This window comes from Theobroma cacao, chromosome 4 (genome assembly GCF_000208745.1).
Source record: "Theobroma cacao cultivar B97-61/B2 chromosome 4, Criollo_cocoa_genome_V2, whole genome shotgun sequence".
NCBI classification, from domain to species: domain Eukaryota; kingdom Viridiplantae; phylum Streptophyta; class Magnoliopsida; order Malvales; family Malvaceae; genus Theobroma; species Theobroma cacao.
The window spans coordinates 246,904-314,951 of NC_030853.1; the positions used below are offsets into that span (position 1 = coordinate 246,904).

At 37.0% G+C, this 68,048-nt stretch overlaps 11 protein-coding genes across 13 annotated transcripts; 2 read left to right on the forward strand and 9 right to left on the reverse strand.

Moving 5' to 3' along the window:
* Nucleotides 326–3,028, forward strand: LOC18600698 (U-box domain-containing protein 40). The gene has a single exon (XM_007031303.2). It carries the CDS (start codon nucleotides 1,067–1,069, stop codon nucleotides 2,789–2,791), a length of 1,725 nt encoding a protein of 574 aa, XP_007031365.2. The 5' UTR covers nucleotides 326–1,066; the 3' UTR covers nucleotides 2,792–3,028.
* Nucleotides 5,881–7,170, reverse strand: LOC18600699 (peroxidase 31). The gene has a single exon (XM_007031304.2). It carries the CDS (start codon nucleotides 7,049–7,051, stop codon nucleotides 6,074–6,076), a length of 978 nt encoding a protein of 325 aa, XP_007031366.1. The 5' UTR covers nucleotides 7,052–7,170; the 3' UTR covers nucleotides 5,881–6,073.
* LOC18600700 (senescence-associated carboxylesterase 101) lies at nucleotides 9,553–12,785 on the reverse strand. Of its 2 annotated transcripts, none has more exons than XM_007031306.2 (4): nucleotides 12,269–12,785; nucleotides 11,797–12,157; nucleotides 10,900–11,469; nucleotides 9,553–10,658 (listed from the first exon to the last, which is right to left on the reverse strand). In XM_007031306.2, exons 1-4 carry the CDS (start codon nucleotides 12,277–12,279, stop codon nucleotides 9,834–9,836), a joined length of 1,767 nt encoding a protein of 588 aa, XP_007031368.2. In that variant the 5' UTR covers nucleotides 12,280–12,785; the 3' UTR covers nucleotides 9,553–9,833. The 2 variants fall into 2 exon arrangements, with proteins under 2 accessions (XP_007031368.2, XP_007031367.2); XM_007031305.2 differs by having other exon boundaries at nucleotides 9,553–10,661; nucleotides 12,269–12,776.
* On the reverse strand, nucleotides 13,093–21,253 carry LOC18600701 (GPI ethanolamine phosphate transferase 1). 2 transcript variants are annotated; one of them, XM_018119526.1, is made up of 18 exons: nucleotides 20,897–21,246; nucleotides 20,323–20,514; nucleotides 20,081–20,236; nucleotides 19,380–19,673; nucleotides 18,847–19,064; nucleotides 18,673–18,747; nucleotides 18,442–18,508; nucleotides 17,706–18,031; nucleotides 17,057–17,290; nucleotides 16,784–16,971; nucleotides 16,176–16,317; nucleotides 15,973–16,081; nucleotides 15,333–15,435; nucleotides 15,031–15,220; nucleotides 14,473–14,571; nucleotides 14,332–14,390; nucleotides 13,676–13,781; nucleotides 13,093–13,543 (listed from the first exon to the last, which is right to left on the reverse strand). In XM_018119526.1, exons 1-18 carry the CDS (start codon nucleotides 21,132–21,134, stop codon nucleotides 13,379–13,381), a joined length of 2,961 nt encoding a protein of 986 aa, XP_017975015.1. In that variant the 5' UTR covers nucleotides 21,135–21,246; the 3' UTR covers nucleotides 13,093–13,378. The 2 variants fall into 2 exon arrangements, with proteins under 2 accessions (XP_017975015.1, XP_017975016.1); XM_018119527.1 differs by lacking the exons at nucleotides 13,093–13,543; nucleotides 13,676–13,781; nucleotides 14,332–14,390; nucleotides 14,473–14,571 and adding an exon at nucleotides 14,728–14,796 and having other exon boundaries at nucleotides 20,897–21,253.
* On the reverse strand, nucleotides 23,269–25,401 carry LOC18600703 (gibberellin-regulated protein 14). The gene is made up of 4 exons (XM_018118728.1): nucleotides 25,222–25,401; nucleotides 25,096–25,128; nucleotides 23,814–24,501; nucleotides 23,269–23,706 (listed from the first exon to the last, which is right to left on the reverse strand). Exons 1-4 carry the CDS (start codon nucleotides 25,276–25,278, stop codon nucleotides 23,522–23,524), a joined length of 963 nt encoding a protein of 320 aa, XP_017974217.1. The 5' UTR covers nucleotides 25,279–25,401; the 3' UTR covers nucleotides 23,269–23,521.
* On the reverse strand, nucleotides 29,571–32,332 carry LOC18600704. Its single transcript, XM_018118714.1, has 4 exons — nucleotides 31,918–32,332; nucleotides 31,285–31,338; nucleotides 30,217–30,276; nucleotides 29,571–29,903 (listed from the first exon to the last, which is right to left on the reverse strand). The coding sequence occupies exons 1-4, from the start codon at nucleotides 32,233–32,235 to the stop codon at nucleotides 29,775–29,777; spliced, it is 561 nt and encodes a 186-aa protein (XP_017974203.1). The 5' UTR covers nucleotides 32,236–32,332; the 3' UTR covers nucleotides 29,571–29,774.
* LOC18600705 lies at nucleotides 32,790–35,809 on the reverse strand. Its single transcript, XM_018118763.1, has 9 exons — nucleotides 35,595–35,809; nucleotides 35,111–35,269; nucleotides 34,770–34,844; nucleotides 34,327–34,422; nucleotides 34,071–34,163; nucleotides 33,838–33,981; nucleotides 33,627–33,734; nucleotides 33,187–33,238; nucleotides 32,790–33,073 (listed from the first exon to the last, which is right to left on the reverse strand). The coding sequence occupies exons 1-9, from the start codon at nucleotides 35,682–35,684 to the stop codon at nucleotides 33,042–33,044; spliced, it is 849 nt and encodes a 282-aa protein (XP_017974252.1). The 5' UTR covers nucleotides 35,685–35,809; the 3' UTR covers nucleotides 32,790–33,041.
* Nucleotides 36,119–40,460, reverse strand: LOC18600706 (ankyrin repeat domain-containing protein EMB506, chloroplastic). Its single transcript, XM_007031317.2, has 8 exons — nucleotides 40,263–40,460; nucleotides 39,004–39,374; nucleotides 37,971–38,050; nucleotides 37,702–37,800; nucleotides 37,512–37,610; nucleotides 37,322–37,420; nucleotides 37,142–37,240; nucleotides 36,119–36,747 (listed from the first exon to the last, which is right to left on the reverse strand). The coding sequence occupies exons 1-8, from the start codon at nucleotides 40,301–40,303 to the stop codon at nucleotides 36,643–36,645; spliced, it is 993 nt and encodes a 330-aa protein (XP_007031379.2). The 5' UTR covers nucleotides 40,304–40,460; the 3' UTR covers nucleotides 36,119–36,642.
* Nucleotides 40,747–42,118, reverse strand: LOC18600707. Its single transcript, XM_007031318.2, has one exon. It carries the CDS (start codon nucleotides 41,975–41,977, stop codon nucleotides 41,093–41,095), a length of 885 nt encoding a protein of 294 aa, XP_007031380.2. The 5' UTR covers nucleotides 41,978–42,118; the 3' UTR covers nucleotides 40,747–41,092.
* Nucleotides 45,524–48,809, reverse strand: LOC18600709 (xyloglucan glycosyltransferase 4). The gene is made up of 4 exons (XM_007031320.2): nucleotides 47,773–48,809; nucleotides 46,981–47,289; nucleotides 46,489–46,893; nucleotides 45,524–46,399 (listed from the first exon to the last, which is right to left on the reverse strand). The coding sequence occupies exons 1-4, from the start codon at nucleotides 48,406–48,408 to the stop codon at nucleotides 45,764–45,766; spliced, it is 1,986 nt and encodes a 661-aa protein (XP_007031382.2). The 5' UTR covers nucleotides 48,409–48,809; the 3' UTR covers nucleotides 45,524–45,763.
* Nucleotides 64,880–65,524, forward strand: LOC108661532. The gene has a single exon (XM_018118943.1). The coding sequence runs from the start codon at nucleotides 64,880–64,882 to the stop codon at nucleotides 65,522–65,524; it is 645 nt and encodes a 214-aa protein (XP_017974432.1).

Sequence of the window (68,048 nt, forward strand, 5' to 3'; positions counted from 1 at the left end):
AATGAAGAGGTGACAGACTTGGCTTAAGTTCATACGAAGGTAAAGATTAATTTATCTGGAAAGTGAAACTTATTGAGTTGAAGTTTACAATCTTTCAATCTGTACAAGTGAAAGAAACAAAGAAACTAGAACTTCTATCTTTCCCTTATCAGAAGACAAAAGACTGAAGGGTATAGCAATCCTAGAAACTATCCTTGGCTAACCGGATTCGCACATCCCAAGTTTATAATGATATATAGAAGCAAAAAAAAATGTTTGATAACTCCAAATTAATGGATAAAAAATACAAATATCTACCAAGAAATAAGAAAAAAAAAAGCCAAAAAAATTGTAAGCAAAGAAAAGAAATTAGTGTCCCAAAAGAATGAACAGCATAAACTGATGTGATGTTTCCGCGTCCCACAGTTGATTCAACAAAAGGGCCAAATTATATTTATGCTCCATTAACAATAATCCATGATTGTCTGTTCAACTATAATCTACAAAGGAAATGAAGAATATGATCCCAAATTGTAAAAGATTACTGTAAAATTACCTAACTAAAAAAAAGGAAAAAAAAGTTAGAAGTCCACAGCAAGTGAAAAGGGCAGTCGCGACTAGAGTTTGGGAAGTGCCTCATAGCAACTTTTTCTTATCCGTCATTGGCCGAAATTCAAGAAAGCAAGAAAAAGAATCCGAATCCTAACAGGCAACTGCAACCCTCACCCCTCTCCCCCATATTCTCTCTCCCAAATCATCATTTCATCATCCCAAATCAATTGCCAAGTCTTTCTTTCTCTGTTTGGTTCAACATAGACTTGGTCTACAGTAACATGTTCCTTAACTTTCTCCTCATGATTCTGTCTTCCTCGACATTAAAGGAACTCCCCTGATCCCTGTAACATCCCCTGGATTTCGATCAACAACGAATATTTTTATTCTTAAAGTTCTTGTTTTTCTCCTCCCGGAAATCATGGAGTCTCTGCAACGTCTCTTAATGTTTCCCGTAGATACGTTGATGCAAAGTTTAAATTAAGTTTCATTCAGAGGAAAAGTGTTGGGTTTTCAGCTAAGGGAAGGATTCAACATGGAGTTCCGGGAAGCTATGAAGTTAATGATTCATAAAACACCAACTCATAAAGATTTTTTTCATGAAGGTTCAGGAAAACAGAAAGTGAAAGTTGCAAGCAGTGCAGCGGCCAAGCAAAAATGGAGAATTTCATTTTACAGGTCGTCATCAACCAACGCTTCAAAGACATGTCAGGCTCAGCCAAAGCAAACTCCCGAAGAATTTTCTTGTCCCATTTCAGGGTCTTTAATGGCTGACCCGGTTATAGTTTCCTCAGGTCATACCTTCGAACGAGCCTGTGTTGAAGCCTGTAAAACCCTGGAGTTTACACCAACTCTCCAGGATGGTTCCAACCCTGATTTCTCCACCGTTATCCCTAACCTGGCCCTTAAATCCACCATTCTCAACTGGTGCCAAAAACATTCCTTAAATCCTCCAAAACCCCTGGATTTCTCCACAGCAGAGGAACTTGTCCGTACATTAATAGCCAAAAATCCAAATACCCTGATCAAAAAAGAACAGGAAAAGGTGTCTAATTCAGAGAAAGAGTTGATTCAAGGAGTTGAAGATATTCCTTCAGTGAAATTCGACCATGCAGCCACTCAGTTAAGTCGGAGGCCTCCTCAATTCCACTCGAGCTCGGAGGAATCGATTGCTGCTGCTGACGCCGCTGCCGCCGCCACCAACGTTCTAACACCGCCATTGCAACTCGCGACTCGTCCGAGTTGCTACTCATCCACTTCTTCCTCCTCCGAAATCGAAACCTTAACCCCAAACATTAACGAAGAAGAAGAGTTTTTCCTTACAAAACTAGAAGGCCCTCAAGTTTTTTACGTCGAAGAAGCCACGGCTTCATTAAGGAAGATAACAAGAACCCAAGAGAGTTCCAGGGTTGTTCTTTGCACGCCACGTATACTTTCAGCTTTAAAGTCTTTGATCACATCCAGATACGTGAACATTCAAGGGAACTCACTTGCAGCTTTGGTGAACTTGTCATTAGAAAAAATTAACAAGGTGAAGATCGTACGGTCAGGATTGGTTCCTGTTTTAATTGATGTGTTGAAGGCAGGATCCCTTGAGGCGCAGGAGCATGCTTCCGGTGCACTCTTTAGCTTAGCCCTCCATGATGATAATAAGACTGCCATTGGAGTTCTGGGAGCTTTGCAGCCTCTCATGCACATGCTAAGATCAGGGACTGAGCGGACTCGGCACGACTCGGCCTTGGCACTTTACCATCTCTCACTAGTTCAGAGTAATAGGAGTAAGCTGGTTAAAATTGGGTCGGTTCCGGTTTTGCTAAGTATGGTTAAGTCGGGTCACATGACGGGTCGCGTCTTGCTTATATTGTGTAACTTGGCTTCGGCTCCCGACGGGCGGGCCGCGGTGTTGGATTCGGGTGGGGTGGAGTGTTTGGTGAGTTTGTTGAGGGGGAAGCAGTTGGATGAGTCGACTCGGGAGCCTTGCGTGGCGGTTTTGTATGGACTGAGTCAAGGAGGGTTGAGGTTTAAGGGATTGGCAAAGGCAGCCGGGGCGGTGGAGGAGCTGGTGAAGGTGGAGAGGACAGGGAGCGAGCGGGCAAGGGAGAAGGCGAGGAGGATGTTGGAGATGATGAAGGGGAGCAGTGAGGAGAAGGAAGAGGATGTGGACTGGGAGGAATTGCTGGACGCGGGGTTGATGAGTCGGAGTCGGTTTCGACTCGAAGGAGGAAAGAACGGGTCATGTGCGAACTCATCCGAGTTTTGAGCATTTCTTTTACAGGTTCTTTTTTTCGATTCGGGTTTGTAATTATTGGTGGAGTTATTGTGTTGCTTTTTAGGTTGTAGTGACTTTGTTGCAACAAAGTTGTAAATAAGTGATGGAACAATATTTCTAGACAAAGAATTGATTCTGAAAAAAAGAAAAGCAAACTCTTTGTTAGCTGCTGCTTTGTATTTGTCACACTAATTTCTTCCTATTGTTAAAAAATAATGATATCTTCAATTTTATTTTGCAACCATATAACCATTTTTATTTCAATTTATTTCCTTTGTACTAATTTCCTATAATCAAAATAATAAACATTTTAAAATTGTTTTATTACTTTTAACTTCACATTTGTATATAAAATCTAGTCTTTCATCATTTTATTTCTGATTTCTATATAAAATCTTTGTGAATACTCTTTATGATAATGACGGATTTTGTAATATATCCAGAATATATACAAAAATATTGTGGATATATTGATGTATATCCATGAAATTTAAAAGGTTAATTAGTTGCTTTTTTTTGTTATTGACACTCACAATTTTGTAACATATCTAAATGCATGTCAAATATTATTAATCATAATAGTTTTGCACCCCCAGCATTCAGTGTATTAGTATTTATGTTATTAATCATATCAATTTGTAATAGTTGACTATCTTGCAAACCAATACTTTAGATTTTATCCAATTTTATTATATGTATAATAAAATATGTTAATATTGATTTATTTATATTTTTTATACAACATAAATTCACAAACACATTATGTGTAACATTTTACTATATTATAATTCTTATATTATGACACTAAAATATATACTAAAATTTATTTTAAATTTTCAATATCTATTATAGATTTGGTCATTTATTTTCGTTTTTATATATGTATCCATAATTTAGAGGACTTGATATGTACTATCTATTTCCTTATCCTTAGGACGTGCATTGCTTAGCCGAACCTTACTCCTTAGTAGATGGAGCAACACTTTTGTCCTGATGGGCTATTTTGATTGGGACATAGCCATATTGGGCTGAGTTTGTGATTCAAAAATATAACTTGGGCTGATGGCTGATGAGTTGGAGGCCAAAATCTCTCACCCGTTATGTTGAGCATTTGAACCCAAAAAGGACAATCAGCTTCAGCACGTTCCAAAGGGACCAAAATCAAACCCAGAGAATGAGAAAAGCCTTTGCTGAGATTAGTTGAATGAGCGCTATTTATATCCTAAAAGTGAAAACCTAAAGGAAATACAAGATCATGAACAATCTCAACAAGGACAAACCAAAAGGGGACTGGCCTCCTAAACTTTTGACTGCGGTTGCTTTCTGGCGGCCATGATATCCAAGCATGAGCAAAAGCTGGAAAAAGGTGACTAATGCATCCAAAAGTGTATTCATGGCAGTGTGCCCAGTACCTTAAATATAATACTTGCATACACCTTTTCTTGGCTCATCAATTCACAACTTCCCGCTGTGTAATATCAAAGATATGAGTGAAACTTGACCAAAGATAAGTGAATCAATAATGCTTTGACTGGATAACATTCTGTCATTCCATTTCACTGGTAAATTTGCCCCCTTTTTTTAACTCAAGTGAGACAAGAATGGAGTAAAAATTTGTCACTTGAACAACAAGCAGTAGATATATTTAAGCCTGCACTTTCATGTCTTCGAGCAGAAATGGAGAGAAACAAGCTTATGGCTACCATTTGAGGTTGTTGGGGTGATAAACCTGTCTAGAAATACTGTCAACGGTAACATTTTGGCACATTTGAGTAATAACTCCTCTCTGCCCTTCAAATTTAAAAACTATCGTCGGCAAGTCTATGGTACCCACTAGCACAAAAGAACGGCAGCAAGTTTTCTTCCTTTCTAGGGGACAAAGTTGTCTGGTCAGTGTTAAGTGATAATTGGTGGTGGTGGAAGGCTATTTGCTTTAACAAGTTTGATCAGAGAATAGACAATTAAATGATGCAGTACAGAAAAGCTAATTTATCAACATCTGGTTAATGTGTCTATTCTACTGTAGTTTTTGTCTTCCATGTAGGCATTTTCAGTTTCTATGGCTTATTGTTTCCTTCCAGTACATCAACGAAATCTGAGAAGGGTTTCTCATAACAGTGAATTGAAATGACACAGCCGAACCAACCTCGCTAGCAGGTAGGAAGCAGAACTTGTCCAAGGCTTGGATAAGAAACAATTCAAGCATTGAAAACATATCCATGTAAGCTAGATTTCACCTATGGGAAAGAGAAACAAAATGAAGAAACACATAACATCCGTATGTACCAAAACTTGCAGTCTTTAAGTTCAACTATCAGTTCTCTTCACAATGCGATTATGTTCCTTAATGCAGTTGGAATGGTAGTTGCTGTTACAATTCTGAAATAATTGGGGTGGATGGTAATAAGGCAGTTCATCAGTTGGAAGCTCAAACTTTGATGACATTGGATTGAAAAGTGTCATCCATAGCCGCCAGTTTCAAATTTCAATCAAGTTCCAATCCTCAAAATAGTTTTCAAACTCAAGTAATAAACCACAGCTGCATGCAAAATCAGATTGCTTTCTTGGAAATGGTTTCTTTCTTTGGCTGTTGAATTCAGGGAACATAGAGGACAGAAAAGTACAGATAAATTTTCAATTCTGCATTTCAAAATTAACAACCCCACATGGCAGCAGGTGCAACAGTGTGATTACCCAGGTTGAGAAAAAGATTTAGTGCATGGATTAACGCATCATCAAATACATAAAATAGGACACCGTTAACATTTCAAATTGATGACTAAACTAGTACTTAATCTACTTCTTGAAGAAGACAAAGAGAACAGACAAAAGTAAACTCAAAGAACTTAAACAATCCAACATCATCAACTCCAAAACCCCAAAAAAAGGCATCTTTCTAGTTATTTTCATGATTATTATATCCCCTCTTTCAATTCATCAACATCTCCAATGTTTCCAGAAACAAAATCACCCCAATTAAGTTTCTGATTATACTATACAAAAACTTGAAATCAGCTCTTTCTGTGAATCATACAAACAAGTAAAACAGAATCAGGCAAATCCAGGACCACCAGCACTGAAGAAGAAGAAAAAAGCATTGGAACTTTAAAACCCAGAACACAGATTTGATAAATATGTATAAATTTAAGCCTGATGTGATAATTGGTACAAACAAAGGCAAGTATACATAAGTATTTTCAAAAGATCTTCAAAACCCCAGAAAGAATTCAGTAAAACGAAAAAAACCTCAGACAATAATATCAGCTCAAAAACTCAGTTAACAGCATCACACCTGCGCCTAATCTCTCCTTTCCTCCCAGTCTTGATCCCATAAACACTAAGCTTCTGCATAGCTCTAGCAAAATCTTGAAAGAAGTTGTTTTGATCCTTTGCATACAATTCCACAAACGGCTTTGTTCTAGGATCATTATACAACCCATGATCTGATTCCAAAATCCCCAAACCCTTTGGTAAGTTCTGAAAATACAAGTTATCAAACTTGTTGGGAGTCATGATATCATTAAAAACAGATAAAGTTGGGTTCTGCGGATAATCTGAACAAGCTTGCTTCAATGCTTGAGCAAACCTTGGATTGTAATGGGTATCATTGCCAATGTTTGAGCTAAACTCCTTGCAATGAGAAAACCCGATTGTGTGTGCCCCACTTAAGGCCACCATTTCTTGAATAGTGAACCCTCTTGCTGCAAAAAGATTGATAATTTGTGACATATCCATGTTGGGCTTAGGCAGGTTCCCTTCTATTGAAGAAGCTTGAGAAAATTTTGAATCTTTCCGTCCCAGATAAACGTCATAGTACGGACCACCAAGCATAGTAACAAGGTCACGGGCGGCGACAGAGAGGATGTCAGCACAAGAGACGGTGTTAGGACAGGAGAGTTCCAGGGCAGTCTTGGCACGTACAATGAGGTCGAAGGCATCTCCAGGAAGAGACAGGTTGATGTCGGCGTCACGTTCAGCCTTGTTGAATGCAGTGGAGGAGATGAGAACAGAACCGTCACATCCATTCGGGAGACAGTCGTGGAACATAAGCCGGAGGGTTCCTGCGGCTGTTGTGGGACTGGTGATCTGCTTGTTGGTAATGGTTTCTTGCATGATTTTGCTGAAACTTGGACAGGTTTTGGAGTAGTAATCTAAGCTTAACCTTGATTCACAAAGCAATGCGGTGGAGGAGAGTAAGAGGAGAACAACCAGCAGCGAGGGAGGCGGCGGCGGTGGTGATGACGGCGCCATTGGTTGAGCTGAGTTGAGCAGAGCACAGCAGGGCTGAGCTTTGAGGGAGAGTAAAGGATGAGAGAGAGAAGTGAGGGGCTTTTAGATTTGAGCTTTGAGCTGGGGAGTTGAAAGTGGGAAGTGAAGGTAGATTAGAAGATGGGACAGGACTTTTTAACTGCCGGCTTATATTTTTACTGTTATTTTTACCAAAGGAAGCTCCAATCACGAGATGTGTGGCGTGGGGAAAGGGATCCAGGTAAATTTATGCCTGTGATGAAATCTCAGCCGTTGATAAGATTGTGACGCTGCGACAAAAGCGGTTTAAAAGTAAAGATGATGCCATGTCCATACTACTTGAATAGTTATGAGTTGAAGCCGATTGTCGTGACACTTTCTCAAAACTAAATTTAAGACATAAATAAGCTACGTATCACCCAATAAGTTCAAGGGTTAAGATTTGTTTTATCAATGGTTAAGAGTGGCTCTAGCTTTGATGAAATTGTACTCGTGTCTTATATGCATGAAAACTCAGGTTTATGCTAAATTTCACTCTGAAAAGGAAAAATCAAATTCTTTCATTTGTATGGTTGGAGTTAGCTGGATTGAACTCTTAGCTCTAGAGTGTAGAGGGTGGGAAAACGAAGTGGGCGTAATGGGAATGTGTTGGGGTTGTGGCCATGTGGGCCAGCAGTCACGATGATGCGGTTATCATACAACTGGGTTTTGTGGAGATTGGCGACCCTGAACTGGAAGAAAGAAATCAATACCAGTTTGATATTTAAATTAGGAGAAAAAGGGCCAGCAAGGCAGCGGTGTAATTGGCGCATATTTCGTCCATCACATGAAGGATCATGGCTTGGCCACCCGCAATTGGTTCAACGCGGAAGCTTTTAATGGGCCCTCTCTCCGCTTCTTGTCTTTCCATATAGTATTATTATATTAAAACCAGCGGCGATTTTCAAACCTTCCAATTTATTGTTTTCTCCCTCCAGATCACACTCCTGTGCATGCATACTGTCTCAGGTGTATTCACCATTCTTTCTCCCATTAAATATATGAAACAAAAAACCCAAATTTTAATCCTTCATCATCTTATATGTTTGAGTTTTCAATTAGGAGTGCAAAATGAGTTGACTCAAGCTCATTTGTTAAATGAATCCTCGCAAAATCTATTTTATCAAAGTCAAGATCAAACTAGAATTTAAATTCAAAATCCAATTTGACAAATGTACCAAGAAGACCAATAGCCGAATCTTGCATGAAACCCAACATTAATTTGAACTTGGTTAAGCAAGCATGTCTTCAAACTCTAATTCACCTCATCTCTTGATTATACATGTGAAGTTACTCCCATAAAGTTGAGTTACAAATTGGATTATTTGGAGCAAAGCAAGGTTACTGCTATGCTTACTAAAGATAAAAAGAGGATTATATTATATGTCATCTGAATGAAAACAATTTAGAGTGAAGTCATTGAAACTCTTGTTACCTTTCTCCAATTCTTCCATTGAAACAAATTAAAAACCTATACATGATACTTTCAATGATCCTGTGACAGATACAAAGTTGAAGCAAGGACAGGCCACGTGGAACACTGCAAATAATAATTGCAGTAGCTGCAATTTTCCTTGGCCTGCAAAAGAGTTTCCTATTTCAAGAAAAGCTTCTTTTAATATCTCCAAGTCTACATATTTCCCTTCCAACTAATTCAATGCCAAATTGTACCAGCAAGGAAAAAATAAATAAATAAATTAATTAATTAAAGATCAAAATCCCAGAAATTCCATTGTCAATCTGACCTTAAAAATAAAGATTAGGTCACATTTTCTGTTTCATGTGCATGTGCTTGTTGGTCCCACTGAAAGCTGGGTTGTTTCTAGGTTTAGTTTGTGTCTACATTTAACAGCTCATTCCCATTCTGCCATGAAAACACAGCTAGATCTTGCCAAGGGGATGGCCCTACCTTTTACAATCTATCACCTTTAATTTTGTAGGCCTGCTCATCAGGTAAAGCTAATCATGAGAATGAAATGAGAACAGTTTTTTCCTTTTGTTGTTCAAAGTTTTAGGTAATAATAGATGTGTTGATTTGAAAGATCTGTGTAACAACTTCATGGTTTTTTGAATTCATAGATTAGATTTTTGTCATTTGATTGAATCAAATGTTTAATGGAGTAGTCACTTCAATCTGCTATATGGAGTTTCATATTCCCAGAGTTGGAATTTATCTCTTATCAGGCTAGTGTTAGCATGCGCCAGGCATTCTTACTCTTACTTTTTTATTGTTTTTTACCTTTCTTTATTATGTTGCATTAACAGAAACTGTTATCTGTCCTATATATAATATATAATTAAATTTAACATTAGATTGTATATAACAGATCCTGTTATATATTCCATATATCCAACTAATTCTGTGATATTTGGCATTATGAAAGAAGGGAACCCACCATAAGCTTTTACTACTTAAGATTTGTTATAGGAGAAGATGCATCTTGGCAAGGTCATTCAACAAGATGTCCAGTATAAACATTACACTGAACTTGCTTCAGGCAAGCAACAGTAGTAATTTTCTATTTTATTCATGGCAATCCACTGTGGAATTACATAATAATTGATGAAAAGGCGGATGGACTTAGGTTTAGGTGTTGTGTCTGATTTATAAGATGTTTCTTTTTTTGTTCATACAGAGGAGGTTCACTAAATCTATGACTACACAACAAAGGGGATAACCTTTTTCCATTCCAAAACTTGATCTCCAAGGTTTGAAGTAGAGACCAAGTTGTAATATCTATATTTTTCAGTTGAGTACCAAGCACCCGCTACCATACTGGTGATATTTACAATTTTTCATGAAGTCAGTCAATGGTAAATTGTGGTGAGGTTCTATAATCTTCTCATACTCTTTCCACCATTGCATAAAGCTGCTGTCTTTCAGGAAAATTTCTGAAGATACTGCAGACTTCTTGATTTGTTCCATAACATACAGCTCAAACTTCATTAGGTTCTGTCTTGATGACCCTCTGTCTGTTATACTAGCATCTGCATTTTCTAGTGTTCTGCAACATATTCGAGCCTCTTCCACACGTGCCCAAAAGCAAGAATCATATGTTAGAATAACATCCACATTTTGTTTCTTCGAGTTGATAGAGAAGCCACTTTGTTTTTCAGCTTCCTCCAGCCACTGCTCCATCTTTTTATAATGATCTGATCTGCCATTATTTATGTAGTTCTTTTGGCCATTCTTATAGTATTCAGCTATATCAAGCGGCTCAATCATTCTTCTATAGTTAGTACCAGCATACAGCCACCGGGTTCGGACCCCTTCTTTCTGGGGTTTTTTCTCAGTCTGGGCAACAAATTCTTTCCAGTAGTTTGTAAGAAATTTCTTGAGCCTGACAATGTCCCTGTCCCTTTGAGAGAGATGGTTCTTATAACAATCATAGTAACCTATTTCTTCAGCCTTGGAAACCTTCTTATACCATTCTAGAAGGGCCATTTTTATTTTTATGTCATTTAGTTTCTTGGCAGGGTCAAATACCTTCCTCTTGTTTAACATACAACTCTCTTCCAGCTTCTCCAATTTCTCAATTAGTTTGTCAAAGTCATTGTTTTGCTGCTGCTGCTGCTACAAAATTCAGATAGAGATTAGATCAGAAATGAGATTTTGGAACATATTTTTTGGAAACAATTGATGACACAAATAATAAAAAGACGACACAAATTAATTTTCGCTTCAATTACAACATCCTAGGTTATATATTGTCAAGCTATTCTTTTGTTTTTGACATGAGAGAAAATTGAGTAACTCAATCAAGAAAGAGCGATGTACCAGATCCCATAAGGTGAAAAGAAATTTGATCTACCTGTCTTTTCTGGAGTCCAATTGCTTCCAGCTGTAAAATTGTCCCTGCCCGAAGTGAATTTGGCATAAAGTCACTAAACTGTGAGATTCCTTCGAAGATTATCCAGGACTCCAGTTGTTCAACAATCTTCCCATAATCAACAACCAGTTGTTCCTCATTCCGGGTACCTCCCATTCCCATTGCTACCAGTAGTTCTGAAATTGCTTCGGGGTTATCAGAGCAAGTACATCCCATATCAAAACACAAAAGAAATGTACCAAAAGGCTTGTAGATATAGGGTTGTGAAGTTAAGCCCATGGTGTGAAGATTATGGGGAGGAATGAAGAGTCTTGGGATGGAGTCTTTGCTCGTGGCAACATGGAGGAAACAAGAAGTCCATACCGGATGTTCAGAAATGGATTGTTGAAAGCCTTTGTTGCCAACAAGGGCCGGTGAACCAAAAGTGAGGCAGAGTGGGCGTGTTGCGGCTGACACATCGAGGCTCTCTAGCAGCCATAAGGTGAAGAGAGAGGCAACAGATCCTCCTAAAGAGTGTCCAGTTATAATTAAGGGTTTGGAACTGCTGCCACACTACATAAATTAAGACATAACATTAATGTACCATTATCAGTATACCCTGATTTTCATACTTCATTCATTAAGCTAGAAAATATTTGAGCCTAAAGTTGATGCAAAACTTGATTTAACAGATTCACATTTATCACTTTATAAAAAAGAAACCATTGAACTATTACCAAATTTGTGGTCAGGGCAAAATGCAAGACGATTGTCACTGAACTTCTTCCTATATTTTAAAATATTCCCTCCAGGGAATGACTAATTGCCTAGCTATTTGATCCGGTTATAGTAACCCAGACTGCGACTTATCCATCATTTACAAACACAGTAGAAGCGTACCTGATTTTTCAGTTGCAAGAGCTCATTCATGTGAGCAGCAAAAAGCGTAATTGCTGCTTTGTGAATAGAGAAGGAGTTGCCATTGCTGCACAAGAATTCAACGAAAGGAAAAGTCTCCCTTAGAGCTGTAGATGAAACCAACTCTGCTTCTTGAAGGTGGGATTTGGTACAAATTGGAGAAGTGACGAAAGCGATGATGTTAAATTTAGCTTCTTGATAAGCTTTATATCTCAAAGAGAAACCCAGAGCATGCTGCTCATTTAGGTTCACCCCTCCATAACAATCCAAGTTTTTAGCCCACGAAAGTTTGAGCAACCCAGAGCTCACCACGAAACTTGCTACTTCTGAGCCACTGCTGAATCTGTAGTTGAGAACAGAAAGTAAAGAAAGTACAAAAGAATGGTTAATAATGAAAAAGTAACAGTCCTTTTTAGTTATCAAAACAAGAAAGGAATGAAACTTTCTAACTTACAATTGGTTCATCTTGTTTGCTATGGGTTGATCTTTGGTTAGCGAAAAGGAAGACTAGAGATAATAATAACATCCATGGGCATGAGGAAATTGTACAGCGATATAAGCTCAGTCTTTTTCCACCGCCTTTTTCTTCACTTCCTCGTTGAAGTTAAGCAGTTTTCGTTGACGTTGGGACTTGGGAGAGGAAACAGTCAAAACACGGTGTCCCTAGTAGTGAAGATGCTAGGAAATTGAACATTGTTTTCCTTTGCAGTAAGTTTCTGTTTGAGTTTCTTTCAAAGTCATGTTTTCCCAAGACTTATTCATGTGCCGAAGTTTCTGTTGAATCCAGCTCAAGTCTTTAGTCTATGATGACGTTTGGTACACGGAATGCATGATGACCTTGCCCTGACGGATTCTCGGATATTCATCTTCAAACTGAATTATTTCCATGAATCCATGCATACAGATAGAGTAGATGTTTTTTGAGGTAAAAGTTGTGTCCTATTCCTTCGGTCAGCCAGTCAGAGAAAGAGATGATCAGTCAGGTTAGTTAAATGAAAAAAATGTCTGAAATGGAAATAGGGAGACAATGATCTTGTATGTAAATAATACGAGAAGGATAAAAATTTTATGAATCTTATTCGAAACTTTTGTTGAATCATCAAAAACCAAAAAGGCCATACGTTATGAATTCCAAGATTCCTTCTTCTTTTCACACCTTTGCATACGTTGAAAGCTATTTGCACAACCACGAAAGCACGCATCAGATGCCTACACCCTTTCTTTTACGGCAGGGTGAAGAAGAAGTCATAAAGATACAACATTTCTAGATGCTTCAAATTGCAAAGGACAAAGCAAAGCCAAAGGTGAGGCAACTTCAATTAACAAAGACCAAAATGATTCATATCGATGAATGGGAAGAAATTGGACAATCCCATTGGTCAAAATTTCAAATTTACACACACAAGCTAACAGGAATCATTGTAAAAAAAGAATGAAAAAGAAAAATTCAGATGAAGGCTGCTCCAAAGTCCTTGAAAGCCACAATCTGATTCTAAAAGTGTTCACCTTACAAATAGAAATTGTGTACCTAATTCTAATGCATCAAAGCCTAGTTTCTTGTGAATCACATTGCTTTCCAAGAGGCTCGGCTAGCTGATCTAATTTGGATATCCTTTGTGTATATATTTGTGAGCGCAAAAAGTAGTAGCACAAACACAACTTGTGCACTCACAATTCCAAAATGGCTGATGCTATTACCAATTTCCATCCAGCTTCCTGTGTTCCTCACCTGTTAATCAATAGCAAATTCGTGAGGCCTTCGCGAAACAACAATAACAAGCAAAGCAAGGTTCAAAAGAGACTAAACAATCAAACAATAGAATTGGCTGCACTAAACTTTATTTCTGGAAAAATGTATTACCAGGAAAAAGAAGTGGATGGTCATCACGTCTGAAAACAAAATCACAAGGAAATAGCATCCCAATCGTGGAATTTGGAGTAGTTTGGTTGTTGCACTGAATGCACATCTGTATTTTGAAGAAGTAACAATCAAACTTTGTTGTCCCAACCAAAGAACAAGTAGAACCACATAAAAACAACACATGACTATAAATACAAGATAATTTTCCGATATTGAGAACTTCAATTAGAAAAGGGATGTTTATAATTAGTGTTATTTTCTAAATTCCAACTGAAAAACCCTCATTTTCTCACCTAAAGTTATTGTAGTTATTATAGATATTTTAAGCTTAACTAAGAATGGGAAACCAAGATTAAACATGCCACTTTAGCCACTGATCATCTTTGCAGATTAAAATACTTATGGATCATTCACTCAAAAGATGTGCTTTCCGTGTTTGAAGGATTTTGAAGCCAGATGAAGTTTCTAAAGTAATGGAGCAACAGTTAATGAGTTTTGTAGGAAAGAGATCAAAGTTAATAATAGCCCATAAAGAGAACCAAAATGTAACATAGCATGCATAAAACCAGTGGCAGAAAAGAATGGTCATGGAAGCCTTAAGGTGTCATTGAAGCATCACTGATCATTTTAACACTTTTGCAAACCAGGAAACTTACATGACAAGCATGAATGGTATGAATAACTTGAAGATGAGGAGGGCTGCCATCAGAAAGGGCTGCAGTCAAGAAGTAAATTATTTCAGCAGGGCTTCCAAGAAGAAACTGTAAAGATGTTTTGGTAGTTTAACCATTACTTACACTGAAGACAGTGATGAACCTGTAGACAGATGAAATCTCAAAACTTGCAATACTTGCAAAATTTCCCGTCCCAAAGAAGGCCACATTAAATAAAACCATCTAGCAAAGACAGCCATCAGCGCCATATGAATTACAAACTGTAAAATCCTCTAAACTAAGCAACTCATATTCCTTTCTGACAGAGTGTGAAGAGATTTTTCTAAAAAACACTTGGTTGGACAGAAAGAATTGGGAGGGGGGGGGGTGGGGGGGCGGTGGAACTGCAACAAAATGGGCGGGGAAAGCAGTTCAACATTCTTGTTTCTACTGTCAGTTTTCAGTGGTCTGCATGAAAATGTATTTCATCCAAAGTTAAAGGAAGAGAAATCAGTCCTTCATATAAGAATTTTTAATGAAAAAACTTGCTATTGGCACTATTTATCACAGACATAAGTAGCTACTTTGTCCAAGTGCCTATAGCAATCACAACTCCTAAGGAGAAATACATGAAGAACAAATTCAAAACTGATGCAAATATAGGTGAAGAACTATGGAACAGGCAGAGGAAAGATGACTCACAAAGGTTAATGGAATTCTCACATCAGACAGCTGCAAATATCTAACTTCATTTTCGAGAAAGAAATGTTCTTCCAAATTCTTTCTAGAAGCAGAAGATTTTTTCACTTTACTTAAGTAAAGAAGTGAGTTTTCAAACAGTATCCATGCCATTAGTACAAGACCAAGTGCACCATAGAAGACAGCTTCATATCTGCGCAGGTTTCAGAGCAAAGGGAGAAAAATCATAATATTCATCAAATTCTCCATTAGCAGAATACTGTTAATTGAGCACCATGATGACAGAAGTTTAAAATGAGACATACCCAATAGATAGCAGAAGGAATGTTGGTGCGAAACCAAGAAATATAGAATTGAGCCTAGACAAGAAACCATTATCGGAAAACAATGGGAGGACCATTGACCAACCTACAAAAAACAAATATTTAGGGAAAACATAGATGGAACATAATGTACACTTTTGCTAGTACATGATTGAATGTGATTTGTATAATTATGAGTCTGCAGTTCCAATACTACTGAATGGTCAATATGCAGCCATTGTGAAGCACAGATATGTGGAAGATGCAAAGTTATGAAACATTTAATAAATGAATATGTGGACTATACACATTAGAAAATTCACACCTCTTTTTCCTGAATTAAAAAAAAAAAACCTATTGTTTTCAGTAGCTACTGCCACCTAATCAATTATGTTACCCATGTACATCGCATGCACATGTTTGACATGTGGAAAACACATTTGACCTGGAACAGCCAGCATCTTGAGGTATTCCAGTCACACAGAAATTAAACAACAGAAAATTAGCATCAGATGTGAAGAAAATGATTTTCAGAAAAGTCTCCAATTTAGGTTAAAAACATAGTTTCTTTTGTACATTACAAAGGGCTGAAGCCCTATAATAGCTTTATTGAAGAGACTGAAAATAGACTATAAAAGTATACCCGCAATGGACCAGTTCATCAATTGATGTACTGTGTGTAGTTCTTGCTTCTCTGTTCTATGAGAGGTAGATAAAAACACCATTACTGACGATAACCCGACCAAAAGAGCCTGATTTTCAAGCAGAGAAAGCAATTTCTTTTAAATCTGTTAACAATATAGATGAGCTTCTCATTCCAGCGGAAGGTAGAGAGATGTTTCCTACCTGGAAGAGAAAGAGCATAGGGAACCTGGGTTGTTTTATTTCATGCTTGCAGATACCTAACCAATATTTATTCCCATCAGCATGCAGGTCCAGCCACTTTGCAGTTAATCCTATCACGATAATCATCCCTCCACTTGCAATTCTACAGGCATGATAAGGAACCAGTCACAACCAATTCAAATGTAATAGTTAATAGAATTAAGCAAAGAGAACAGATACTATAATTTTCTGTCATTTCTAAAGAATTAAACTTTATCAACTAACAATAATTTTATGAAACCCTAACTTCGGCATAAAGATTTGATGAAATCCATTTGCTGGGAAACAGTATTATAAGATCATTCTTTGAGTCAATGACAGTATTACATTAGCAATGAAGCAATCTACTGCCTAAATACTAAGTCTCAGAGAAACACACTCTGGGAATGATTAAGGTTAGCATGTGTTTCTCTGGGAGCAATCTACTTCCAAAACAACTTATTGAGAAATCATGATAACTCTGGGTTCTACTAATCCTCTCCCAGATGATTTTCTTTTGTAAAACCATTTAAGATTTCTTTAAACGAAAACAAGATCACAATAAAGGAGGAACAAGGAAGGCAACTCACACCAACTTATTATTATCGGGAATTTCTGCTGGCATTAAAGTAAATAGAGACAGGAACCAACAAGTAAGGCAAACAAAAACTGGAATCCTGGATCTCCAAGGAATTAAATTGTAAAGATACATAGAAGCTATGGCTCCCACTACCAGGAAGCACCAAGTGTAGAGTTTTCTTTCAGTGAAGCTATGCACCTGCACAGGGTACCATAAAACATTGTTAAGAATGCTAAACTATCACTTTATAATTATCACAAGAACAGATGTATTACTACTATACCAGGAACTCCAGAATGATTAGTGACACCACACCAGTGACCAGAAGTTTAATGACATAGTTGAATTTCCTCCCACTTAAGTGTCTCCATAGTGCTTTTATAAACTGATACTCATTAAGGATTTGTGTCCAGAGAAATACTGTCATGGCAAAGTATGCATGGTAAAGAGGAGGGGAGCGCTCCAGAAAAAGTAGAACACTGAGTACTCCCATAAACAGACAGCCCCATAGGTTAACCTGCCACATAGAATGATATATGTGAGGAATGTAGCAACTGACTGGAAGAAACATATGGCTTCTTTTTCACTTTTTTCTAGAAATTGCACATTAGATTACAAAAACTAATACAAAAACAAGCAAGGACAGCAAACAATCATGATATAAAAATTGTAAAGTAGGCATAAGAGATAAAATGGTTGGTGCACTCGAGGAAAATAGGGTAAGCACAACTAATAGCACAGAGTAGGTCTTGTGAGAAGAAAACTATAGGGTAATGCTGAAGAATCTATATGACCATAGCATCGGAATAAAAAAAACCTTTTGGCTTCAAACTTCATAAAACTCATGAAAAGAATTTGCTTGTTTTCATTTAGTTTCCTCCTCTAATACTAAAAGTAAAGTTTAAAAGAGGTTAAGCTTACATAGACATTACTTTTCCTGTATTATATTGCTGGCGAAATGCTTCCTCCTTTCTATATGTATCTCCTAACAATGAAGTATAAGCTTGCAGAACATGAAGAACAAGAAAGACCATCCAACCGATATATCCAAGAGTAATTATGGTCATCAGCTTCAGCCAATCATAAGTTTGAAAATAATGAAGTCCATCCAGTGCCAAGCTTCTGAGATTTTCTGATAGCTGCATGGCAGCTTTATAGTCTCTAGCAATTAGCAAACCCTCAATTTGATTCAACATAGAGGAATATTGAGCAAGTTGCTTGAAAGGCTTGAAATATAGTGAATGTGATCGCTTTATTTCTAAGTTTGTCAAAGAAAATGCATTTGAAAATAGCCAATCCATAACACTTTGCAACCCCTTCCACATAATAACACCAGAATCAAACAAATTATGTGATAACTGATTAAGAAAATGTGGATAAAACGGAAGAATAAAATTTTGATGGACTGAGATCAGGACAACGTCTCCAAAAGTTAAAAATAGTATTACCAAGTAAATGCGTGAAACATAGAGTTCCAGCCAACACAACTAAGTTTAAATTTAAGGGGAACAATAATTCTTAAACCGTTGGACCTTCAGTGGACCTTTGATAGATATAAAATTATTTTACTTTGCAAAAAAATTCTTTCAAGGTTTAAGGAAAAGAATATTAAGGCTTTAATGCAGTATCATATTACAAAATACTAAGATTAGTATCAGAAGAGGATACGTGATTTGCGCAGAAACTGGTTAAGAATCTGCTTTGTGTTAGCTACCACAGCTTCAACTTCTTCTTCCTGAACATTAAATACAGAATTAGGTTCATCAGTCCTCTACCATTTATTATACTTAAAACTTATTTAGTTGCATTGGAAAACCTAGTTTTATTCCATCTTTGAGAGAACATAAACAAACAAATCTCAAAAGAAAAGTTATATTAATGAAAAATATTTGGACTCACCTCTTTCATGTCAACATAAGAAAGGGGTAAATTCCCAACTGAATTGACTGGACAAGGCAAACCAAGAAGAGTTGACTGAAATAAAAAATTTTGGAGCATGTCAGTTCAATGTGGGCTAAATATGTTTCCAAGAAATGCTTTGACTAGGAACATATATTGTCAAGGTTGTACAACCATGAGGGGTGCAATATCAGCTTGATTAACATCAACCCTTTCAATGCCATCAAGGCCCCATTCTTTAGGTGTTGGTGTGTCATGCAAATGTTCATCAACAAACCGAAGAACATGATCAGAGTGGTCTCTTCTCGTGATTGGCTTGGGATGTTTAATGCCTGCTCCCCAAGCAACTAGAGGGGTATCAGTGTTTGAAGGATGGCCATCCCCATGACTTCCTATTAATGAAATCCTAATCATGTCAGAATCTGTAATTGAAAACTATCAAAGAAAACAAAAAAGAAATGGAGGAAGGAAGAAAGAGTAAGTCATAGCAAACTAGTTGCAGTCTACTATAAAATTTACATTTAACTATGGCCAAGGCATAGCCTAATGGTAGACACACCTTACCTCCAAGGTGGTCTCAAGCTTAAGTGTCATATCAAAAGACTTTCAGCCACACAGCCTTGAGCAAGATAACTAACATGTTGCTAATCTTATAGCTGTAACAGCTAAATGAAATTAAGGTGAAGTATATAAAAGAGTTCTCCAACCTTTGTCACTCATTCCATGATCTGCTGTGAAAATATATGATGTACGATTGTCCTTGTAGTAACTCTCCAGAAGATTATAAACACGTTCAGCAATACGATCAACAACTTTTACATTGTTGAGATAAATGGATGAAAAGGGACGATGTGCATGACCATTTGAATCACAACCAAGTAGATGCAGAAATATAACAAGATTATCTTGTTGTAGTAACCTTTTCAACTTTGGGTCTTCATTGGACTTGTTCAGAAGGCTCTGAAATTGATCAAAAGACCACTCGTCCAAAAAGGATGCATCTGCATTAACATCAATTGAAATATGCATGAAACATGAGTAAGCAGCATAAAAGCTGAAATACAAACATACGTGAGCATCACTATACAAGGATTGCAAGAGAGACAAAAGTAAATAAGAGTATTGACACAATTTAAACTTCTGGAAGGTGTCAAGAATGTTTAGTAATTTCACATCAATGCAATCTAAGCCAACAGAAATAAACTAGATACAATGGGAAGCAATGAGGCAATATGAAAAAAATGCTGGCTGAGGTATTTAACAGTAGATTAATATTTAAAAAAAAAAAAGAAAAAGAATTTGATCTGAGCCCTTCTTTTTTCCACTATAAGCATTCTACTTTCTTTGCTTTAAGAATGATTTCATAAAATCTAAGAGAAAATTGCCTTTCACAGAATTGTAAGCAGACCAGTTGCAAAGTCTTCAAACTCATGAGGGTAGGTATTCCAAGTGCTGTGTGGCAAAGCGCCACAAAATATTGGAACAATATCAGGGCTACCATAAGAAAATGTATGCCGGCTCCGATTAAAAACTGAATCAAATTCTACTGGATTAGCTTTCCATCCTGCAACCAAAATGGAAGAGCTTTAATAATGGAAAAACTGTTGGTCAATTCTCTCACGGTGATGCAACAATGCTTAAAGAATTAACCTTTTGTAACTGCACTAGGGTCCTCATAAAAACCAGCAATTATAGCAACATGTCCTGGCCTTGACTCTGTTGGAGGCCGAGCATGAGATACTCCCCATTTACCTTGATTTTTAATCACGCTTCTTAAAAATGGTGCTCTAAAATTTCCTTCTGAATCCGGCTCAAAAAACTTATCAGCACGTAAACCATCCGCTGCAATGAATTAAAAAATGAGTTAAATCATTTGAGAAAAAAAAATTCAAACTTTTAACTAAATGCAGCACAATCATCATGACAGTATTGAACTCCACAAAAGGTAGTTCAGACCCACATCCCATGTCAAAACTTAGCTTTTTAGTACAAAGCTATCATTCGCCAAATGCTCTCTAGTTCTATTAGCAACCAAAGATTTCAATGCAAATAAATGATAAGCAATCCAAGTAAGCTGAATTGCACAATTTGCGTCAAACTCACCAAGGCATTCCTCACTAAAAACCATATTAGACAAAATTGAAATCAAAACAAAAAATCAACAGCGAAGATACTTCTTTGAATATAAAAATCATGTCTTTGAGCCAAAAAGAAAAGCTTTTACCAACAAGGAGAACGAGGCGTTTAGCGGGAGCCAAGAAGCGAGGGGAGACAAGATCCATGCCGTGAACAATGGGTGTTTTGAAGTAGATGTCGAAGATGCTCAACATGTAAACAGCATGGAGGATCACACCAAGGATCACCAGCCATGTTTCTCTTCTCTTCACCCATTTTCTTCGTTTGGGTATACTTGCTTTGCTCTGCTTTGAGTCTCTGTTGCCCAAGATCCCATCGCTACCCATTTATTTCTTTTTCTTTCTGAATTTGGTTTCTCACCCTGAGCCACAACTACTTGGTCGCGGTCCTCTCTCTCTATAACAAAATGCTTAAAAATCTGTTATGTGTTTCAATTTAGACTATAACACCGTTTACGGGGTGAGATGTATGTTTCTGAAATTAATATATATACATGAAATTATGATTAAAATGTGAGAGTTTCAATATATTTTTAAAATTCTAAAAGATGTGTAAAATTTGAAGACAGATTAATGTTGTTTTCTTGTCATACATAAGGATATAAAATGGATCTTCAATTATATAGTAATGAGTAATTAGAGATAATTCTCTCTTATTATCCATATAAATTTCTTACAAATACCAAAAAAAATCTAAATAAGCTTTCAAAATATTTTATATTTCATTTTTTTAATCTTAGAATTGTCCGACTAAAAGAAGACAGAAATAAATGGTTGGGCTTTGGGGTGTACGTTTGTGCCTCAAATGTGTTAGATTTAACAGATATGGGCCTAAGGCTCAGGCCTTCATGGCCCAGTAAGAATCGTGAAAATAGGGTAAGCGTAAATAATATTTGGGCCAGAAGCCCAATAGTATTTAATAGCTGGGGTATACTCCTGCTGAAAGGAAGGACAACAAGCAACACTTTGTTATTTATATCTTGATTTATATATATTCAATAATTTTCCACTTAAATCATTCATCATATCTTTCAAGTTTCCTTTATTTTCATATTGTTATTTCATAATCTTTTTTCATCCATTATATATATTTGTTTATTTAAAGAATGGAGATTTAATTTTATTTAAATAGAGAATCATGCACTTACCATTGAATTAAATGTTTGGATGTTTCATTCATTACATATTGATCATAAAAAATACAATATTTCATATCTAGTACAATGCTCATACTATAATTTTAGAGATTAAATATTGTTTGAGCAAGAGAGCATGCATCAATCATTAAATTAAAATTAAATGTTCGGATATTTTGTTCATTACATGTTGATTATAGACAATATAGGATTTCATGTTTAATATAATACTTGTACTATAATCTTAGGAATTCCCTTTTTTGAGCAAGAGAACTGTTGGGTAGGGAATCATGTTTAATAGAATGCTCATACTATATAGTCCAAATATGATTTATGGCAAATAAGAAGAGTATGAATACATCGACGGCATAAATTACAGAAGGTAATACATGACACTAATTAAACATGTGTTATTAGCTGAAATGCTACAATGCAAATCACTCAAGGATACAAGAATACTATTTAAGGGCTGCACTATGACAAGATATACTAAAGGCAGGTAATGGGACACTCAAGCCACCACTTTAAGGATAAAGAATGAAATAGCAACACCGATTGCTCCAACCAGCACTGCTGGAAATGATTCGAGGGCACTGGGTGCAGCACTGGGGTCGGGGCTGGTGCCCAGCCAGAAGTTTCTGCTGCTGCAGGAGCAGAAATGGTTAACATTGAGCAGGCCAACCATGCAGTGAAAATTACAGCAGCCTTGTCGAAAGCCATGAGCTTTGCTGCCTTCTCAATTAAGCCGGATATTTATAACACTCACTTAGTTATGTTAAATGTTCTGTGGTGTACTATAACTATTTATATTTAGTGATTTCTGTATTAATAGCAGCAAAATATCCTAGCATGGTTTGCATAGAAGGCATCTAGCATCTAATGATCAGAAGGTGAAACCGATGAGTGTTTTCCTGTCTTTTTATGTACTCATCACATCTTTAAGCCATGACGTCTAGCACAAGGAAGACAGGTGGCATGAGATGAAATATTGTTACCATGGTTTTGCCAGATTGGTGACAAAAACCAAGAAAACCATAGCACCTGCCTTGTTGCTATTTAATGGTTTAACAGGTGGCAATTCCTCATTGTTCACCTCTTGGATTGTTTCCAGTATTCGGGGAATTGGCATATTAACCCCCCATTCACTTCAAAGACTTTTGTCTATTTTTCACTACCAAGTTAAGATTTGAAATGAAATCACTTATTTGATACTAAGGTCATAAGAAGATGATTTCCTGTTTATGTAAAATTGTGCATTATGGGGTTCTGAGGTGCCTTGAACAATGTCAATTGTAGCGAATTATATTTACTTAGCATCTGCTCATTCGGGAATAGAAATTTTGATTAACAAGAACAAGGGACATTCACTATATATTAATATCTTCAATTAACGTAATAAAATTCAGTAGACACAGAGAGTGAGTGTTGCCCTGAAACTGTTTGACAAGTTGATAGCTTCTAGGAGTAGTAGTGGTTACATTACAAGAAAATCATTCCTTTTCTCCCTTCTCTAAAACTTATTACCGCATGCTTTTAGCTAACATATACGTAGAAACATCAATAAGTGTTGTTTGGCTTTCAAGGACATTTGGGTTTATTGCGGTGGGTTTTCATCTCAGTGTAACACTTGCCACACATTTCTCTGTTGCCAGATGTCCCTGGTGGAACGCATTTGCATCTGTCACAGCATGTGACGCATGCTCTCATGCATAGGTTAGTCCTTGAATGTAATCTGCACCTTTGTTCACATAAAGGAGTGCAATCTGCCAGCAACAAATGTCCAACTCATTGTCAGAAATGAAAAAATTACCCGAAGTTATGGGAAGCTTATATTAGCTTTTACTAAGGTAAGGGAAAAAGATTATTTTACCCTTTCTTGTCCTAACAGGTGGCAATGGTGGACTTGGTGGCTTGTAAGGGGGTGTAGGAGTTGGCGGTGCCTTGTAAGGAGGTGTAGGAGTTGGCGGTGCCTTGTAAGGAGGTGCTGGAGTTGTTGGTGGCTTGTATGGGGGTGAAGGAGTTGGGGGTTTATATGGGGGAGCGGGAGCCTTGGTTGGGGGTGCAGGAGTTGGGGGTTTATATGGGGGAGTAGGAGCCTCGACTGGGGGTGTGGGAGTTGGGGGTTTGTACGGGGGAGTAGGAGCCTTGACTGGAGGTGCAGGACTTGGGGGTTTGTACGGGGGAGTAGGAGCCTTGACTGGAGGTGCAGGACTTGGGGGTTTGTACGGGGGAGTAGGAGCCTTGACTGGAGGTGCAGGACTTGGGGGTTTGTACGGGGGAGTAGGAGCCTTGACTGGAGGTGCAGGACTTGGGGGTTTGTACGGGGGAGTAGGAGCCTTGACTGGGGGTGTAGGAGTTGGGGGTTTATATGGGGGAGTAGGAGCCTTGACTGGGGGTGTAGGAGTTGGGGGTTTGTATGGAGGAGTAGGAGCCTTGACTGGGGGTGCAGGACTTGGGGCTGTGTAAGGGGGTGCTGGAGTGGGAGTCTTAACTGGGGGTGCAGGGGTGGGTGCCTTCACTGGTACTGGAGCTGGTGCAGGAACTATAACATATTTAATCTGCAGAGTAATATGCTACAATTTCAGTAACCAATGAATGCTAAAGAACTCATCTAGTAAGTTCATTTTCGAAGCAGATAATTTCTTGTTTGCAAAACAGATAATAGCCAAGGTTACCACTAAAACACAAAGCCAGTATGTTCAGCACTAAGTGATGCACCAGGCAATATCCTTTCTCAATATGATCTTTTTCGTGCGTTAGATGCTATCCATTAGCAAAAGATTGGACAATGTACAACTGCAGGTGAACGCAAATGCAGCTTTCAAAATGCTATGAAGAGAAAGAACAGTGCTAGTGCGTTATCCACTGTCCAGTTAATTGAAACTAGCTTGACAATGTTCTTTGAAGAGGGAACTGAATAATAATAAAGCTCAAGAACAAACTCTTTGGGCAGTTCAGCTTATGAAACCAGAAAATTGTTCAAGAAAGCCATTAACCAAATAAAGACAAGAACCAGACTGTTTCAAATGGTTCAGCTGTGCCTCAGGTCTAATCTTATATTAGCTCAACTTTGAATTGACTTGGACCACCTCATTTAAGATTCTTGCTAACTAGACAAGAAAATAAGCTGTAAACATTGTTTAAAAGATCACCTCAATCTTCTCTTCCTCCTCATTGGATGCAACCTACAAGAACAAAATATACATGCCTTTGAGTTAGATAACATAAAAACCTAAAAACTTTGTGATCGAGTGTAAAAAGCAAGGAGGTAGCCATACTCTTGTAGCAACAAGCAGAAGAGTGGCCAATAGAAACAGCAGAGCTTTGAAAGCCATGGTGAGAACAGGGGAAAGAAGAGTCAGAAAAGGTAGGAGAGCTTTGCTACTCACTACTCTTGATGTTTCACTCAAGAAACTGACTGGTGGTTTAAATAGAGGTGCAGTCGGTGATGAAAGATGTTATTTACTTGGTTCAATAAATGTGCATGCCAGCTTCACCAGATCACTGATGCATAAGTTAAGGCTTATTGCCCAAAAATTCTGACTCAAGGATAAACCCAATTGCCCCAGCCCCCCAGGACCCTGTCCGCCAAAGTGGCATACCTAATTACTTCATTAAAGTGTGTTTCATCAATAGTTTATTAACTGGCACACGAGGTCTGTCGTTTCGAGACTTGGGACAATGGCTCATGACCCACACTCCCATGACTTAAAATATGGAAACAAGTCTGACCATCCTGGTTTAGTAGGTTTACTTGCTTTAAAAAAGATAATTGGAGTACCTTTGACTTCAAAATACTAGCACTTTGGATATGTGTACACAGCCCATGTTGTCACCAAAGTGAAAGATGAACATGTAACCTTAATAAATTAATCAAGTTGATTAGTAATTAAGTATACTCTTTGCATAGTAGTTTGGATTCAAAGTTTTAAATAATACTCAGATCAACGACAACAATTTAAAAACTTCAGAAACTTCTAGCATATAAAAAATGGAGGTGAATGTTTTGAACTTCTATCATACTATTGCTTCCCTTGCATGCTGTCGAAAATAGGGAATTGAGGTTAATTACACTTTGTATGTCTAGCAGGACAGGATAAGTGACTTTTTTGGTCTAAGGACACTTTATGAGCTGAAAAGCTTCAAAAGCGACTAATTGTAATTATTGTACCAGTGTATTGATTGATCAGGGATGCATTCTTTTACATGAATTGAAGCATGTGTTTTGCATTACAATCCAATTAAATAGTTGTTTACTGTCAAGATCAAACGTTTTGAACTGTTTCAATTGCCAAAGCTGCAAACCAGTCCAAGCTTGAAAGCCTGTCATTACAGCTGGCCTTAAGCCTTCCCTCCCTCAAGGCCAAATTTAAAACTTATAAACGGTGCTTGCAAGTGGGATTATTTGTTTTTCTACTTTACATGTGACATCACATGTCATGAAACAATGGCCAGAATGATCAGTTTGACAAGTTTCATCATATACGATATGACCTAGGAAGGTCAGTTCATGGAATCCCTCCCATAAAAGGAAAGAAAAAAAACAGAAAAGAAACAAAAAAGAAAGAAAAGGAAAGATAAACTGTAAAATTTTCATTAGCATATTCCTCTTTGATCCAGTGGTTTCGGAGGGGGTTGGTGCAATTTGTTGAAATTCTAGAAATTGACATTTCCATGTTTTTTTCTTCCTTCCTTGTTATGGAGTAAACATTTGCTGCTGCATGGGATGAGACAATATATGTTCTTCTTTGGGATGGAGATGGCATCCAATGCTTATTTTCAGCGAGGCTGACCCTTTTAACTCTGAAGGGATCAAAAAAATATCATTGAAACTTGTTGGGTCATGCGACAAAAATCTATCAAATCTTCATGGCTTAGGGCCCTTTTCTGAGAAGCTGCATGTGGATACTAAGTTGATGTCAAGTCAAAAAATGTAATGACAAACTTCTGAATGATTGGCTGCATAATTTTACTATTACTAAAGCAGTCAAGTGTATGTATTCCTTTGTGTGGGCTCAAAACACCTATGAAACTTGATGTGTGACCATTCTTATCTGCATTGGTAATGGCATCAGGGTAACTGGGTAAGGTAATAGGTATGATTCAGCCATGAAAATTTTACTTTCAAGTAATTGAATGGAATGGGAGTAAAGAGTTTGAAATCTGAAACTCAACAATAGTTACTACAAGTCATAAAACTCATACTAACAAATTTTAAGTTGCATCATATTTTCAATAAGATTTAGATTAAGTTATGAGTCAACTCATTTGAAGAGCAATTTTAATTCTACAATATTGGATTCCTGTAAGAGGTAATCATTTGGAGGCCATCAGTATCCTTCAAGTTGAAGCCGTAACTATCATACTTGTTTCTCTTTATCTGTTATGCAATGTATCAAAACAAGTCTTTGGAGGGTGGACTCCTCTCTGCAATGAAAAATATATTATCTGGAACAGTGGTATGGTATGTTCTCAAAGCATGCTTTGGCCCACTTATTAACAACCAACGAGACAAACAAGTACTGGAAACATCATTTTACATGCCTGTGGGCCAGATTGAGGTGGAATCTCTACCAGGTTCCAGGTTGTACGCAAACTAATTATCTTGATGTACCTGCATTTGGAGTATGAGCTGGTTCTTGGTCCCCAGTTAAACAGTTCAACAGCTTGGCCTTGATATTTTAAGATGTTTTCAGTGAGAAAGTTCTGATACAAATCTCAAGAAAAGGGAAACAAAATTAAGGAAGGATATGAGATTGAACTAATCTAACTTTGTAGCTTAGATTTAATGAATCCTCATATGCACTCCCACCAAAGAAAAAAAGGAAAACAAAAGAGCTGGTCTTGCTTCAGGACAAAAGCCTTTTGAGTTAAAAGGCTTGAAATGGATGTCTTGCCAGTAAGTCATGGTTACACATGTGATTTCTTGAGGAGCAAAGCAAAGAAGTATAACTACCCCAGCATTTGTTACTACAGAATTGAAGAGGTTGATCTGATATTTTCACAAGGATTATTAAGAAGGAAACAAGGACAAAGGTAGAAGCTACAATGACAGCAGCACTGCAGCAGGCTCTTATTTTCAGAAGAATCCAGGGTCCATCATTCCTGGGCTAGTAGCTGCCAGCTACAGCTTTGCTGTGCTGCATTCTGGTTCTTGTCAAGACCTTCACTTTCTTCAGAGTAGGTCCAATTATTTTCCCTGTTTTCTCTTTTTTATTCTCTGTACAAAATGTTTTAAAAATAGAGTCAGTACAAGTGATTAGATCTGTCACTCTTCATATCTATCCACCGTCAGCATTTTTAAATTTTAATGACCTTATTTAGTTTTGGCAATATCTGCTTCAAGCTGTTTTAGTTTGTATTTACAGTAATGTTGTTGTTTTGCAGAATCACACATTTCAGACATAGTCAAATCCTCAATAATAAAGAATTGCAAAGTCAATGTACTTCCTCTTGTTTGTTGTGTCAGAGGTGTTAATCCAGTTTCTAATGCAAGGTGGGTGGGTCCTGGTTGGTAAACAGTTACCTGATCAATGCCTGGAAGGTAAAATCGCAGCAAGACGTAAAAATCCAATGCCATATCCGCATGTTATTATCATCAAGTTGTCAACAAGGTTGTATCATGAATGTTGATGAATTCTATATTGTATTAATCTAATAAAACTAGTCTTACTGGTATCTGAAATCATGCTTCTGATATTTAGTACACACAAGAACACCAGCAACTTAAAATCTTTCGACCAAGGAAGTATGTGCACTTCACAGCTGCATATGACTCATTGAAGCCATTTATTGACACTGGGGAATTTAATGCAAAATCAAGTTCCTACGTGGCCTTAATTTTTTACATACATACAAACATACATGAATATATATATATATATATATATATATATATGTATGTATGTATTTGAAAAGATGTCTTTGAGTGATAAAGAGAGATTGCAGTGAACCGGGTAATGAGTTGGAGTGGGACATGGGCTGGAGCTTTCTTCCGGTGAGAAGGTGTGAAGCATGGGCAGAGGTCTTGCGTAGGGGGATGATTAGGATTTAGGGGCCTTCATTGCTCATGAGTTGGTTCTGAAGCCTTTCTAAACAGAATGCCTTGATTTAATTACTTGAGCTAGTCAATTGATAGAGTGAAAAAGAATCTTAGTTTCACTAAGTTCACTCATCTCAACACAATTATCTATCAATCGTGAGACTCACTTGATGGACGGTTGTGATAAGAGGATTAGTAATTATAACATCTCACTTTAATGAATGCCTTCGCAATCATGAATGAAGCATTAGGACCGCTTACACAATGTGTAGTATAATGAACATTTTGGCACTTCTAGAGAAAAGAGCATAGCTCCCTGGGCCATTGCTTGACGGATGAAAAGCAGAAAAGAAACCAAAAAGAGCTTTAGAACAGCTTTGTTAGTTGATTGGTAGAGAACCAAATCACAGAGGTCTATGCTTATTTCTTCTACCACATTAAACAGATATATCACAAGGGGTTTAAGCAAAGGTTTACAGATCATTTCGAGTAAATTTTCAATTTCAATCTCTTTCCTCCAAACTGAGTTGTCCTATAGCAGTGCTGCATGTCCCCAAGAGGAGGCAAACATAAGAATAGAGTGTTCAAATAAAGGTTTGTTCCAACAGGTATCCACAGGGAAAAAATTTTCAGCTGTTGTGTAGAGGACTACCTTGACATTGAATTGTTCAGATAAGATCTTTTGGATTAAACGGCAAAATGGAAAAAGGAGAATAAAAAAAAAAAGAGCAGACGACTTTAAAATACAATTTCTTCTCTTTTGTGGGTTTTAAAATCTAAATAAAAGATCTAGACAGGAATATCCTCTTCATCATCAAAACTCAAATTCAATGTTTGTAACTTGAAGCCTGCACCCTGGATGATCTCGACCAAACTGGAAGCCACTCCTGTTGCTTGAACTGTTGTCTGTTTTGTTAACTGAAAAAGAGAATAAAAGGGGTCATTGCCTATGATGTAAATGCTTATAAAAGAATATGCAAAAAAACCCTGGAAACTAAGCTAGTAGTCCTTTTTGAGCTAAGGGTCTCATAGAAAATCTAATGATTGCATGAAAGGTTTCATGAAACAACCAGCAAGAAAGGAACATTCCATCACATATATCATAACATGTCATTTTTGTTTGTTTGACCAAGATCTCAAGCTTTATGACACCACAGATCAGAGAAGGTACTCATGGGGAGTGAACTGAAATCTTAAATCAAGCATGAAGCAACAAGTAATAAATACTGACCTCAACAGTGCCAATACCCTCAAGGACTTGAACCTTCAAGTTGGAAATGCCTTCAGCTGCCTACAAGGAACGGATTCATTATCAAATTTCCTATGTCAAATTAGTTGTAACTAATTAAACAGACGTAGGGATTTGAAATCTAGCCAAGCAGGAAGCGATCCTCTGAGGGGTTGTGTGGAGACCATCACTCAACCTTCGAGGTATTGTCCACTTTGACCCAAAGGGTATCACGGTTATGTTCACAAAAGGTGCTTCACAAGTATAGGTTTAAGTTTCTGAATATGCCATAGTGGTTCCTCACAAATTCCCAGTATGGGATTGGAGGCATTACATTTTCCCTCTGTTAAGGCCTTGACACCACAAATCAAGTCCAACATATCACACACAGAACCAGGATCACATCAAGCATTAGGATTGTAGGGGTGGCTCCCACCACATGCGGACAATGTAGCATTTTGCCTTGTGTAACACTTAGCTCCCACACTTTTGGATTGTTACAGGTTGGGTGAACGACTAGCTTAAGCTCTAGGCTCTAGATATAGAATTAGCTGACACAATTAAGTTAGATTCCTTCCCTTCATTGTGGAAATAGAGGTGACTATCAATTTAAGGATAAATCTATCAAGCTGCCTATCACAAATGATCAATTGGTTAGCAGTTTAATGTTGCTATAATTTGCTTCTATATAGACCAAATTAACGTTTGAGTTCAGAGCTAATAGCAAAATATACTATACACTCTGATTTATACTTTTAGCAGGTCTAATCAGTTCAATCTCACAATAAGCTAAATGCAAAATATTCAACTCATTCCCCTCCCATCTTCCCATCAGTGCAACTTAATACATCTCTAGCATTCAAATTCACTAAGCTACTATAAAATAAGGGACCACTAAAGCTTGAAAGGTCTCAACAATTCTTTACAAAGAAGGAAGCGGCCATTTTGCATAACCATGCCATATATATTTAACTGTTTTAAGAGAAAAGGAGGAAGAAGAGACAATACGCTAGGGGAAACCATGCCTCAATATCCACAATACCCGATAGTTAAATGGTAAAAAGTTTCTACCTCTAACGCCTTGGTCACTTTTGGAATTTCAACTTCATTCAATGTTCCATCTGCCTTCAAGCAATCAAGATTGATTATCAGTGACCTACCATACAGACATAAATTCAAGCAACACTAGTCAAAAGAAACCAATTCTTGCTCAATTTCAAAATCCAAATTCTATGCAGTTAGTAATAGAAGGACACACATGTTGAAGAGATAGTTTAAGTAACTAACAAGAATTATACTTCACAATTCAGAAACAAATACAAGTAGAGAAACGTTTAAGCAGAACTAATAAAAAAAAACTAATTCTTGCTGAAATTCAAAACCCAGACAATCTATACAGCAACCATTTGAGAAATGCAATAAGAATTCCACAATACTTAATCAACTTCTACTAAGAAGGTTTTTTATCTAAAGCTGCAAGATACATACATATATCAGCTTAAGAAATCTTTAAATAACTTTTAAAATAATGAAACTTCACAAAATTGAGTAACAAAATATCACCAAATCAGCACAACTTTATTACATCAGAAAAGGGTCTTCGGTAGTTACCACAAATAAAACAAGCCAGCTCCGAATTGCCAAAGTTCAGTTTCCCCAGACCAAAGCAACATAAAACTAACAGTAAAAGCATATAAACCATACCTGGAAGTACATTCTGAGAGTGTCTGAAGGAGAGACAGGGACAGAAACTGACTCTTGTTGTTCAGCCGAAGCTGTTTCTTCTTGTTGTTGTTCTTGTTCAGGAACAGCTGTTTCTTCTTCTTCAGCAGACTTCAGCTTCCAAAACCCATGTAGATTTTTGTCCTTCTTGACGGACAAAGTTAAGTTGTTGAAAGAAAAGGTGCTGACTTTGGTCTGAAAATGGATAGAGTTTGGATGAAAGGAGAGGTTTTTAGGAGTGTGGAAAGGGGTTTTGGAGATAAGATGTGGAGGAGTTGAGAATGCTGAGACTGCTGCCATTTTTCTATTTTGGTAGAAGGGAACAGTTTTGAGTTCTATCGTTATTATCTGAATTCTGAGTTTTGATGAGCGAAGAGGGGGTCGGTTTTCGATTATGTTTTTGTTGGGCTTTTCACTCCCTCCCATAGGGAGGGTTTTACTTCTGTGTGCGTATTTGGACCAAATTTTTGGTATGAAATGGACAAGGGTCATCGATACTCTCAGTTCTTTCTTTTTAACTATGTAAGTTGAAATTGTATGCAGGTGATGATATTTTCAGTCCTCAAATATTTAGTCTTACCCTCTTTGTCCCATTTTGAACTCTGTTCACGAGTCAGTTTGGGATTCTTAACCCAAATTGATTCTTAAAAGGAAAAAGGGAGCAATTCTCAACGCCAATTTCCTTCCACTACCTTTCACCCTTTGCTATGGTAAAAGTAGTTAAAAATTTTAATAATATCTGTATGCCTAAGAGAGAGAGCAGCCAATCGCAAACACCAAAGTTTAGCCGAGGTTAACAACTCCAACATTGTAAAACTTGGCTGTGAATAATTCACATTTTATAAAAAACACGAACAAAGGATGATTTCATTTTTTGCTGGCCAACCAACAGCTTAGTTGAAAGGTTGAATGATGTTCTAGAAACATTGTCAGTCATCGTAAAAACTACTTTAGTCAATATGTTGAAGCACATCTAATATGTCTGACATACTTTCACTGGCTTATGAACAAAAACATGTCAGTGCAAGCGAGGGCATTGACAAATATGCCGGTCAGGACCTAGAAATCAATGCATTTTCCGTGGTGCTCCCTGAACTTTGGATTTACTACATGATCCAATCCTCTTGAACTTGACCACCTGCAAGAGCACAGAACCAATCCATTATGCCAACACCAAGACTAAAGTATCACAAACTTTGGAAAGCCACAAATAATTGTTCCAAAGATTTACAGGAGCTTGAAGACCCTTACTCATGAGATTAACACCTTGGTTTGCCAGAGCATCAGCTTCAGAGTTAAATTCCTTGAATACAAACAATCCGTCATTTGCAAACCAGAGAACAAGAATCCATTGTTCCAAGAATTGTTCAACATAAACACAACAAATCCAAGTTTTTCAAAATTAAACACATCTGTATTTTAAAGCATCTGAAACATACATATCCAGAAGTTAATATGTGGTAATCCTTAATATGCATGAAAACTTGTGTTATTATAGACACATTCTACTCTTTAATTGCCGGAATTGATGCTATTGATCAACTAAGGAAAAGATCATAAAAGAATCCCCTATTCATCATATATACCCATGATGTTCTTATTGCTTCATCATTTTTCATAACAACTAGTCTAAAAAGCAACATGTATTTGGTGGAGAGCTCATAAGTAAGGAATTTATTATAAGCCTGTACCCGGTCAACATGATTGATCTGGAATGACACAAACTTATCTTTGAGCTCCATTGCCTGTTTATTCAACTCAATCAAATTCTGACTTTTAATTTTCCACCGACCCTGAACCTGTTTCATGAGGAAATTTCAGAAGAATGACATGAACAATAGTAGAAAATCATGAAAACAGGGAGAGCACTTGAAAGTAGTAAAAATCAATAAAACTCTCAACCTGCATACAGACGAGGTTAGAGTCTCCTTGTACACGAATGTGTTTAAACCCTTTTTTAAGAGCACACTTCATCCCCAGAATGGCACCTCGATATTCAGCCACATTGTTTGTGGCAATGCCAACACCTTCACGCAATCGACAGACCTATTATATTTCAAGGTTAGGTACAGCTAGTGCACTAAATAAGGATTCATAACCTTAACTGGTTGCATTAAATTCAAGTGACAGCATACCACTCTTCCATCTGCAGCACGTAAAATAGCTCCTGCACCAGCTGGTCCAGGGTTTCCTTTAGAGGCACCATCAAACTCAACAATATAGGATTGCTAGGAATTGACATAAATGACATTCTTAGTTAAATTGCCAATGTACAGAATGTCATGTTATTCTGGATGTGCTCTTAATTATTGCATTAATCGTGCTATTGATGCTGATTATGGAATTGGTTTAGAGAAAAAGAAACCTTTTAATTTTACAATGATAACTCACACAGTTAAAGGGCATCATCTGAGTTTCAACTTGATTAGCTAAGTTTACATGCTTCATCCTAGGATCAGCGAAAAGTGAGGTTGATCCAACCACCTCCTGCAATAAGAGACAAATGCCTGTCCACTTAGTTTAAGAAAAAAAATGTTAATCAAAGGTCTTGAATTCTTGACTGTCCTCCAGTTATTTAAGTAACTGCAAGAAATTACTCAACTTTCATACTAATAATATAGTTACTGTTATTTGTTTATTTTGAAAGCTAAATCTGATGAAATTTTCAACCATCAAAAGTTCAAAACTGGGTGAAACTTTAGAGTACTCACAATTTTTAATATCAACATCTAAAGATTGCCACATGTTTGTAACTAGTTATTTGATCCAGATATGTTGCACATAATGAGTTACTTAATCTCAAGTTTAATAGTCCATAAGTTTCAACAAAGAACCTTGCCAAGTATTTGTTGCAATCTACGTGGTGAAGGATCCCTGTTGGATGTGTTTCCTCTTGAAGAAGTTGGTTGCTGAAAGCAAATAAGCATTCTTAATAAGCATTCCCCTTTTATGGCACAACTTATGCCAAGTAAGACCAAAATAAAATAGCACTTATTTACAAGTACACAACATACAGATATAAACGTATACAGTTGCACAAACAGACAGTAAGACGGAAGCTGATAAATTATAAAAGCGGAAGGAAAGAAAGCCTCATATATTGTCAACCTGGTAAGCAACAAGGAAATTCCAGCAAATAAAAAAAAAATCATCTAAAAAAGGAAGGAGAATCTACCTGAGGAGGGCAAGGAACAAGTTTGCCAAAGGTTTTATCATTAACATCAGAGGCACTGATAGAATAGGCAGCATTTTTGAGCCCACAAGAACCAAGGTACGCCTCAGCCCGCTCTGTCAAACCATATCCTTTACATACAATTAAAGAAGGATCATTTACCTAAAAAAAAAGACATAAAACATCAAATATCAATCCATAGCACATATCTTTTTGTCTTATTCAACATTCAAACAAATGAGCAATCCCACGAATAGTAACAGCATCCAAGAACTATTTAAGAACAAGAAATAAAAATGCAATGAAGTATTGATTATTTCATCCAGATGAGGCAGACCCAGAAGTGAAAACGTCAAATTTGATAAAAAAAAGCAATAACCCATTTGCAAATTCACCTTAATATAACAAAAAGTAAACTAAAAAAGCCTTGCTGGAATGTAAAGAAGAGAAAAAAAATAAAACAAAGAAAGGAATTAGCAGGAGTTACAGTTTGTGCTTGTAAATCCCTTAAACTTCTGTAAATGCCAATAACATCTCCCTTCTTGACAACATAAAAAGCATCTTTCTCTCCCTCCATTGATTATGTCGATGAAAACAAACACGAATTTGAAGAGTTATTGAGAAGCTTTGAAGTACAACTGTGAAGGGAAAGTGGCAGAGGAGAAGAGATTGTGGCCTTTTCAAAGTTTCCCGAGTGGTTGACGAGACAAGACAAAGGGCAACGACAACTTTTGCCCTTTTGGATTGGGCTTTGGAGGGAAGGAAGAAAGGGGAAGAAGGGGACAAACGGCCCATTGGTGGTGGACTAAAGCTCAATTTTAAGAAACTGGAATTCTTTTCTTTTAGGTTATCTCCTTGTGATTCTGGTATAGAAAATAAAACAGTAATAAGTTCTGCAGGAATCATGCAAATGATCATTTTGGACTTGTCTGAATACATTTGCTTAAGTTGCTAGAATTTTGTCATGATTGTCAAGTGGTCTAATGCCGTTAATTTGGGTAATTTAAGAGATACTATAAATCTACTATCAATTAACTCTGAATTTACATCCAGGAAAAGTTACATTCATTATGACAAAGGGTATGGATCAATCAATGGCCTACTCTACCACAATATACTTTCAGCTAAACTGAAATGGAAAATAGACATTCTACTCCCCAACTACGATGATAGTAGTCTTCATTCCACATTGGCCATCACACAGGGCAACTTTGTCGACCGGCTTATGAAGAATGTTGATTGCCCAATGGCTCCTAGTCTTCATGCCATTGCATCTCATCAGTGCGTTTCTGAATACACTGCATATATTCCCATATTCCAGACAGTTATAGCGGACGTCCAGGATCACAAACTAAACATTTAAGGATTTCCGATAGTTAGAGTATCATTCAGATGATCCTCTCTACCCCATATATTTTCTCAGTTGTGCTCAGTCTGAAAATGTAGGAGTGCTTGGACGATTAAAAAACCACGTAGTAAAATAATCTATTCCCACTGTAAACTGCATCACGAAGTCCAGGCTTGCTTGCTGCCCATCAAAAATCCCTGTCAACTGGCAGTATCTTCAGTAACTTGGCAAGATCATAAGACTTGAAGTCCTTCCCGTAACACAAGCTTAAATCCAAGGCAGTTTGACCATCCTGTAATGAAGCAACTCCAGAACATTAAAGTTACATTTCTTGAAAGCATAGAGCAAAGCAAAAGCATCGGATGGTAAATAGCAAATCAGTGATATGTTATTTCTCAGAAAAAGAAAGAAAAATAAGTACTGAAATATGCAGAAAAACAGAAACACGTGAGCACAGGTATTCATATTATACGTATTTGACATTAAAATAAAAGTGGAAAGTAAGAGAAAGTTTAGCGCTAAGCAAGCAGTCCCTTGTGTTAACTTTGTTCCTATTGTTGCTAACTGTTAAGGAAAACTAAGCGTAACATATATATAAACAACTAGTAGATGGAAACAAATATTCATCAATAAAAAAAATGGAAGAAAAAAATAGATGATATTGCCATTTTTGCCATATTTCTTACCTTGTTTTTTCTGGTCTTATCTGCACCATTAATCAATAAAACTTTTGCTATATCTCTATTTCTACTTTGCACAGCAATGTGCAATGGGGTCCATCCATCCTGGAAGAAGGGGTTGCAAAAGAACTAAGAAGCAAATTCACAAGCTAATAAAGAGGTCAAGAAAGTTTACAAGCAACTGACTCTATCAGTAACATTGACGTCAACATTGCACTTGAGCAATAATTTCACAGTTTGCATAGCACCAACATGAACTGCATAATGAAGTGGGGCGGCACCATCCTGTTATCAGGATAAAGAGATGAATTGAAACAGAACAAGTGTAAGGAAGGAAAAGGAAGCTGAGACAGGTTTATGATAACAAAACGTTCACCTTATCTTTGACATGTGGACTTGCACCTTTTCTCAAAAGATGACTGATAACAGCCTCCTTTTTACCAATAATTGCCTTATGAAGAGCAGTTTGACCATCCTGTCACATCATATCATAATTAGATTTTGGATACTAGAAACTGGCAATCTTAAAATTTAGATGTTAAAAATTCAGTATGAATAAAATTTACCTTATCCACCTCATCTATGTCGAGCCCATCTTCAAGTAGCTTGTCCATAAAAGGTATCTGCAATGATAGTGCAAGTGTTTGAAGTGGTTTCCATTTGGCCTGGAAATCAGGGTCACAAGAAGTTGATGATCAGTCCATAACAAAATCTATGCTCTATATGTTTTCAAAAGGCCTTAGTAAAGAAAAGTGGTTCAATACCATGTTGAGCAACTAATATAGGAAAATAAAATTATTATATAACAAACAAGACTAAAAGTATGCAAAATTACAGTTGAGATTTTGCTCAAGTTAGGAGAAGAATTCTGTTGCAGAATTGCTTTTTCTTCGGGTCCCAATAGCTGCTCCACCTCTGCAATCAGAGAACATCCTTATACTATTGCTTGATCTTTGCTAAAGATAAAATGTAGGAAAACACATAAAAGGTAGTTATATAACAAGGATTTCTAACAAGTATAATAAAGAAGACAACCACTGCAAGATGAATTAAAGATACAACTCCATGCATTCCCAGAAAATGAGGCAGAAATTGGTTTTCGATCAATTATATTAGTTTGAGGGCTTAAGAGTCAAGCTGCAGTATAAGACACCAACTGGGTAACCATGGTTTTGGCTTTTAGAAAAACTAGGTCTAAATGGAGATTGTTATTGGAACAAAGCTTATATCTCTGTTCTAAAGAGGAGAACGTTAACGATTAGTACAAATATTCATCATGCATCACTTGTTCTATGATTCGCAGAGGATAGAAAATTATTCCCTCATGATTTATGTGACAATAATTATTAAATCATATGACGTTCTGAATCAATAAAAGCAACAACTTTAACACTCAACTAATCCCCTCTATGGCCATTCGTTCAAATTGGAATTGACTATTACCAACAAAAATTGTCAAGGCTCATTAGCAATTTAAGTCACCACCTCCTAATTTCTCATTTTTGGGGGCAAATGAAAGAACAAAATATTTACAATTACTTTTGACATAAGAATTGGACGTAACAGAGAGGATAACTATAGATATGAATTATAGCATCAAAGTCTACTTCACCCTATAAAGGACTGCAAAATGAAACCTTGCCCTCATGCCTAGTTAGATAAGACAAATTCCTTAAGAACTACCATCATAATCTAATAAGTTACTAACTGGTAGCTCTACCACATGAGTCTTACTAGCATGCCATATAATAGCAAAATAATAATAACAATCAAAATTCCCACGTAAAGTCTACCTACAAAAACATAAGTATTTAAACAAGTAATTTCCTTTCCAATCAAAAAACAAGAAACCCAACAAAAAAACAAACCTTTGACAAGGTCTTTCTCATACTGATTCCCTGTATACTTGTCAACAACCCCAACGTCATTTCCTTCTTGAAAACCAGACTCATCATTCTCTTCCACTTCCTCTTCTTCATCATATTCACTTCCACTTCCATCATCTGGGTCTTCCCATATTCCTTGATGGGTATTTAAAGAATCTGTCAGAGAACTTGAATTAACCACAAAAAGCCTTGAAAAGCTTCTCCCTGAATTGCTCAAGTTGACACCTTTGTCCCTGGCCAGGAAACGTAAGGTTGGAAGTGGAGTTGGCACAACAGGAGAGAGCTGTAGAAAGTGATGAATTGATGGAAATTTTGTCCTTGTAATCCAAGATGAAACCGCCATTTCTCTAACGCTGAAGAATAAAAAAAACATAGCAAGAGTACAAGAAATGAGAATTTGACAAGGAGAAAGAACAAGACTTGCTTTTGAAGAATTTATATATGCATTAGACAGATATTAGTGAATGCCCAAATTATTGCCCAACCCGGAATGAAAAAAAAAATTGAAAATCAACCCGCTTTTAGGCCCATCTAAATGCAACATGAGTATGACATAACATATACTAATGTAAATAGTTGTAAGTAGTAACTTTTATTCAAACCAGGCAGCTCCTGATTCTTTCTTCTGTTCAACTGAATTACCAACAATATGATCAGTGGCAACTTATCTTTTGAACTTCAACTTGGCAGCAATTCCAAATACCACATTCGGTTTAAAAGTTTTAAACGTATAATCCCATAAAACAGCCTCTTAATTCACCCGAACCACTCAAATTTAGAAACAATTCACTTAATTTCTAAACTTATCCTTGAACAAGTAGAATTAAATAACAATACTTGCTTTCACATAAAGCAATGAAAAGCAATGAGCTTTGGCACTGTTTTTCTTCTTTCTTTTAAAAGAAAGAAAAAGAAAATCCAATAGAAAAATCTTATCGAGCTCTTGACGTGCAAAGAAATGAAACAATTCGCCAGAAATAAAACCTAAAAGACTCAATTAATCAAGCAAGCAACGAGAAATTGTCTCAAAGTAGTTCAATTCTTCTTCGCCTCTATTCACCTTTTTTCAGCGCCAAAAATTTTCAAGAGAAAAAAAATTTTTAAAAAGCTTCGACGACTCATTTCTATAGAATTCTCATAAGTCATAAATAAAAAACATAAATTACTAAACCACAATCAAAGAATCCTTAAGTGAAAGCAATAAATTAAGACAAAAAAAAAAAGGAAGAACTTTAAGTTACCTTGAAGATACAAAGGAGTGATGATGAACTTTAATCGACATGTACAAATGGCGAGGGAATCAACGATGGAAAACCTTTGGCGTTTGGATTGCGGGAAATGGCTGGGAAGAAAAGAAGAAAAGAAAGGGAGTGAAGTAATTGTTTGGAGGGAAACAGGAGAGGTGTTTTATCCAGAGACATCAGAGAAAACTGTTGTCTCGACGTCTCCTCCCTTTTTAGAAAGCGTGTGACGTGGGCGGGGTTTGGATGTTTCTATGCTGCTTTAGGTAAGAATATCAAACCTTAGGGCAAACTTGTGGCCCACTTTTAAGCATTTGATTTAGTTTGGGCCATCTTCCAACTTCCATAAGTCGCCAAGCCCGTTATTAATTTTGGGTTTTATTATTTCTTGTTAAAAGTTTTGAGGAGCAAATTGTTTTCGTTTACAAACTCCATCCAAACATTATCCCGTCCTTGATAGGGTTCCTTGAGTAACAATGAAATATCAGAAAATTTACAGAGGAATGTATAAAAAGGATAAGAATAAATTACACAAAAGTTTGACTTTCTGGCTTTGGCAAGCAGCAACACAAAGTTTGATTTGGGAATCAAGAAAACAATTTACAGTTGCAATAAACAAAGTTGTTTTCCATATTACAAAAGACTTCCAACCCTTTAAAGACATGGCCTTGTGGCACAACAAGAGCTTATACAAAACAAAAATATGCCAATTCAACTTCTGATTTATATTACTATTATTTTCTCCTGATTTACTCCAACCAACCAATTGCACCAGCTGATGACTTTGGTTGCCCATCTTGTATTCTTGATGATCCGAATTTTGTACAATTTCAGGAGGTACCCAACATGCCACTCAAAAGAGAAGACCCAATTTCAAGAATAGATGATGAAGAATTATTGTTGTTACCATTGTCACCGTTGCTACCATTATTAGAATCATCACCCATCAAACTTTGCACGAAATTCTGGCCAACTTGTTGACCTGCTCCTTCTGCAAAGCCCGGAACAGCTGCATCCATCAAAGCGTTTCCTGACATGGCTGTTGCATTGTTTTGACTCTGCGACGTTTGCATGTAATATTGGTTATTCATTTGTACAGGTCCATTCCCATACTGCAAATTGTTTCGTCCTGGATACGAATTCCGTGGCTGAAACTGGATTGTTGCTTGTCTAGTTGTGTTTGTGTAGGCTGCAGTACTTGCACAAGTCAAATGGACATCAAAATTGCATACGCTACAGCGATATAGCCAATGGTTTGACCCAATCTGATGGCAGAGATCACAGGAAAAGCCCTTGGTTTCGTAAGGTGGGTAAAAGAAAAGTTGAAGCTGGCAAGGATGAGATTGGTGGAGGAGAGAGAGCGGCTTGGAAGCACAAACAGAGTGGATATCGAAATTACACTGGTAGCAGTGGTAGCTGAAGCCATGGCCTTGTTGACCACAGGCATCGCAGTTGAAACAGCCGACGGGGTAGGCAGGGGTTGGGAAGAGAGTCAGAGGGTGGCCGGGGTGGGCTGGATGCGTGATCAGTTGAGGCAGTTGGCTGCAGGATGTATGCAGGGTGAAGTTACAGGACTTGCAAGTGTACATCCATCCGGAAGATTGAAGCTTGCAGCCTGAACAGGGAGTGATGTTAAGAGTCAGAGGGTTGGTTAGCTCAAGCAGGTGGGGATGGCTAAAGTGCTGGATGTGTAGATCATGACTTAGCTTTCCCATCTCTCAACCATGGAAGAGGAAGGCAATAGGCAATAAAAGGGCTCAATTTGATTTAGCTCAAATTTGAAGAGATGACCTGGTTGACTTGTAAGGGCATCTCTTTAGTCAATGGAACGCGTTTTTCGTCGTACACTTTGGTATGGTTAATCTTTGAACATTTCAAAGAGAGAGTGGAAACAGAAAAGCGGTTCACGAGCAGCCGGACCATCTGTCCCAAACTTGACTTATTAGTGAGAGGAAAGTTGCCATTGCACAACGACAAGGACGGAGGACGGAGCAATTGACGTATTGCAACATTACCCCGAAGACACTTTGTTTTCACGTTTAACATCTTTGTGTATCTATTGCTCGTTAAACTTTGATATTAGGTTGCTATTAAAGGTTACAGCTCATGTCATTATTAGGTCATTCTATGTAGTATTGAAGTGGAAAAGAAACTGATGCTTTGCCATAAATATATATAAAGGAATAGAAACTACATGCATGCATCAAAAAACAATTGGAGCTTTAGTGAGTTTTAAATTAATGGATTATGAGTAGTTCCTGTTAGAATACAGACGGTCAAATAAAAAAAAATGATTTCAAGATGTGTATTAATATCACCTGTCTTTAAATTTTATTTGTTTTCATTAATAATATGTAAAAAGGTTACAAATAATACATTTCAAAAATTCTATAAATCTTAGTGATTGATTGTGTTTTACATTGATGAAACCAATTCACATTAATGTACAGCAAGATTACTAAACTTTTATAGAATTTTTTATGATAAAATAGTACAGAAAAAGTTTGAAGAATGCAGAAAAATGAAAGAGAAATTGTTTAAGTTGTTTATGTGTTTTTCTAAACAGAGAAGTGTCTATTTAATTCATATACAGTTAAAAAAAATAAAAATAATCATAATAGTAAAGTGCCAAATACCCAATATCAAGTGTCAAGTGCCATATGCTGGCAATTAAAAAATTAAAAATAAATATGATTTATTATTTAATTCATTGAAATTGCATCGCTAAATATCACGTGTCGTGTTATTTGTCACGTGTCAAGATCTAAAGTGTCAAGTGTCAAGTGTCAAGTGTCAAGTGTGAAATGTCAAGTATTACGTGTCAATCTATTTATAATTAAAAAATTAAAAATAAAATATAATTTATTATTTAATTGACAGCAGAGCAATCTCTTTATATAAACTAAATCAAGAAGATTGAAACCAAGAATCTACTTTAGTTGCATTGGTAACAAGAAATTCACAGATGTCCAGCGGTCTTAAGATGGCTGAGGAGGAACTGCTGCTGGCCAAGTGGGTCGCACAAGCTTGAAAACTGCCCAGCAATCGGGCAAAGATCGTTGGAACTCACTGCTAACTTCCAGAGTTCGGCTCTGAAGATTACAACAACATGCAAAGCGATCTCTATACCACTCAGTGAATCCTTATTGTATGCTCCGGGAACCATTCGCCTCAGTCCTAATGTTTTAATACCCACACTTTGAAGACACCACGATACCGATTATACCATCCCGCTGATATGCATCTCAGATGTCCTTGGCACACTTCAGAAAGCTTGTCAAATCCTGTATCAGGGTCTTCTTGTAATCTAATAATCCGGCAGTGATTAATATTTCTATAGAAGTCAATGGCAACAAGGTTTTGTAGTTCACCAATTAGATTGAATATTCCATTTAAGCAACGAAAGAGCCAGCATCCTCAAATCGGACAACTTGGGGTCTTTGCATTTTATGAGATGTCCATTGACCAGTTTTTGAAGAAAAGATCATTAGGTCGATAATATCAGTGATTTCACAAGTTTCTTTGATCAGCACAACCTTGTAGTCTGTCAGATGCCTTTTTCTGTTTGAATGGCCAAACCCTCATCCCAGAATTCTTCCAAAGAGTAAAGATCAATATTTGCAGGAATTGGTATAGCTTCCCATTGCCTAGTAAGGGGATTGCAAACGAAATATTTGGGTGCAAAACGCGGCAGGCATAATATCAATCCATCACTTGATGCCCGAACTGCAAATTGATCTTCTATTGGTGGAAAAAAAAAAAGAGAAATAGGACCTCACAGCAAATCCAAAAGAAAAGGAATCCATAGAACTTGCATGGCCAGTGACAACATCCTTAAAGTTTTTGCAAGGACCACGGTCCAGGAGTGACCATTGTGAGGATGAATTTGAGTTCTGAGAGATGCCTGAGGAAAAAAGATCAGATATGAGAGACAGCCATTGCTTGGACGCGCACTTGAACCTGAATACACATTTGACAGGCATCCAAACAAGGATTTGCAGCAGTTATGATATGGAAGGCCACTATTTTCATTGCAAATACCAGCATGAAAATTTTGGAGTTCGTTGCTTCTGATAAGAGTTTTTGGTCTCCAATGGTGAAGTTTCATGATTTTCATAGTCATCAACAGGCTTAGTTTTTCTTCATTTCCAGAAAATGGAGGTCTTATTCCACGGAGCGGGAATTTGATGAATACTTCACTATGGCCCTTAGGAGTGTTTATATTCTAGTAAAGTCCAGGATAATATTCTATCAAATATTTGAGAAGTAATCTTTTATTGCCAAAAATTTAGAGGATTTTCATATATCTTTCACATCAAATATCAGATGGTTTCCCTATTATAAGGATTCTATCAAATATCAGAAGATATTTTTCCTATGTATCTGATTTGACCTTTAAAATATTATGTAACTCCTAAAAATAGTAATGTTAATCTTTAACTTAGCTTTTCAAAAAAAAAAAAAAACCTTTAACTTTAAATAGAGACACCCACATATCTGTGTAGCTACCTAATGTTGCTATTAATGCCAAACAGTACAACTTTTAGAATGTTTCCATAGATGAGAAGATCTTTGGACACCTATACAAACAAACGTAAGGTATAGGCATGGAAATATCATTAGACTCATTGATCTCAAACATTAATAGCTTTTATGTAGATGCAGCAGTAGTGGAGTGTCTCAAATATTTATTGAGGTAGAATTCGTTTGTTTTATAACACAGATGTAAAGAGGAGAGCATTTTAGGGGAATTGCTCAATTTACCCTCCGGCAAAATAAAAAGGCAGCTGCCTTAAATAAACCAGAACATTGTCCTATCTTACCCGAACATAAATTTCTCTACTGGCTTGATGCTGTGCTTTAATGCACCATCATATGCCTTTAAGCACCAAAGAATATCACATCAAGAATGTTCACAGCCTTAAAATCTTCAGGCACTTATCTTTTGTTTGCTAGGTGTTGTGTTTTGACTGGCCTGCTCTGCTGAAGTTTACATGTCAAAATTGTTATTATTACGCATACATGAATGGGTGCAGAAACCGATGCCTTTTGACAGGAATATATGGAAGAACTCAGATTGAAGTTCATCATTTTAATCCATCCTAATAGTGAATAGAAATTTTTGCAGGTAGGCTTCTGAGGCATGAATCTCGGAGAAGCTCATATCTCTTGATCGTGGTTCTTGGAGCATACCTTCAAGGAGAAACCACATGCTCCAAGTGATGAAAGCACAGTCATTGTTTCTTCATTCTAAAGATATATAAAGAAAATTGAAATGAAAATTTTATATTGAATTCTCATTATTCATACACAGATTACTTATAGTAGTATACAATAAACTCAACTTTAACCTCTTAGTCCTTGCCCAATAATTCAGATAATGTTTCTTATCTGTGTTGACATCCCGCTCCTATCCAAGCCAAATTGTCAGAGAGCTGGAAATCAGTCCGAACTCCGCATATGCACTAAACAACATTAACTCCGAAAACTAGGTGGTCCTTTTAACTTATCTGCTCACCAATCAAATCCAAACCAACTGCTAGAAAAGTTAAGCCTTGAAACAACAAGAAGTAGAAATGAACTCCATGGGCAGATAATAGACTTCTTGCAGCTGCAGTGAGTAGAAGAAAAGCAAGTGCAAGCTCTTTCCTATAGAGCCTATTTCTCTTTTTTACAGGGGTAGCTTCTTGTTCCTTGAGTTTATTCAACATTTCCAGACCAGACTCGGAATGCCTCCTAAGGATTTTCTCTTCGTTGGGAGATGTTGATTCCCTCTCAGCCAAGGCCAATAAATCAGATTCAGATGATCTACCTGTCTTCTTTGTCACTACCCATTCATAAGCACTTCCAAGCTGAAATAGTCCTGATATCATGGCATTGAATTTGGTGACCGACATTGTGTTTTCAAAGAGAAGATAAGGAACCAAGAAAGGGACAGATTTTGGGGAAGGAAGGATATTTAGAAGAGACATGAAAATAGGAACATAACAGATCACCCAAAGGGGTAGTTCAGCCTCGGGAATAAACATGGTCAACGGAAGTATAATACAGAACAATGTGAAGGAGTAAAATGGAAGTATAAGTTTCCTCAAAAGAAAGAAAAGAAAGATCAAGTTGCTTTTCCTCAACACCGATATCTGCAACAACACATATCCATTAGTCAACTACATGTACTTTCAACAGATTCAGATAGATTGAAGATACTAGAAAAGAAAAATAGCCGAACCTTGGAAGTTATGATGGCAGGAAGACATAAACGGAATAACTGCATTGGACCTGAGTGCCAGCGGTGTTGCTGTTTCTTGTAGGCTTCATAAGACTCAGGTAACTCACAAAGAACTTTTACATCATTGAGGAAGATAAATTTCCATCCATTTAAGTGAGCTCGAACTGCAATGTCCATGTCCTCAACCGTTGTTCTCTCAAGCCAGCCTCCAGATTCCTCTAAAGCCTTAATTCTCCACACACCTGCCGTCCCATTGAATCCGAAGAAATTGAGGAAAACACCATTCACTTGCTGCTCCACTTCAAAATGGAAGCACAGATTGATGTTTTGGAGCCTTGTAAGCAAATTCTCATCCTTATTCACGAAGGACCAGCGAGCCTGAACAAGACCAAGCTCAGGATCTCCCTGCCATAAAGCCCAAGATTGTTTTAGTGGCTATTGACATTAAAATGAAATCTAGTTTCTTTCTTTCCATTGGATTTTATAAGGTACCTTGAAGTGGGGAACAGTTTGTTTGAGGAAATCAGGGTTGGGCTGGAAGTCTGCATCAAATATAGCAACAAATTCATAGTCCTTGACATAGTCACAGGCCATAGCTGATTTAAGATTGCCAGCTTTGTATCCAGTTCTGATTAACCGATGCCTGTAGATTATGTTTACTCCTTTCTCACGCCACAAGGAGACTTCATCTTTAATCAGAAGCTGTAAATTTCCATCATCTGAGTCATCTAGAACTTGAATTAGAATCCGGTCTTTTGGCCAATCGAGCTGACAGACAGCTGCAATTGATTGTGCATATACCTAATTCCAGGAATTACTTCAGAATAGATCCAGAAACCAAATTCAATAGTAAATAATGAAAATGAACGCTTAGAATCCTTAGGATATAACGTTCTCCTTAGAAAAATGCCATTGCCTTCACGAGGAGAAAAGGGGAAAAGGAAAGTGCTTTGGTTTTTTGTCCAAAAAGCAAGAAAAGAATGTCCAACATGTTTAACAAATAGTAAAAACAAAATTGGCTGCTTAAAAGTTAAAAAATAAATAAACTGAAGTGAACAAAAGCTCCTGCAGAAGTCACAAATATGTACTAGAATTTTGTTAAGAATCAGAAAAAAATTAACTATTTAAAGTAAATCTAAGTGAATTTAAATAAATGTCCAAACCTTCAGCAACATTTGTACATGGATTAGTTAAAGAAACACACCCAAGAAGATTGTCAACATAAAACAAAGAGATATAGAGAGCAAAACAAACCAATTTGAGCAAGTTCAGTGTAATTCTCACCTCTCTCTCATTGCACATAGGAATCTGAACAAGAACCATAGGGAAACTTGAGCCATCCTCCATGTCATAAGCCTCTCCTTCGATTCTGGGCTTCAACTTCTTGTATTTAATCCAGAAACACCCAAGACAAAGAATAAGCCGATCGAGAGATTGAATCAAGAATAGCACAGTGCAGAATTTTGACATTGTTAACACCAAAGGAGCAATATAATCAACTCTAAATGACAGCCAAGCCATGTAGGACCATTGCACAAGACCTTGAACCTCCCATGGCTGTATCATGTTCAAATTCCATTTCTTCAGATGGGCGACAATTTCTATTACCAAAGCTGCTATAGAGATAACAAGAAAGGCTTTGATAAATCTATACAATCTTCTGCTTTTGGCCTCTTCTTCACTCACATCAGATAATGCAATGCGTTTCTTGACTGATAAAAGCATGGTCTTTAAAGCCATTGCCAGCCATGAAATACAAGCAAATACTCTGTGAGCTTTGAGAAGAAGAAACCAAGTAAATTGCTTCGGACTAACTGCCTTCTGTTTCTCAAGCAGTAACGATGAATCTGAGGCATTGATCTCTACTAAAGAGAACTTATTCGGCTTCTCAATTGTCACTACGACTGAACCTGGAGCCATTTCTTTGTTTAAAACTTCAGTTCCAGAGGGCCAAAACAGAGAAGAAAGATGAATAGATTCAAATACCCCAGATCAAAGCTTTGGAAAAGAAGCAATAACTCGAACTGGGTTTTTCAGTTCTGAGATTTGGAAAACAGCATAGATGTGAATGGGAGATAAAGAAGCCAAAAAAAATGTCAGCTTCTATGTTTTCGTGATTTTTGGACTGAAAACTGGATCCTTGAAAGCAGGGTGGAAACAGAATCCAGAAATTGAGATGCAGGGGTGTTTAAGGTTGACAAATGAGATTTTCTAGTCAAAGCATGATGCTAATGCATTGTTGGCATACAGAGAGAGACAGACAGACGGAGGGAGAAAGAGAAAGGGGAGTAACACTCATACGCTTTCAGTGGACGACTAATAAAGGAGGAGAGGAGAGTTCCTGTTACTTTAAGGTGGGAATATGAGGATCCAAAACTAAATTAAATACTAATTTCTTAAATGCGTAATTAGTGATTAGATACAAAGAAGCCTAGTCAACATGGACAGAGCTTTCAAAAAGCTTAACTGGACCAATCCAGCTTTGACATGTGACCACTGTTCACAGGAAACAACCCTGAAACTCGTCTGATGATTAATGAAACCAAACCGAATTATTGATGATGACAACTAGGTACAGCCAAACTGCAGATCACACCTCACAGCAAAATAACCTGACCTCTCTTGTTTTACCAATTACTAAGAAGTTTCTTTTGCTGTTGCGGGAATACCATTAGTGTTGACAAATAGTTTAATCATTTAACGCGGTATCATTGAGATCTACATACAAAGTATAATTAAATCCCAGCTGCCACAGCTCATTAAGCTTTCCAATTCAACAAAATTAACTAAATATGGTTAATTTTAAACTTGCATTGTTTCCCACCAAAACTTTCCATGGATATCATTTGTCAACCTTAGCAGACAGGAAACTCCTCGCAATCCATGAACTGACAGACACCTGATAATTAAGTTGTTCACATTCAGGCCTGGTTCTTATATTGAATGTGCAAAGTCAAATAAGGCTCCGAAAAGCTAGTATGGTTGCTTATCTCCTGCAAATCCCCTGGTTTCTGTGTTTCCCCCATCCTTACTACCCAAACCAAAGCAAGGCAGCATTGGCCACAGCCAAAGGGACAGTAGTTGCTTTTGTGTTTCCCTTCCCTTTTGTTAAGATTGTGCATTAAGGTCATTAACAGAAACACTTGCTTCAACAGTGACAGAACAAGAAATGTCAATGTTTTTGTGGCTCCATTTGCATTATCTGTCCATCATAATGTTAATATGAATATTAACAGAGGATAATATTTCTTTAAGTAGATCATTATCAAACTACATCATTAGAGAGTGTCAGAGATAGATAGAGAACTCTTTATAGTTATCAGATCAAAACTATTTAATTATCAAGTAAAAGTAAAATGAAATACTTAAATCCCAAGGTAGTATTATCATCAAATCAAAATTATCCCAAGAGTCCACAACCGATAAGAAGAAATATATAAACTTTCTTTTTTCGAAACCAGAAAAATGTAGCAACGATCAAAATGTAAAAGTGTTGGCGATGGGGTGTTAACCCACGTGAAGGTAACACCACAACCAATTTGAGGTGGAAGATTAAATGATTATGGCGTCTTTTTATACTTTTCACTATTATTTAGGCAATTTTAATATGTATTATGTAACTCACATATTTAGGTTTTCAATAAAACAAACATTATGAAAATATATCGATCCGATTCAACACCATTTATTCAACAATTTTTCTAAACAATAATAATTTATTTAAATTCGTATATAAATTTTAACAATCACGTACACATTTGATATAAAATAAAATATCACAAAAAAAATTAAAAACTTATTATTACTAGCACGAATTAATTTCATTCCGCTCGTAAATCTTCTTTCTTAATTTGAATTCAGTGCTTTAAACATTTATAAGAAAACAAAGATTGGTTGGTTCAAGCAGGGACTGCAACTTTTTTCATGCAAAAAATTTGAAGTGTCAAATGATGATGAACATGATACAGTGGTCCATGAAATGAAAGACTATGGTCATGGTGATCTACTTTGCTTTTACAGAAACACCATAATTGCTCATCGTGAGCATGCATTGTGCATGACATCCATTTCTGCCTCAAACAGCCCTTAGATTTAATTTCTCGTGACTACATTTACATCTATTTTCCCTAAGGTCTATCAATACATGTAGTTTTGGCTTTGCCCTTGCATGTTTTCCTTTTTATATTTCATAAATGAAATTCACAAGTTGGGATTTTATCCGATCTCAACGATTTTGTCTTATAAAAAATACTTTATAGATTGAAGATAATACGAATAATATACAGTCTCATTATAGTATTATTGCCACTTGGAAATTACTTCACCATCTTTCTTAAACTATATAGTCTTATGTGCTTTCTTATAAAAAGATTCTCTTTTATATTTCATAAAGATTCACAGGTTAAGATTGTGTTTGCCAAGTGTCACGATCCATACCAACTTGTAATGTTTTACCTGCTTTAATTTATTGAGTCTCACGGTTTTATCTCATAAAAAAAAATATTACAAATTGAAGATGATGTAAACAATTAAATATTTGATCTCACTATAATATACAGTCGATGTAAAATTCACAACTCTCCTTTGAGACTATAACATTAAGTTTGTGTCAGAGATATATAATTACAATAGGTGCAATTTATTAATACTTTAAGGGTACGCGATTGTTCTTTGTGTGTTGTATTCGAACTGATATACATTTTCCTTCAATAAATTCAAGTTTTTATTATACTATAGTTTGTTTGAATGGAATATCCAAATCTATTAAAATATTCCTTCGTTTGTTTATTAAAAAACCTAATTAGTAAAATATAGGAGAAAAGAAATGAACCAAACATTATGGCGGCAGGATTGTAGGAAAACAAATGAAGCAACGTCATCTTATAATATAAACTATATAACAAGAGAAAGAAAAATGTTTTATACCAGCAACAACGCCATGTTATCTAGTTTAGTGATATTCAAAGCATTTTTTTAATTAACAATTTAGATATTAAAATTTTTAATGTTTTTATTCGTACAAAATTTTTTATTATCAATTTTAAAATAGAAGAGATTCAAATATGACTTTTTAAATAAGAAATACATGAATATGTTTTATATTATTTTAATCTTCTTGTTCGTACTTGTGTCTTCATTATCAATTATAAGAAAAAAAAATTTAAAATTAATTTTAAAATATGGGATACATGAACCTATTTTATTAAACCAAATATTCAGGTAGTAAGAGTACAAGTATTTCAGTTATTGAACAGTGAAAAATAAAGTGATTGAAAATAAGAGGCTGTGAAATGGAAGCAAAATTTAGAAGCTCACATGGCTTGATGTTCTCCCCCCCTCCGCCTCCCCCTCCCCCTCCAAATGTTCTAATTTTCCTTTTTCTTTTGGTCACTTTCAAAAATAAAGTAAACAGTACAACAAGTCTCAGCATTTAGTGGAGTGGGGTCTCCTTAACTTTAAAGGTTTAGGGCTCCCCATGTGACCCTAACTAAGACAACTCTGTTGTGGGCACCTTCATTCATTTTTCCATCCCCTACCTTCGACTTTGAGTTTGTTAGTTATTACAGTTAGTATATATTTACCCACGTGTAAAGAGTAGCCAGAGAACCAGTTAACTATATATAGTCTTTCAGTACGATGTGGAACTTACTTCTAATTTCCCCTCAAGTACGGAGCAGTAACATAAGCTATAACAAGTAGGAAATGGATGTATTGATTACTGTAAGTCTTAAAAGACAATAACATTAGTCGATGCTAATGTACCTGCTGGCTTGTCTGTGGACTGGTCTGTTGGTGTGTCAATGGCCTGAAGAGCTTATTATTTCTTAACAATAAAAAGGAAAAAGATGATAAAGACGGTCAAAATATGGATAAATCTTGTCATTTTCACTAAAATCTAAAGGAAAAGCAAATGGGGTTTGCATTTTTATGTGGTAAGATGGAAGTGTGTCCTATCAACCAAGCATTTGCAACTCAAGCCTCATCCAGGAAAGCCCACAAGCAGCAAGCAGAGAACATGGTAGATATTTTCACCTCAAAAGGAGTTTAGCTCTTGGCTATTTGGCATGGTCACATGTGAGAATGCTGTCCTGCTACAACTCCCATGTGATTAGCTACCCTGGCCATGGCTGTACCCTGCATTTTAGTGTAATATCAAGTATTCCAAGTTGACTAATTGATTGTGATGNTATATATATATATATATATATATATATATATATATATATATATATATTGTGACAATATATCTGAAGATATGAAATTTCTATTATTCCTTTCATTGTTATATAGTGTAGATATTTTTACTTCCATGTCAGTCAGATCATTATTTAAAATCTGAGTGTATATTTGAATCATTAATCATAAAGCAAATGCAGCCAAGAACCAACAGATCCAAAAAGCTAGCAGCAAATCACTCAGGTTTCAGTCTTTCAGAGATGCTGCTAAGTTTAGATACTCAGCGTATCAAGGTGAGATCTTTTTCAGTCTTTGCAAAACAACAATTTTAATCATAGGATAGGATCATTATTCATGGGGTTAGCCTTATTTCAGGTCCAATGAGTACTTTTCCAGGGACCAAAGGGAAAGCCAACTGAATTACATATCAAAGGCAACATTGACATCAAGAAGATCAAAGCTACATATATAGGTTAAAAATGGTGGACCAAACAAAATTCCAGTCTTGAATTATATACAAACTGCATATGGAACCCACAAATCAAGAGGCCTATTTACATATGCATTGCCAGCTGCCGACAGAGAACATTTGCTATTTGTCCATGACCGTGATGAATAATGGTAGTAACAAAACCAGCATTAATATCAATGTGTCCTTACCAAAAGACAACCCTCTCCGTACCTGCCAAAATCTACTTTTACTGGGAAGGCTTATCATTGGATATTAAACTGATAAACAAGTTTAGCCCGATAATAAATGGGTTAACTTGAGACCAGATGTAAGCTTACATGTCTTTAGTTAATTTTTATCATACAAGCATATGAGATTATCGATAAGGGGGTAATTTCTTGTCATTAAAGAAATACAAAAGGAAAAAGGATTATCAAGAAAGAGAAACAGCCTCAAAGTTCACAAAAAGGTTGCACTTGGTAGATACAGGAATGGGAAGGGGATGCTCAAGATAAGAATAATGTGAGACTGCCACAACTTTTTGTCGAGATTCTAGTCAGTTGTCTATTTGGTGAGATGTCCATGTCCCTAGCAGAGTTGGACTGGAACTCTTATGCAGATGGCTCATGATTGAACCACTGGCTACCCCATTGCCTGCATACTTGAAACTGTGGATGAAGATATCAGAAAATGCATAAACTGGCAATATTTGTATTTGGTTGGAGCATTCCAAGGGCCTTCCAATTATTTCAGGTCCTATTATGCATCTTACCTGTGTCTCTTGACTTGCTTAATAGTAGCCTTAAACATCCTGCAAAATCACACTAACGACAACCCAATCTATTGAAGAAACCTGTCCTTTCCAGCCAAAAGCTAATGATTAGCTGCTAATGCACTATTGATTATGGAGCTACTAGCCATTTTTTCCCTTTGATCAGGGAGGATCTGGTGCTTATTGCCAGTGATTGATTAACGTCAAACCAAGATAAATTAAAACAGAGAGCTTTACACTTAAGACCTCAAAGAGTCTCAATACGTCCTTTTATCACTAGACCAATACCTTATTGGCAATTCGGCCAACGCTCTCATACACAATTAGCCATAAGATCATTAGCTTGTAGATCAATGTTATACATGCACATGTCTAGTATTACACAAATAAGCTAGGAAAAGTGATCCATCCTATTAAACAAACTTCTCTAAGATACATGTGATTTGGTTAGTTCTCTACTATTAATAAACTTATATGTGCTTTCTTTGCTTCATAAATCTTATTTTGGTTGTATTGATTACCTGAAATTAAAACAATAATTTGGAGAATTTAAATGAATGAAAAAAAAATTTACTTACACATTACTGAGTCCATGATTATGTAATATGGTAGTACAGTACCTTTTTCTTATCAAAAACACAAGATTTTAAATTCAAAATTTTTGCTTCTAGGTGGACAAAGAGATAAGAGCAGCTTGCCTCCTGTTCTCTTAAACCCATGAAAAGATTGGAGGAAGACAAACAAAAACTGAAAACGACATTCTGCAGGCAATCCAGTCCAGTACAAGTTGATGTCTAGTAGCAATAACACGAGCTTATGGGTCAATATTTGGTATATAGTCTTTCATGAAATTTATAAAGAAGTACTATATACATATAGTTCACAGTGCCACTGTGCTTCCAGAAAGATTATTCCTTATCCTCAAGTCCTAAATATTTCATTCAATTGAATTGAAATTTAAAACTATAGATCAGCCTGAACATTCCTGATCCCAGCTGCACATTGTGATGTGTGCAATTCCATTGACAACTCATGTTGTTAAGGGGCATGAAGTTGTACTCTGCAAGACTTTTGTTTCTTTTCTTTCTTTCCACATCCCACATCTAGGTGTATGTAGCCATATAAAGGATTTGGGTACGTAGGTACAGGAATTTTGGTCTCATAATTGGTGTTGTTAGGTCGACAAAGCTTAGAAAGTTAATTTTGATGCTTTCCATTTTGTTCATTGCTTTTGTCACATTGATCGAGATTTTAATATTTAGTATCACATTATTAGGGCATAATAGTGTTAGCTTGTGACCCAAGCTAAGCAAAAAAATTGAAGCAATAAGCTGCTCTACTCTCGATAAAATTTCACAAGGGTAGAAAAGAAGACTTCGAGGAAACACCCCCCACTTTTTTTTTTTTATTTATATCTTAAGAAGCAGAAAGATATTAAGAAAATGCTAAAATTAACTAATCTATGTTTACCACAGGCTTTTTCTCCTTGGGTTTTCTCCATAAACATATGAAAGGGCACTAGTGGCTGTTAAAATAGTTTGAATATGAATTGAAAACTTCAAGGTAACTTTCACCATCCATCATATATAGTTGTGTCTTTAGTCTTCAGTTTCTTTCATTTTATGCTACTTCCTTTTCTGTCTTCTTGGCAAATGAACATATGCAGGCTCCAGCCCAAAGGGTAAGGAGATATGGTATGAACATTGATCCGCAGTACATTTATGTGATCTGATTTGAAGATGGAAATGCATCCACTGAGAATATATTTCTTAGGGACAAAGACAATGAAGTTATTATTACTACGAAATGTCTTCGGTTTTTAATGCTGCTATCTAAACTTGGGAAGCAAATGCCTGGTCTGATTTTTAATGTTCCGAAGTTTATTCTAATTGAGATGTATTCTGAACATATTCAAAGTGCTGACAGTACACCATAGTACAGGAGGATGCGAGCAACCAGAAAACTATAGAATTACAAGCTATTGAAAGTATATAATAACAAAGCCCTGGTCGAAGAAAGCAACCTAATTTCTATGATAAACATCAACCAGACCTATAACTCTGAATCCTGATAGCGTATGCGATATCTTCAAACAGAACTTCTTCAGTTCTACTAGCATTTATAGAATGCAATCTTCTGTTCTTCCCCATATGTGGAAAGGTCTCATAAAGATGATGGTCAAGATTCAAAAGAACCTGGAATTTCGTCAACCGAATTTACCTTTAATCAATTGAGATATTCTTTTTTGAGATGCAACAAGAATAGTCTTCATAACAGTTTTAAGAATCACCTTCGTTTTGCACTTGATCTATGCATCATTCTGACTGTAGCGAAAGTTTCCTGTATACAAACTGCTGGAAATACTGCATGAACTGATCATGAATAGATGTCATTGAACTTCGATATGGTTTTTTATTTCATTTTGTTTCAGCCCTGTTTGTTATAATTTGTACCATTTGATTTTTTTTTGTGGAGCATTAAAGAAAAGGTGAGTAAATTCTATCTACTTGTTAAGAACTTATGAGGAAACGATGGCTACACTTCCTATCTAACTGTTTTCCTGAAAATTTTCTGATCATTAAATTGGTTAGCCGCACATAGAAGTAAAACTGAAGGCAACCGTAGAGTTAAGTTCTTTGGCATGTTAATTAGTGTTTGCTTTCATTTTACAGCAAAATAGTATGGAGTTGGCTGGCTTGTTGACAATGTGAGAAATGCATCTAAGATTTATAAAGTGTAAGAGGCATTAGACTTTATAAGCCAAAATGAACACTTGGCAGGCCCAAACTATATATGCCCCTTGGAAGAAAAAGGTTGTTGAAAACTGCTCAAATAGCAACATAAAATAGCCTGAATGCAGATACAGGCAAGGACAACAGTGGTTCTGCACTCTAACTCTTTAACAGGTGATAGCCAAACAAGAGGAAATGAATCAATGATATGATGAACCATGACACTTAATAGTTTTGTAAAGAACTAGCTCTCTCCCATGTCTCATTCATATGTTTTCAGTCACAAAAATATCAGCGACATACTGCTTGCAAGTGGAGTCCATTGAATTTGATTGTGTGGTTCTCAAACAGGGAATAAAGGAGAGAGGGAGCAAAAAGGGAGTATAATTTTTTGTTTACCTGACAAAAAGGTAAAAATTTCTTTTTCGTAGAATTTCAAACATATAATATTTGAAATAGATTGTGCAAGGCGTTTCTTGGCTATCCAACTTAGAACAGAAATAATGAAATGTCTAAAGTCTTTGGGAGTATAATTAAGAGAAGGATCATTAAGGAATTAATGGGACAAAAGATGTAACAGAAACAGAAACAATGGGGCAGGAAAGCACCATACGTTTAAAGGGTATGACAAGTATTATAAAGAAGTTGAACATCGAGATTCTGAAGAAGTCAAAGTTTCATCAACAGAACTTACCTTTACTGAATCCAGATGTTCTTTTCGACATGCTATTAAGAATCCAAGTAGAATGTCTTATACAATTCGAGCGTTAGTGTAAATTCTGGTACAACATGATCCGTTTTGTGCAGGCACATCTTGATCATCGAAAGTCTCAATCTAGAGGGATTATCTTTACCTGGATGATCCCATTTATTTTTCCTACTGGACGCATGCATAGCTTTCCTGTACTGGTCTTTTCACTTGGAAAATGACAAGGACATCAAGGCCAACTTCAAGGAACTGTGCCTCAAGGGCTATAAGGGCCCAAGGAATTATGTCCGAATCTTAGCCTCTCGCAATGGTTTGCCTATGATTTTCAGAGAGAATTCCAGCTCACATTTGTCAATGCAATCCAACCACTCAGCTATCTTAGACCCTCCCAGATCCACCTGAGTATGAGTCTTGTACATGGACTTGATGATGCTGCACTATGTATAAGACATGCAATGAGGATTCATGATATGAATGGATATAGTAATAGCTATGATGACTGTTTTGCTATTACGTACATTAGGCCGCTCTTCATCATGGAGGAAGTCAATTACCTCCTGTAAACATAAATGGATATCAGAACCATGTGTCTTTGCAAAACTGATAGCTGCAGTGGCTTGCTAGTGCTTATCATTCATCAAGTTTCTGAGGGGTCTAGAACTGAGAAAACATGCTCATACTCCATGGACATTGAAGCTGAAAAATTAGAGCAAAACACCAAGTCCACTTCCCCTACATAGAAAAGGGCACGAATTGCAATGGATTAATAGATTGCTGCATTATATGGTTAATAGTAGGCAACAGGACTTGGATCTCAATGGAATGGGAAAAAATTGGGAAAATGATAAAATTTTAAAATAAATTTCAGCATATATTTATTCATATATTCATACATCATACTACAAGATTTATAGATAGTGCTACAAAGATATTAGTAAATTTTTATATCGTAAAAAATACAAATAATTAATGAAGATTAATATGTTATGTTATAATTTTATATAATTGAAATAGAAATAAATTAAACAAATTGGTAAAATAATATTAATTTTGAATAACACCAAATATTATAAAGTTTGAAATTATTAATAATACTTAACATCACATTGAATTCTTTGGAAACTCAAAAGTACGTATTACAATCACAATTTGTACTCATTTTCATTAATACGTTAAGCTATTACACAATATTGATGTCATTTCAGAACATTTTGATAATGAATTAAATAATTTTGCACATAGATAATGTTTTCCTCTTTGGTTAAGTTGCACCAGATATGCAAGTGAAGGGAACACTTTAATCCACTCGTTGCTTAGTTGGTTCATCATATTCAAAAATTTGTTTTCCAAATGGATAATATGATGGATACTAATTATATGCATATGGTTCTCTATAAAGATCATCATACCAACTACCCCTGCTTCATCCCATTCTTATTTCATAGCCAATTGAATTTTATCCTGTTGTTATACTCATATATAGAGCTAAAATCATTAACAAAATTACTCATTAATCCAATTTTTCATGAATATTTTTTTTTAAAAAATCCTTGATATTCAACAAAAATCTGTAACTTTTATTACGAATAATTAAAGAAATATCCGTAAATATATGAATATCCACATATTTATCCATATAATCATATATAATTGACTTAAAAAATGAGTAGTTTAAAGAATCAGTGTCAAGTGTAGTGAAAAGAGAAAAAAAATGAGAGAATTCTGATTCAGGCAGGCGAATAGTAGACACTTGGAAAGAACAGGAGGAGTGAAGATTGGAGGTAAGTTCAATGGTTTTGACAAATTCAATGACGGACTCAAGTATCGACGCTTGGGTAAGGAGGAGATGGGAAAATGGCGCAATAGTCTATTCACGAGTTTTGTTGGCAATTTGTGTCCAACCATTGAACTGGTTTGATAGATTTGGAGTGGTAGTGGATGTTTATCTCCCTAAACCCAAGAACAGAGGTTCCTCAAGATTCGCCTTTATCAGATACAGGTACGAATGGGAGTTATGGAAAGCCATTAACGCGAGGAGAGGGGTTACTATCAAAGGGAGGAATTTGGTGGTCAAGGTGGCAGATAGACCACGGGACAGTTTAAAGGGTATTAAAGTGGAAGTAGGACCCAGATCTTACAAAGATGTCTTAAAGGCAGGAGTTAACACCAACGATAGCAATGAACATAATCTGAATAGAGAGAAGACTAAGTCTGAAGCGAAAGCTGAATTTGTGGGGGCAAATAAAGAAAACAAAAAGGAAACAGAACGGCTTTTAGAAATGGCAAGACAAATGGGGAAGCAGGAGGAAGACAATGGGGTTGGTCCTTTAAAGGGATGGATGGAATGCTCAGCCCAGCTGGTGGAAGCTGAGAATGACTGGTTAAATAGCAGTGTAGTGGGTAGACCAAGAGTCGATTTTAGCAACGAAGAGATACGGAGGTCCTTACAGGCAAAAGGGGTAAGTGTCAGGATCAGAATCATAGGGGGAGGCTATTTTTTAGTTTCTTTTGATGAGGTCGAAATCATGCACTGTTTATTAAGCTTGTATAAAGAAATTTTTGATGCTTGGTTTGTTGAGTTAAAACCATACCATGAATGGGCAGAGAACAGGAAAGCTTGTGTATGGGTCAGACTCGAAGACATCCCGCCTCACTTATGGCAGGGGTTTTTTTCCAAGCGATTGGAAACAACTGGGGAAGGTTTATAAAAACGGACAAGCAAACCCAAGATAAAGAAAGACTGAACTTTGCTATGGTGTTGGTGGAGGTCACAAGTGAGATAAAGATCACGCCGATGAACAAAGTCATGGTCGACGGGAATGAGTATTGGATTAGGGCGATTATCTTGGGCTCAGGCGATCTCAACAACATCGATAGTGCTAACAACAAGAGTTCAACGAAAAAAAAGAAATAATGGAGAAAATGGGTTGATGGCCCCTTCAATGGCGGAGGAGACGCAGACGGTTGCCGGCTGCAATGGATCTAGCTGGAAGGTAAACAGTCCCCAAAGAAAGTCAGGTGAACAGGGCACAACTAGGCTTACACGTGGTGAAAGCAAATGCGACGAAAACAAGCATGAAGGGCAGTTGTCAGCAGAAAGCCTGACCAGATTTGACCTTGAGGTGACTGAAGTTAATAAGTCAGACCAGCACAGAGGCGTGAAAGATAGTTTGAATTCAAAAAAAAATGGGAAATCAGAGAGAGCTTGAAAGATAATGAAGAGGGTAGGCCCAGTATCGGGAGTGGGCCACGAAAAATAAATAAACTTAATGGTGAGGAAAAACAAAGACTGATTAAGGAAGCCAGAACCAAGAGGGACCAAACCGGGATGAAGCACAAACCACATGCAATTGAAGGAATGAAATGGAAGTTTGCGAAAAAAGCCCAAACGCAACCAGTAGGTGGATCTGAGGAGAGGTTTATGACGAATGCCCATTCTGATCTTGCTTCTTGGACCCAATTGGATAAAAAGTGTTGCCCACTTAGAAAAGAAACTAAGACTGTCGGGGAAGGGCTTAATTCAGACGTGAAGCATGTAGAATTGAAGGAGGTTAAGCTTCATAAAGAAGAAGGCAACCATATCAGCAAGAAAGAAGGTACATTAATAAAAGAAAATGAGTTGAAATCAGCAGAGAAACAAAGCTCAGGAAAGAGAAAATGGAAAAAAGAGGTTAGAAGATGCAAGGGAACAAAAGTTGATGAAGGTACGGAGGAGGTTGAACAGTCGACTGAGCTTACCCATAAAAAAGATAAAGGCAAAGGGCACATAGTGGCTGATAGAGGCAGAACAGGGATGATCCGAGTTGAAGGCGAAATAGGAGAATGCTAAAAAAAATGTCAATTCAATTGGGATGACATTGTTGAACTCAGCGAAGAAGTGAGAATCTGTATGAGAGATTTAAGGGCTAACAGCCAGACCACAAGCGCTACCTCTAGTGACCAGAGGAAAGCATTAAGAGAAGAGATCAGAGAAATTATTTGCTTAAAGGAAAATGGTGGAAACAGCAAAGCTGAAAGTATAACAGAATCAGCAAATGACAGTGTCAAAGGAAATGGTCATGCATGGGAGGAAGCTGAAGCAACGTGGAATTTGAGCAGAGAATTGGGTGTTCAATACAGGGCAGACAGAGTGGAGGTAGTAAAATTTTTCCATGGGATGGAAAGAGAAACAAATGGGCAGAGGTGAAGGAAGAACAGAGCAGGTTACAGGGTTGAGGCATGAGTGAGTTCGTCTATTGGTATGAATCTCTTAACATGGAATATTAGAGGTTTAGGGATAGCAGAAAAAAAGAGAGCCCTTAGGAAGTTAATAAGAGCTGAAAAACCAAGCATGGTGTTCATCCAAGAAACCAAAATGGAGTCAATGCCTGGAAGCTTTTTTAACGGATTATGGAAAGATGATTAGATTGAAGGGAAGGCAGTTGAGGCCGAGGGCAGATCGGGTGGAATTCTCAGTATGTGGCAAAAAAAGTTTTTCGTGCTTGAAGAGTGCAAAATCGAAAGACATTTCATTTTGCTGATAGGGAAAGTTAATGGCATTGAATTCAAATGTGGTTTTATCAACATCTATGCCCCCAATGATGAAGTAAAAAGAAAGGAGTTGTGGGATGAACTAGGAGTAATAACGACCAGTACGGAGGTAAGGTGGATTTTAGGAGGGGATTTCAATACGGTGAGATTTGAGGAGGAACGGATTGGTATAAGCAATGTTGACCGCACAACTCAGCATTTTGATCAATTCATTAATGTCACGGGGCTTGTCGATTTACCGCCAACGGGAGCAAAATTTACGTGGTGTAACAACTGGCAGACGGTGGCTTTTAGCAGGTTAGATAGATTCCTTGTTGATGCTACTTTTTTGGAGCGGTTTGATAATGTTTTGCAAACTTGTTTGTCGTACTCTTTATCTTATCATTGTCCTGTTAAAATTGGGTCAAAGAACCTTAATTGGGGACCCAAACCTTTCAGATGCTTTGATTATTGGTCTGATAAAAAAAGTTTTCAGGAATTAGTTAAAAGTCATTGGGTGCAAACAGAAAATGATAATGAAGGAATTGAGGGAGTATGACAAAAACTCAGAAAAGTCAAATCCAAAATAAAAGACTGGCAAAAGCAAGAAGTTGGAAACACCTCCGTAAAGATTACTCAACTCGAGAGGGAGTTAACTAACCTAAACCAAGGTTTTCTTAGTAGCATGAATGGTCAGAGCTTTCGTACGAATTTGATCTCTAAGAAAGCTGAATTGTGGAATTTTTATAGGATACAGGAAAGGGAATGGAGGCAGAAATCTAGAGTGAAGTGGGTTAATGAAGGGGACAGGAATACCAAATTTTTCCATGGAATGGCATCAGCTAGGAGAAGAAGTAATTACATCGATAAGGTCAAAGTGGGAGAGGGGTATATAGAGGAGCCTGCTGAAGTTAAGAACGTTATTGCGAGCCACTTCGAATCCCTGTTCAACCAAGGCAGGGTGTTGGAAATTAAAGACTTAAATTGTGCAGTAAGGCAAATCAATCAGGAAGATGCAGAAGAAATGATAAGGCCAGCTATTGAGGAGAAAGTATGGGAGACAGTCAACAGTTGTGATGGAAGCAAAGCCCCAAGACCAGATGGATTCAATTTGAATTTTTTTAAAAAACAATGGGAGATTATCAAAAGTAAAGTGATGGAATTCGTCAATCAATTTTTTTCAACGAGTAAGCTTGAACCGGGGGTCAATAACTCCTTCATTACTTTGATCCCAAAAGTCAAAAACCCGATGGAAATGAAGGACTACCGTCCCATCAGCCTTGTCGGCAGCCTCTACAAAATTGTGGCTAAAATCTTGGTCAATCGGATTAAGGTGGTAATTGGTGATGTGATTGGAAACAATCAGTTTGCCTTTGTTAAGGGGAGGCAATTGACGGATACGGTTCTGGTTGCTAATGAACTCGTAGATCTGATCAAAAAGGAAAAAAATGGGGGTTTGATTTTGAAAGTGGATTTCGAAAAGGCCTATGACTGCATTGATTGAGGTTTCCTTGATTTTATTATGGCTAAGATGGGTTTTCACGAAAAATGGAGAAGATGGATCCACGAGTGCATTTCCACAGTCCATATGTCGGTTCTTGTGAACGGATCTCCCATAAAGAATTTTCGTACGCGACGAGGCCTCCTCCAAGGCTATCCGCTGTCCCCGTTTCTTTTTAATTTGGTTGTGGAAGGTTTTAACTGTTTGATGAAAGAAGCTGAAAGGAAAGGTCTCCTTAATGGCATTCTGGTTGGAAGGAATGGACTTATGGTTTCCCATCTCCAATTTGCAAATGATACAATGATTTTCTGTTATCCGGACCCGGTGCAGCTAAGCAACATAAAAAAGGTTCTTAAAGTTTTCCAGTCAATATCTGGCTTGAAGATCAACTTCGCCAAGAACAGCCTTATGGGAATCGATATGGAGCCAGGGAGTATGGAGGAGTGGGCTAAACTGATCGGATGTAGAAAAGAATCATTACTTGTAACCTATTTGGGGTTACCTCTAGGTGCTAATCACATATCACTGCAAGTATGGAGGCCGATCATCCAAAAAGTGCAGAATCGATTATCTGGATGGCAATCAAAGTTGCTATCCATGGGAGGAAGGATCACACTCATGAGGTCAGTGTTGTCCAATTTACCCACCTATCACATGTCCATCTTTCCCATGCCTATAGGAGTGAGTCATGAGATTGAAAAAATTCAGCGTAAATTCCTTTGGGGTGGAAACGAAAACAAAAAGAGGATTCTTTAGTAGGGTGGGATAAAGTTGTAAGTCGACTAAAGAAGGGAGGTTTGGAATCATAGACCTACAGACAAAAAATAGAGCTTTGCTAACCAAGTGGATATGGAGGTACGAAAGAGAAAGAGAGAGCCTATGGAGGAATGTGGTGAGTGAAAAAAATGAAGAGAACACAAAGTGTCTACTTCCTCAAATGCTGATCGGAAAGAGAGTCTCTTCAGTATGGAGAAATATCACAAAACCCCTTACCCCCTCTAACTCGTTTTTCATGCAAGTACAACCTTTTTTTGGCTTGGCGCTTGGTGATGGGGAAAATATCCGATTCTAGGTGGATCAATGGACCGAAAATGGTTGTCTCAAGGAGATGTATCCAAGAATTTACGCCTTGGCTGAAAACAAATGTGGAGTTATCAAAGAGTTCAGACAATGGGAAAACGGGAGTTGGGAATGGAATGTGAAGCTCAGGAGAAACATTTTCGGATGGGAACTGGAGCAGTACAATTCTTTCATCAAGACAATCAGTAAGTTTTTCCTTTATAATGACATAAGGGATGAACTTTTATGGAAGAAAACAGCGAATGGTGCTTTCTCAGTCAAATCTTGCTGTCAAACGAATGGGGTCCAAAGAGAAATTGCACAAAGGGAATGGAAATGGGTTTGAGGGGGTATAGCTCCACACAAAACGGAAGTATTGGTCTGGCAACTCTTACACGGAAAAGCAGCAGTCAAAGGTGAGTTAGTGAAAAGAGGAATTATCAACAATGCTGATGGCCTGTGCCCATTGTGTAATGAGTCAATGGAAACGGTGGATCACTTATTTGTTGGGTGTATAAAAGTGACAAGTCTATGGTATGATTGGTATAATGAATGGGGCATTGCTTGGGTCATGCTGGCAAGTTTCAAAGAGCTGATGGTCATATGGAACAACATCAAGCTGACGCCTAACTGTGACAAAATCTGGAATACTGCAATCTTTGCTATCACTTGGACTGTATGGATCTGCAAAAACGATGTGGTTTTTCACAATAAAGCATGGGATAAAGAACTCATATGGGAGCTCATCAAATTAAGAGTGGCAATGTGGGTCAAAGCCAAATGTAACAATAGTGCTTATTCAATTACTGACATGTTCAGGTGCCTTGCAGTGGGCTTTAATCAACAAAGGGAAGAGAATACAAGACCCCCTACAACATGGGAGAGATCGGGAGTAGGTACGATAAAGTTCAATGTCGATGGTGCTGCCAATGGATGCCCGGGCAAAGTGGAAATTGGTGGCCTTCTTAGGAATGAAAATGGAGAGGTCCTTATCAAGTTTTTCAAAGCTGTTGGTTGGGGTGACTCAAACATGGCAGAATATTTGGGCATTAGGGAAGCCTTCATCTTGTACTTAAATTCTATATGGGCTAACAATTACTCACTGCTGATTGAGAGTGATTCCTAAAATGCTATTCGGTGGATTAATGAACCCTCAAAAACACCTTGGAAACTGAGAAAATGGATGCTGCACATTGAAATTCTAAAAAAAAAGAGTGAATGACTGGAGGATAAGACATACGCTGAGGGAAGGCAATAAGAAAGCTGATCTCCTTGCTAAGGAGGGAGTGGGCAGAGAAATTGACCTTGTCGAAATATACCAACCCCGGTAAGTTTTGGTTCTCCTTCCGGGTAAGGGTCTCCTTGTGCTTCTTGCCAATGAAGAATTAGTGGACGCTTCTGGGGGTGAGATGTGCTACTGACCGTGAGGTGGGGCCTGGATGAGGCTGACTTTCCTTTCCACTGCAGTGAGGATTTGTGGCCTCAAAAGAGGAAGCTTTATGATGGTTGGTCTAATGGCTTAAAGTATCAAATTTGTTCTAGTTCCTGAATCATATTTCTAGCCTCCCTGGTACTGGTTTGGGTAGGATTATCTTGTGTATTTTGTGTGAATTCTGATAGGTTCTGATTTTTAGTTTTTTGATCCATGACTGTGAATGGGTGTATTGGGAAAGTATACCCTGCTTGGCATGAACATATTAACCAATATTCTTTTTGGTCTTTGTTTTTGGAAGCCTGTCATGGATTCTGTAAAAGGGAAGCTCTCTTCCCATTCTTATCAATGAAATCTCCATTTGCTTTTTTTTTTTAAAAATAGTATTTATATTGAGTCCCATATATAGCAGATGTTATATGTCCATGTGAATAGTTCAGTACATTCTGTCTAGGTCATGTGAATAGGGGTGTAAAATTATTGCAAATTTCTCATTCAGTGTACTTCAACTCCCCTTAACTCAACTGCAACAGCAATGGCCATGTGCTTTTCTTTTTGTGAAAATAGTTTGTACCTGGAAACTTTTTCCAGGCGAGTGGGGGGTGCTGTCAAAAAGTGTCTTACAGCAAGATATGCTATATTCCTTTGTCAGCGTCACTAAAAGTTAGTGGATTTCCATTTTACTACTATACATAAAAATGAAAAGCTATGGTTAAACTTAAGAGGGAAGGATATGGAGCTTGTCTGACAAATTTCTTTTGATAAGTGGAGGAGAAAAATCTATGATGTGACCTTGATGGTTTGTCTGCTCCTAGATAACTTGTTTGACAATCCCAATTTATGTGCTCATTTTGTTGTACAAAAAAACACAGCTGTCTACTTGCTTGACTTTAGGTCAAGCAATGAGATGGACCTCAGATTCTCTCTCGGCCTTAGTTTTGTTAGGGCATGAGACACAAACTGTGTTTAGTTGTCACCTAAACTTGTGAGTTCTGTGAAGCAAAACTTAGCAAATAACACAAACCAAGACAATAATGGTAATTACTTGTAAACTTTAACTGTCCCGGCAGACAAGGGCAAGTGAATTCAGAGCCGTAACAGTGATGAAGGTATAATGAAAGCCACCATTCTTTTGTGAGGGGAGATGAACAACAACTATCAGCACACAGTTCTACATTGCAATTCACTTTTGGTGAAAATGACATAAAGATATAATAATAACAATTCGTCTAAGCATTTATAGTGTTATTTCATGGAGCTGTTCATCAATTTTTCTAGAAATAATTCAATTTATCTGATGCACTCTGATTAATATACTCTTTTTTGTTAATTCTCCTCTTTTAAAAGAGATTCACTTTGATCTTGCAAATCACTTTATAAAGCCTCAGTTGGCCTTAATTAAAAGAATGTCGGTAAAGAAGTGACCATTCTTGAATGAATGATAGTTTTGGCTCTTCCCTACTTTCGGGCCCATAGACAGTATATGGACTAATAATTCAAATCCTTTCTTCTTTCCTCCCCCTAAGAACCAAAGCACATTCAAGTACAAAGAAGAAGTAATTGGTAAAATCATTTCAGTAACTCTCTTATTCCGATTGTTATGCCCTTTTCTTCCCCCCTAACGTATGCCATTTCCATTGGTGAAACTAATTATGATGAAATTTTTGAATGGAGAAAAGGAAAAAAAGTGCAAGAACCAACTTTAAAGATGATCACTTTAGTATAAATGCGTTGCTAAGATAAGACCCTTTCTAATTCTTTTTGTGTCATTAATTTAATATGGTTGGAAGCACGATTGGATGACTTTTCCTGTCATCAAAGTGCACTTGTCCACATTCTTTTGTAGTATCTATAAATAAGCTTGGCACATGATGAATACAAAACTTTTTTGGACTTTCCATGGAGAAATTGGCCATAATAAGACATTTCTTGGTCTTTGCTCATGGAGGGTTGGTGCCTGTTGTTAACAGATGGTAGAAATAGGAGCAAATGGAGAGTGCCCAAGACAAATTTGAATGGTGTCTTTCTCCCAAAATCTTCAAGGGATTTGCGCCGGGAAATCAGGTTAAACAATGAAGACCCCACTAGACAAATTCACATGTACTCTCCCCCCCCATCATGCTGTGCCACGTTTAAGAGCAGCCGGCTAGCGTTTTCCCTCCCATCAAAGGCAGTATCTTTTTGACCCTCCTATCAGAGGAATACAACTACCACACAA

What these genes read in the sequence shown, in the direction of transcription:
- LOC18600706 (XM_007031317.2), bottom strand. Translation starts at nt 40,303, where the DNA reads ATGTCGATTAAAGTTCATCATCACTCCTTTGTATCTTCAAG. An exon ending in ACTTGAGCAAAATCTCAACT is followed by an intron (nt 37,801 to 37,970) that starts GTAATTTTGCAT and finishes CCTGATTTCCAG; the next exon opens with GCCAAATGGAAACCACTTCA. An exon ending in ACGTCAATGTTACTGATAGA is followed by an intron (nt 37,241 to 37,321) that starts GTCAGTTGCTTG and finishes CCCTTCTTCCAG; the next exon opens with GATGGATGGACCCCATTGCA.
- LOC18600703 (XM_018118728.1), bottom strand. Translation starts at nt 25,278, where the DNA reads ATGGCTTTCAAAGCTCTGCTGTTTCTATTGGCCACTCTTCTGCTTGTT. An exon ending in TTCTGCTTGTTGCTACAAGA is followed by an intron (nt 25,129 to 25,221) that starts GTATGGCTACCT and finishes TTGTTCTTGTAG; the next exon opens with GTTGCATCCAATGAGGAGGA. An exon ending in ACCTGTTAGGACAAGAAAGG is followed by an intron (nt 23,707 to 23,813) that starts GTAAAATAATCT and finishes TGTTGCTGGCAG; the next exon opens with ATTGCACTCCTTTATGTGAA.
- LOC18600701 (XM_018119526.1), bottom strand. Translation starts at nt 21,134, where the DNA reads ATGGGTAGCGATGGGATCTTGGGCAACAGAGACTCAAAGCAGAGCAAA. An exon ending in ACGCCTCGTTCTCCTTGTTG is followed by an intron (nt 20,515 to 20,896) that starts GTAAAAGCTTTT and finishes AATTCATTGCAG; the next exon opens with CGGATGGTTTACGTGCTGAT. An exon ending in CCATCCACTTCTTTTTCCTG is followed by an intron (nt 13,544 to 13,675) that starts GTAATACATTTT and finishes ATTGATTAACAG; the next exon opens with GTGAGGAACACAGGAAGCTG.
- LOC18600709 (XM_007031320.2), bottom strand. Translation starts at nt 48,408, where the DNA reads ATGGCTCCAGGTTCAGTCGTAGTGACAATTGAGAAGCCGAATAAGTTC. An exon ending in CTATGTGCAATGAGAGAGAG is followed by an intron (nt 47,290 to 47,772) that starts GTGAGAATTACA and finishes TCCTGGAATTAG; the next exon opens with GTATATGCACAATCAATTGC. An exon ending in CTGCCATCATAACTTCCAAG is followed by an intron (nt 46,400 to 46,488) that starts GTTCGGCTATTT and finishes GTGTTGTTGCAG; the next exon opens with ATATCGGTGTTGAGGAAAAG.
- LOC18600700 (XM_007031305.2), bottom strand. An exon ending in TCTTGCAACTGAAAAATCAG is followed by an intron (nt 11,470 to 11,796) that starts GTACGCTTCTAC and finishes TAATTTATGTAG; the next exon opens with TGTGGCAGCAGTTCCAAACC. An exon ending in TTGGACTCCAGAAAAGACAG is followed by an intron (nt 10,662 to 10,899) that starts GTAGATCAAATT and finishes TGAATTTTGTAG; the next exon opens with CAGCAGCAGCAGCAAAACAA.
- LOC18600707 (XM_007031318.2), bottom strand. Translation starts at nt 41,977, where the DNA reads ATGGGAAAGCTAAGTCATGATCTACACATCCAGCACTTTAGCCATCCC.
- LOC18600705 (XM_018118763.1), bottom strand. Translation starts at nt 35,684, where the DNA reads ATGGAGGGAGAGAAAGATGCTTTTTATGTTGTCAAGAAGGGAGATGTT. An exon ending in GGGATTTACAAGCACAAACT is followed by an intron (nt 35,270 to 35,594) that starts GTAACTCCTGCT and finishes CTTTTTTTTTAG; the next exon opens with GTAAATGATCCTTCTTTAAT. An exon ending in CTAACCTCGTCTGTATGCAG is followed by an intron (nt 33,735 to 33,837) that starts GTTGAGAGTTTT and finishes CTCATGAAACAG; the next exon opens with GTTCAGGGTCGGTGGAAAAT.
- LOC18600704 (XM_018118714.1), bottom strand. Translation starts at nt 32,235, where the DNA reads ATGGCAGCAGTCTCAGCATTCTCAACTCCTCCACATCTTATCTCCAAA. An exon ending in AAGTGACCAAGGCGTTAGAG is followed by an intron (nt 30,277 to 31,284) that starts GTAGAAACTTTT and finishes CGTTCCTTGTAG; the next exon opens with GCAGCTGAAGGCATTTCCAA. An exon ending in AGGGTATTGGCACTGTTGAG is followed by an intron (nt 29,904 to 30,216) that starts GTCAGTATTTAT and finishes TCTCTTTTTCAG; the next exon opens with TTAACAAAACAGACAACAGT.
- LOC18600699 (XM_007031304.2), bottom strand. Translation starts at nt 7,051, where the DNA reads ATGGCGCCGTCATCACCACCGCCGCCGCCTCCCTCGCTGCTGGTTGTT.
- LOC108661532 (XM_018118943.1), top strand. Translation starts at nt 64,880, where the DNA reads ATGGAAACGGTGGATCACTTATTTGTTGGGTGTATAAAAGTGACAAGT.
- LOC18600698 (XM_007031303.2), top strand. Translation starts at nt 1,067, where the DNA reads ATGGAGTTCCGGGAAGCTATGAAGTTAATGATTCATAAAACACCAACT.